This window comes from Microtus oregoni, unplaced genomic scaffold (genome assembly GCF_018167655.1).
Source record: "Microtus oregoni isolate MIOR12 unplaced genomic scaffold, Mior012 000268F_ref0000432, whole genome shotgun sequence".
In the NCBI taxonomy this organism is placed as follows: domain Eukaryota; kingdom Metazoa; phylum Chordata; class Mammalia; order Rodentia; family Cricetidae; genus Microtus; species Microtus oregoni.
The window spans coordinates 8,154-78,455 of record NW_024544947.1 but is presented as its reverse complement, the minus strand read 5'-3'; the positions used below and the strand labels follow the sequence as shown (position 1 = coordinate 78,455).

At 47.2% G+C, this 70,302-nt stretch overlaps 4 protein-coding genes across 6 annotated transcripts in view; 3 read left to right on the top strand and 1 right to left on the bottom strand.

Moving 5' to 3' along the window:
• The window catches only part of LOC121445677 (homeobox protein Rhox5-like), a 21,904-nt gene extending 5,912 nt beyond the window's left edge, over positions 1–15,992 (top strand). Inside the window, exons 1-5 of one of the 2 annotated variants that reach the window (XM_041647826.1) lie at positions 11,787–12,644; positions 13,119–13,233; positions 13,410–13,866; positions 14,476–14,521; positions 15,765–15,992. In XM_041647826.1, the coding sequence (XP_041503760.1) occupies positions 13,152–13,233; positions 13,410–13,866; positions 14,476–14,521; positions 15,765–15,860 (681 nt within the window). In that variant the 5' untranslated portion in view covers positions 11,787–12,644; positions 13,119–13,151 and the 3' untranslated portion in view covers positions 15,861–15,992. Of the gene's footprint in view, positions 1–11,786; positions 12,645–13,118; positions 13,234–13,409; positions 13,867–14,475; positions 14,522–15,764 lie in introns of those variants that run through there. The other variant, XM_041647825.1, reaches the window with a different exon arrangement.
• A 3,215-nt stretch (positions 15,993–19,207) lies between these two features.
• On the top strand, positions 19,208–20,050 carry LOC121445676 (rhox homeobox family member 1-like). The gene is made up of 2 exons (XM_041647824.1): positions 19,208–19,596; positions 19,962–20,050. Exons 1-2 carry the CDS (start codon positions 19,208–19,210, stop codon positions 20,008–20,010), a joined length of 438 nt encoding a protein of 145 aa, XP_041503758.1. The 3' UTR covers positions 20,011–20,050.
• Positions 20,051–35,632: 15,582 nt separating this feature from the next.
• Positions 35,633–42,682, bottom strand: LOC121445680 (rhox homeobox family member 2B-like). Its single transcript, XM_041647830.1, has 4 exons — positions 42,408–42,682; positions 41,816–42,236; positions 39,345–39,390; positions 35,633–35,829 (listed from the first exon to the last, which is right to left on the bottom strand). The coding sequence occupies exons 1-4, from the start codon at positions 42,472–42,474 to the stop codon at positions 35,779–35,781; spliced, it is 585 nt and encodes a 194-aa protein (XP_041503764.1). The 5' UTR covers positions 42,475–42,682; the 3' UTR covers positions 35,633–35,778.
• A 22,873-nt stretch (positions 42,683–65,555) lies between these two features.
• On the top strand, positions 65,556–69,391 carry LOC121445679 (homeobox protein Rhox5-like). Of its 2 annotated transcripts, none has more exons than XR_005973985.1 (4): positions 65,556–65,808; positions 66,002–66,354; positions 66,964–67,009; positions 69,090–69,391. XR_005973985.1 is itself a non-coding variant. In XM_041647829.1 (4 exons), exons 1-2 carry the CDS (start codon positions 65,730–65,732, stop codon positions 66,343–66,345), a joined length of 423 nt encoding a protein of 140 aa, XP_041503763.1. In that variant the 5' UTR covers positions 65,556–65,729; the 3' UTR covers positions 66,346–66,354; positions 66,964–66,988; positions 69,090–69,391. The 2 variants fall into 2 exon arrangements, 1 of the variants encoding a protein (XP_041503763.1); XM_041647829.1 differs by having other exon boundaries at positions 66,964–66,988.
• Positions 69,392–70,302: the final 911 nt, after the last annotated feature.

Here is a 70,302-nt window from a genome sequence, read left to right as displayed (position 1 = left end):
CTACTACCTGAGTGCTGAACAGTTCTGGTAGTCTGTGATCATCCAGGCCCCTACGCTGAGCTGCTCAGCGCAAGCCTCCGTTCACGTCACGTGATCGGCTTAGGCCTCTAGTGTATGAGGCCAGGTTCCTGCTTTAGTGCAGCTGCCGGATCCTGAGCACCAGGAATCACTGGCCAGAAGCTACATGTCCATCAGTGTTTTTGAGATAGCTACTACAGTAGCTCCCAAGGACCACGTCACACTGCCCCCGTCACCTTTCTATTCCTAAATCGAGCATTCCATCAGGGAGGGAAGAGTTCCTCTTGGTTTAGTAGGCTGAATATCATAGCAGGCAAACACGAAAATCTACAGCCCACTGTGATTTCCAGGTAGTGCATTTCCTCAGGGCTGCCTGGGATGGGAAAGTTACCACCGTATCTCTTCCTTCAGCTCTTCCTTCAGGGTACCACACTGTGCGGAGCTCCAAGAATTAATTACATGGTCTCTGTTCTTCTACCAGTTAGCTTTGTCAGACAATGTGTGCCAGTCTGAGAAGGAAGGCTCACCGGAGGGATTGTTTGGATCAGATTGACCTGTGGCCCCGTTTGTAGTGGGATGGCCTTGATTGTGAATTGGCAGAGGAAGGCCCATCCCTCTGGGGGTTGTTACCATCTCTGGGCCCGTGTTGTTGAGCCGTGTAAGAAAGCCTGCAAATGAGCCAGCAGGCAACCTCCCTCCATTGCTTCTGCTTCAAGGCTCTGCTTGACTTCCAGCCCTGACTGCTCTCACTGATGGACTGGATACCCTATGAGTTGCTTTTGGTCTGAGTATTTTATCATGGCAAACAGAAAGGAAACTCGAACATGCTCCTCTTACAGCAGAGGGCAGTGTGGAACTGTGACCACACAGGAGGCGTCTAGCCTCAGCGTGAGGCTGACTGTTGATCTGGATGGAAGTGCTGCAATGTCAGAGGCCTTTGTGCTTGCTTCTCACGTTTAATGTTTTATTTATAAGTTTACAGGGGGTACTGGAGTTCAGTCTGAAGAGAGGCGATGAAAACATGCTAGAGAAGGAGGTAATGGAGTATGACAGCTGGTCTGTGTTTGTATGTGTGTGGACATGCATGTTTTGTGTGTAGGTACATGTAGAGGTCAGAGGGCAAGGTTTTGCGTCTTCCTTAATGGCTTTCTACCTTTTTGAGTTTTTTTTTTTTCTTGAGACAGGATCTCACTACGTAGCCTTGGCTAACCTGGTACTCACTTTGTAGGCCAGGCTGGCCTTGAACTTGTAGAGCTCTGGCTCTGGGATTAAAAACATGTGCCACCATCCTTGGTCCATGTTCCTTTTTGAGATAGTGTTCCTCATTGAATCCAGAGCTCACTGATTGGCTAGACTGGTTGGTCAGTGAGCTCCAGGGATCCACCTATCTCCAGCTCTGGGATTAGAATAAGGTACCACCAGGCCTGGCATTTCAGTATGTGCTGGGGATCCGAACTCAGGTCTTCATGTACATGTGGTAACCATTTTCCTGTCTCAGTTGTCTCCCTCACTGAGCTATCTTACCAGGTCCCACTAAATACATTCTTTTTAACCATTTCCCGGTGCGCTTGTTTGTGCCGTATGCACACGATATCATGGGTGGGCAGTGGAGCTGCTGACAACAGGGGCCAGTGTCTTTCCTTTTGCTTAGCAGAAGGGATCCTCTAAAAGCTCCTCTTAAGAGACACTGGCTCTGTGCTTCATCATTTCTAGTCCTTCTTGCCTGGATTAAGTTGTGCGTTTGCATTGCAAAGCGTTACTCCAGAAAGCACAAGAAAAAAACAGAAACTTGACAGTTCGAGATGCACCATTCTTCACTCCCGAGGGCTCTCTAGTGCAAAATCAGTTTTATTTTCCCCTGTGAATTAGAAACAGGATCTGAAGAAGCAGCTTGGGGGAAAGAGACCAGAGAACTGCCTTTACGGTTGAGTTCTGCTTTGCAAACTTGAGGGACCCTTGCTGCAAGCCATCTGGGGAAGAAGGATGGAGACGGGGGTCTCCCAGGCACAGCTGATGATAGTGATGCGCAGTGCTGGCTTTGTTGATCAGCTGATGAATTTATTTCCTGCACACTGTCCCTGCGTGTGATTATCATGTCATGTCATGGTTCTCTCGGCATGCGCCGAGACTCAGTCTGATCTGTTAATGAATAATTGAAAGGTTGTCCTGTACCCGAATCAAGAGACTTCCTAATACATCAAAACCATACTGCGGTATGGCTGTGTAAAAGACTGATTATAACTTAAAGGATCAAATTTTTTCTTTCACGTCTCAAATTTCTTTTGTATTTCTTTCTTGTTTCGGTGTTTTGTTGTTGCTTTTCAACACAGGGTTTCTCTGTGCAGCTTTAGATGTCTTGGAACTCGTTCCATAGACCAGGTTGACCTCGAACTTCCAGATCTGCCTGCCTCTGCCTCCCGAATGCTGGGATTAAAGGCGTGTGTTACCATTGCTGAGTCTTGAATTTCTTCCTTAATCCCTATATTTTCCACATTAAAATAGCCTATCCACGCATGTTCTCTGTACAATCCTAAAAAGCAGTAAACCCCAGTGTATCAAAACAACTATATCTAAATGCAGTGGTACTGACCTGGCTAGAACTAGATGCTGTTGGCACAGAGGGAGAAGGCCATGAAACCTGGGTAGACTGTCCTCTGCCACTGGAACCTGCAGTGTGATAGGTGGGGATACTGAAGTACTAGGGCTCAGGCTAATCTTGCTGGCTTAGTCCATTGTACCTCTCCTGTGTATTTACAGAGAGTCTGTTTCTGTGTTTTCTCCCAGGTTGTTGGGTAATATTAGGATAGTTTCCCTCTCTCTCTTTCACTTTGCCCACTGGCAACACGAGGAGATTTAGGCATTATTATTGCTGGGCCTGAACAGGGCCTAGCACTGGTCAGATCAGTGGACAGTGTATCCTGTTGTTCTTCAGACCCTGAAATCAGAGGTTTAGCCCCATTCTGCATATGGGACATTAGAGATGTCATCTCTGTGGGCAGGTGGTCTTGCACCCATTCCATAGAGGTTGGCAACCTGTCATCCCTTCAGTATGCAGGAGACAACCCCATGTAAAAGAACTGTAGCTGGAGGGAGGCCTGCCTTTCTCTTGCAGCAACTTGCTACGTAGTCTGTACGCGTCCGCCAGTGAGCCCAGTACAGTGTACGAGGATCCCCTACTCTGAGCGCCTGGTGGAGGCCTACTCACTGCTACCGCATGGATGGCTGCAGGGACTGTCAGCTTAGAGTGCCTGTCCCTCAGCAATGCCCACTGGATCAGCCCCCAGAAGACCAGACTCCATCCTTAGCAACATAGCAGTGTGAATCCACTTTGCTCCTGGTACCTAAGGCAATCCATGGCTGTCCAAAGGACAAGGGCCACACCCTCAGTTAGGCTGAGGCAGCCATATATCTGCTTTTTGGAGTGTGGAGTCTGAACCCCGTTCGGAGGGCTTTTTCTCAGGCTTCACTGTGGTAACCGTTAGCACTCCAATATCGCTGAGCTGCTTCCTTGTGACAAGCTGGCTGCAAGGACGGTTGCTAAGGAAACCAGGTCTGGAAACAGCAGGCCACTGTGTCAGATGGTGAGCACAGAGGCTTTCAGCTTTGTGATCCCTCGCAAATGCAGGGCCAGCCAGTTTCGCCATGGTGGAAGCTAAAGTTTTGTCACGATGGGGACTATGTGCTGTTCCCCAGTCTCTAGAACCTCAGGTTCCACGACCATTTGTGCTCTGCCAGCACCATGGTGATCCCTGGTCCCTGGGTTATCTGCCTGGTGCTGGTCCGGAATGCTGCTGGCAACGTTAGCTGAATCTCCACAAGCAAGCTCCCCTGCCCTATGAGCACGGTGGTCACTGCCTGGTCACCAGGCACACCCTCACGGCAGGTCCCCCAACTCCTTAGTTTTTATTAAGTTTCCCAACTCCGGGACCAGGGTAGCTAGGAAGAAACAGGGTCATCTTGTGAGGCCGGGAGATGGGAAGGAAATCTCCCAAAAAATCTAAGTGTCTGGGCCAAGTAAAGTCTATACAGGGAATCACAAAAGGGTCCCATGGGGTCTCCCAAAGGGCAGCCTCACTCATGAGTATGGCTGTCCTGTCCAACTGCAGTACCTCCCATGCCTCAGTTTACGCACCTCTTAGCTGGAAATAACAGTAATTAGCATAATTTCCCATACAGGCATTGGTATTTAGAGTAGAGTTGATCTTTCTCCATCGGCCCTGCCATGTGACTAGACTAGCCAATTGTGAAGGAGATCAACAGGGATTTTGCCTCTGTTCAGCCGGGCTGTGGGACCAGCTGGCCACGGCACGAATCCTGGACAACTGCTTTCCTAAATTACTGGCTGGTAAGCCGAATGGGTGCTTCTGCTCTCACCAGGCAGAAATAGTTAGTAGGCTCGGAAAAGCAACTGTCGCTGGATTTAATGCTGCAACGTCACAGGAGAGCAAGCAAGAGACTGTCTGCCTGTAGACTCACGCACAGCCCGAGCAGCCTGCTTACGTCATCTGAAAAGAAATATTTGGCCCAATTGCAGTGTTGTCTCTTAGCACCTCTCCTAACCACGGAGGACTATGCTTGGACCAATCCTAGGCTTTTCCCTTTAGCAGCAATCACCTCTCTGCTAGGCCTCCAGGGGACGTTCCCCACCCTCTCCCCTGGGTGGGAAAAGTTTCGAAGTCTTCTAGAGTTTGCTGAGGTTAATAGCACAGCAAAGTGTAGCGCAAACTGTTTTAAACATTCCTGGTGGAGGCTGCACTTTGAGGAGCCAGGACAATCAGCTGTGACCCTTTCATATTTTTTTTTTTTTGGTTTTTTCGAGACAGGGTTTCTCTGTAGTTTTGGTTCCTGTCCTGGAACTAGCTCTGTAGACCAGGCTGGCTGGCTTCGAACTCCCAGAGATCCACCTGCCTCTGCCTACAGAGTGCTGGGATTAAAGGTGTGTGCCACCACCGCCCTGCAACCCTTTCATAATTTTATCACAGTGCCCTTTGAACGTTCAAGAATGCTGGCACTGGCATGAAGAAACTCCGCCTGGCTTTCCGACAGTCCATTTGTTCAAGATTGCCTAGGCAGTTTGGGAGAATCCCACAGCTCCTGCTTAGCATCAAATGGGTCCATTTTCCAACATCCTTGTTTTCTTACTAGAAAATGAACATTAGAACAAGCACACGTTGTTAGCATTCAGGCATAAGGTTGGCCCGCCTGCTACCACCTGGTATCTGTCAGTATTTATGCAAATGTCTAGCCAGCCCCAGGGTCCCATTGCTGCACTAGTGCTTGTCAATATTCAGACAAAGGCCTAGCCAGCCTATGGTTGTTCACTACGTCATGCGCTGCATGTCTGCTGCAAGGCTCTGGACACATGCATCAAGGCCTTTTTAAAAGCAAGCTCCACGGCCCCTCACCTCTTCTGCCTCCCTTTTCTTTCCCAGTCGACTGGCACTAATTTCTCTTTCTCCCCATCTACAAACTCCCACGTGGGGCTGCTGCATATTGTGGTCAGTTTTCACTCTCCACTAAACTGCAACACAAATAACCTAAATGTAAAGACCTTACACTTCCTACCAGTAGTGACTGTGAAACAGATTCTAATACCACTTCAGTGGTGTTTCAGTGGCTCAGGGAAATAAGTCACCTTAACGATATCATGTTAAGTTCAGATTATTTTGTACTGTCCTTATGCCTGGGATGCCACTCTCTTCTTCAGGTCAGACTTAAAACTCCAAACCTATGTGGCCCCAGGGAAATGGCACTGTCTTGGGAAGTCCCTGCCTAAAGGGACTTCCTGTGGAAGGTTGAGAAAAGTAATGGGGTCTGCTTGGTTCTTTGGGTTCCCCGGGCTGGCGGGATGATGAAATGCAAGCAGCCCATATCCAAGGAGGCTTCATTGAGAAGAAAGGCCAGAAGCGTGCCCTGGGAGCTTGCCCATGTTCAGCCAAATGCCTTGCGGTGGGTGAAGACAGAGTATGTGGATGCCTATTGGCTAGTGCGCTTGGCAATCTCTATCCTCTCTGCTGTGGTGGACCCAACGGTAGGAAATCAACACACGGCAGATTCCACTGCCACTGAGAAATGTGTGTCTAGGCCCAGTTTGTGGGTGGAGGCAGAAAAACCCCTCCCAATTCTCCACTGTGGGTCTGGAGGTGCTCAAGTATGTCGTCTGCATGGTGGGAATTAGATTTTTTGGGGCTGGCATGGTGGGATGTGCCTTGGTACATGCTGTACTCCAGTTGTTTCTATTTTTTTTTGTCAAGGAAGCCAGGGGGGTTCTGGCCCATTTACATACCCACAGTTATACAGCTATTTATTGCCTCTGAATCGAAACATTCTTTCCTGAAGAGAGAGGCCGCAGAGGCTCATATGACTTAGGAAACGTACTAAATTCCGGAGAGTTGCAGCATTCACAAGAGTCCTTCCAAGGGTAGTAAAGTAAGTTCAATTCCGAGGAGAGGAAATCCTCCAGGTCAGTCTCCTGCAAACTGTCCATAGAGCTCCAGGGGTACAGCTATCGTGAGCTGCCACTCAGGCTGGGGCAGGACTTTTAATGATACAGCTACCTTTGAGTGATCTGTGCTCTGGTAACTTCTCACATATCCCCCGATTAAAATCCCCGACACACTGACTGGTTCACCGGCTGGAATCACGAAATTTGGTTTACCACAGGTGAATCTGTGGTTTGTTCATACCTCTTCAGGAAAAGACACACAACTGGTGAAGGCCCTGAAGATGAGAGACAGGTACCTGAGCAGAACGAGAACAGAATTTGCCTGTCCTTGTGGTGAAGAGGCAGCAGTGGCCTTCAACAAGGAATCAGGAGCCCCACTGGCTTTGGGCTTCAAGTCCTGCTCCAAATCCTGACTAACACAGGCTGAGAACTCTGAAAGGCTGGGGAGAGAGAGCAGGCCCAGGCAGGTGGCTTGGCAGGAGGGGCTTGCTAGGAGTAAACAAGATCCTCAAGGGTTATCTTTCTGTAGCAGGAGGACCCCCAACAGAGATCGGAGCTCTTCAGCAGCAGTGGACACTAGAGACAATAGGATGTGAAAAAGTCCTACCTTCAAGGCAGTAGCCTTGAAACGGTAGTAGGCAGTGTTTAAAAGCTCACAGAGATAGTCAGTTGCAAGGTCCCAGGGGAAGACTGTGGCAATTAGAAACAAAAATAAAAACAAACAAACAATAACCCTCACCTGGCTAGGGAAGAAAACTGAGAAGGGACAACCCACACTCATCCCTTTGATGCTCCCCTTCCAACCAGTCTGAGTCCATGCTGGGCAGCAGTGGTACCCACCTTTAATCCCAGCACTTGGGAGGCAGAGGCAGAGGCAGGTGGATCCTTGTGAGTCTGAGGCCAGCCTGGTCGGCAGAGTGAGTTCCCCGAACATCTAACTCCCCGAACATCTAGGGCTGCGTAGAGAAACTGGGTCTCTCTCTCTCTCTCTCTCTCTCTCTCTCTCTCTCTCTCTCTCTCTCTCTCTCTCTCTCTCTCTCTCTCTCTCTCTCTCTCTCATACACACAAAAACAAAACCAACAACAAACCCCCCAAACAGCCAGGTGGTGGTGCACGCTTTTAATCCCAGCACTTGAGAGGAAGAAGGGGGTAGATCCCTGTGAGTTTGAGGCCACCCTGGTCTACAAGAACTAGTTCCAGGACAGGCTCCAAAGCTACAAAGAAACTCTGTCTCGAAATAAAACAAAACAAAAGCCAAAACCACCAAAACAACAACAACAAAGCCCCACCTGATTCTTGACAGGAGTCTGAGTCCCAGCTGACTCCTGGCTCTGCTCTGGACCTGCTCTGAGAGATGCAGCTTTTGCTTGGAGAGCTACTGTTTCTGCCACAGCTGTGGAGACTGGGTGCTTCAGCCATAAGCAGGGTAATTTCTTCAGCCTTTGAGACACACCAGAGATGGGAGATCTACCATTTTAGATACTCAGTGACCTGCTCTCTGCAGACTTGCTCTGCCAGAGACTGTGCCCAGTTGGCATACTGAGACACTCTTGAGAGTTTGCTGCTGTGACCCTTGGCTAGGTACCCAGAAGCCTGCTCAGATCTTAGCTTATTCATTCTAGCTCCCTATCCAAGTGTCCACTCTTCTGTTTAAAGTGCTCTGGTTGGTAAATAAGAGTCCGTCTTGCTCTTCCCTTTCACTGACTATCCACTTTATCCCTGGAGGGAGGGGAAAACAAGAAATCGAGGTAAGACTAGGCCATCTTAGGGAAACGAGGTGGCGAAACATCATGATCCAGTTGACTGTTGTTGGGGGGTGGCCGTCATGGCAGGGACTTGTGGAAGCCACTGCTGTTTCAGGACAGTCAAATGGAGCTAGGAAGGGAGTCAAGCAGCCCGCAGGGCTCAGGACACCAGAGGGTCCCACCAGTAGTGCAAGCTGCGGGATGCGAGACCAGATCCCTTAGTGCACGGAGCTCCTTGAAGCTTTCTGAGAAGGGGATGCGAGGGTTTTTGTGGGTACCTATGCCTTTATCCTACTAGCAACCCTTCCTTCAGCCTCTCAGGCATTCACTCAGCAAAATATTGGCACACTGCTGTTTTCTGGTAGCAAGCAAAATCCCACCCTCTCAGCCCTGTGGAGAGGCCCAGGTACATTGGTGGGCTGCGTTCCCTCTTATCTAGGGGCAGGCTATCTGCCTAAATGCTTTCTTGCTCCCAGCAGAAGACCTTGGCGCACAGGAACACATTCAACACTACACAGGCCAATTCCCAGAAGCCCCTAGGGATCCCAGCTCGGTAATAGGAGGTACCAGTGGCAGTATAGAGTCCCATAGGCAGGAAAGACGGGAAGTGTGCACAGGACAGAGTTGAGTTAAAAAGTAGGACATGCCAGGAATAAAAAGGGCAAACCAAGGAACACTGTTTGGTGACAACTTCAAATGGAAAAGGAAGTCAGGGAAGGGCAGTGTTGGGCTCTGGCAAAGTCAGAAGGGCAGTGGGCAGCCATGGGCTGTGTCTGAGCAGGGAAGCAGGAGAGTCAGGTTGGCATTTTGGAAAGATCATCCTGACTGCACTTGTGAGAGCATGACATTTTTGGTTTGTAAAATCATCTGTCGCCAGGTCAGACCTTTACCTATGGGGTAAATCCCCTAATAACGGATATCAAAGCCCTGCCCACATTACTGTTTAGACATAATTCTTCAGAGAGTATCACTCCCAAATCAATACACACCTGAAGTCATTATTACCAAGTTCTACTAGTAAGTATTCTTCACTCTCGATGGATGTCATGGAAGAAGTTGAAACCTTGTCCCACCCTACCAGGGAACTATCTTAGAGCTTGATGTGCCAGTCTAAGCTTGCATCTGGGACGAATGGGCCTCTCTCACAGAGCCTCAGGGGAGTTTATGTGGTCAACTCCCTACACACCAAAATCTTAGCATAAGGAACACCCTTTAGTGGTCTTTTGCTGCAGCCAGTGCAGCCTGGATAGCCAAGACTGGCGGGGTGGGGTGGGGGGGGCGGGGTGCTAGCATTGAGACACGGAGGCTTCTTTTCAGGTGCAAGAACAGCAACCTTTATTTTGCCCAGCAACCTTTTATACCTCTACTCTTTCTGTGGAGACCCACCGGCCAGAAAGAACACAAACATCCTTGTCAATTACAGACCACAAGGAAGTTCCACCTTCAGTCAGGGGGAGTGAGGGCAGCTGGATCACGACAATTCTGAAATTGCTAATTTGAATTATCTTAATCCTCTGAAGGGAAACAACATTGTCTTGGGTTTTGCCTAGGCAGGGATTCAAGTTTTGCTTTTTTGTCTTTAAACTCCTACTTGTCAATAAAAACATATTTACAATTCACTTGTCTTTCCCTTGATGGCTGTAACTAGCTGTGTGAAACCTTCTGGAGCACCTTCCTCTTGTGCTTTCCTGATTTCTGGAACTACTCCTGCATCCTGCAGATTCTCTTCTGTCTAGGGGATGGGCCAGGGGGGCTGCAGGGCTTTGACTGTAGACAGTTCTGCAAGTGAAGGTCTGGAAGTGCACCTGTGTGCGGACATGCAGATTCAGACAAAGCCACCCCTCAGGAAAAACTCTATGCAGGTATGTTCCCCATCTAGCGAGTAGATGGGGCAGAGTCAGCAGGGAAAATACTGTAGAAACCCAAAAATCACATTTCTTAACCTAAAACAGTGCTTTTCAACCTGTGGGTAGCCACCCCTTTTGCCTTTTGGCATTTATCAACCTTAAATAAAACCATTGGAAAACTCAGATATTACATTATGAGTCATAATAGTAGCAAATTACAATTACGAAGTAGCAAGGAAAATGGTTGGGAGAGGGTCATCACAACATGAGGATTGTATTAAAGAGGCACAGCATTAGAAGGGTTGAGAACCACTGCCCTAGAGCATCAAGAATGTAAACAAACAAGAAGGAGCTATAAGATTTCATTAACACATTTCATTCCTGGGGCATCAGTCATAGAAGATAACTTTAAAGAAAAGTCACACAGAGTAGTAAATTACACTCACAAAGCTCCGACATTCCACTGAAAAAATATGTGCATGGGTAAAGGTTTCCTGTCAGTGCAGGGATGTGTGGGATTGGGGAGCTAGAAACCAGCAGGCAAGCAGCAGGCATCCTAAGGAGTCAACAGAATTTAGTCCCTTCCCCAAGTTCAATATGGGGACAATAGGGCTTAAAGGATCTAGGGTAAAAGGCTGAGAAGAGTGCTGGTTCCCAGACTCACATAGGTGACAGTTTGGAACACAGTGGGCCTTGCTGTTCACTTGTGGTGCATACTTCCACAGGGCACTCCACAGCTCCTGTGGGTTACACAGCAAGTACCCATCTTTTAGGGTGCTGACTCCCCGATCAGAGAGTGAAATCCCTCTGCCTCACTCTTTTGCTGAGCCCTGGGAGGAAACTACCAGAAATAAAAGAATTCCCCTCGGGGTCCTGTGAACTCTACAGAAAGAAGATGGAATGAACAGACTCAGGGGCGCCCAGAATGAACGATTGCTTATCTGCTTCTCCCAAACCCTGGGGGCAGCATCTTGGGGAATTCATCTCAGAATCCAAGGCTGGGATCCATGCAGGAGGTAGGTCTCTGACCATAGTGAGGAAAAAGCACCCAGGTTCACATTTGCAACTTGCTTGCATATGGTGCAGGGGAGTTAGGGCTAAAATGGAGGGTGAGGTTGAAACAGCCAAACCAGGAGCACTAAGATTGAGAAACAGAGTCTCTGAAGCCCAGTCCCACAGCGACACTATCTCACACTGATAAGAACGGTCTCCCAGCCAGAGAGTCTGCTGGCCAGGCAGGCACCAATTCCTTCAAGAAAGCACATGTTGGAATGCTGGGGGCTCCTGTGAGATAAAGAGCCATGGCTTTTCACTTCTGGGAGGAAGTTTGGTTGCCCTAACTGTACAGGAAGTCTTGATCATATGTGGGTGGAAGGTTCATATGCAGGAATGAACAATGGGAAGTATGCTTGCCCCTGATTGGACAAAGGTGGAAACCCAGAGTCTTGTGATTTTTGCCATTGCAACCCTCTGACTAATGGAAATTTGCGCCATGCTCTGGGAATCTCAGGTGTGGGCCTGACCAATGTCTATCATCCTGGCCAGTATTTAATAAATATAACTTCAAATTTGGGTCAAAAGAAAAGCAAGCAAGCACATGTGGCACTATTGTCCCCTAAAATAGCCTGGCTTCTACAGCAGCTAACTGAGGGAGTAGGGAAAGACAGCCTCTGAGAAAGCCTCCCGCTTCCGTGTTTCAGGAAAGCCTTTCACAGAGACGCTGGAGACAAGGAAAACAGGAAGAAAAGCAGAACAGGCAGAATAATTGCAGTTGCTTCTAGGGAGCTGTGAGCAGAAAGAGAGATAAGTACAATTAAAAGCAAGGGGGCCATAGGAAATGTCAGGGGGCACAAGGCCGCTCAGTGGCTAGTGGCTACCAGACAAGGATCAACACCTGGCAAAGCCTTAGTCACAGATGAACAAAGGGTGTGTGGTGGGAGGGGGGCTGAGCCAGATGAAGAAGGCACTATCATCTCTTTGGTGTGGGCCGGACCATATGGATCTTGGGCATCCAGGCTCTCAGCCTGTGCTATCCCAGAGAACTAAGCCGCCTCCTAACAATAACCTCAGGCACTGTCCAGACGCTGCCACTGTGATGCTGTAAAAACAAACCCACTAAATGACAGAGCTCGGTGGCCTTTGTAAATTTGGGGAATGTCACCTATCGCTGCCGCCGTGATGCTTTAAAAACAAAGTCCACTAAATGACAGAGCTCGGTGGCCTTTGTAAATTTGGGGAATGTCACCTATCTGGGGAGTTTCTCTAACTTTCCCCCAATCTCCCCCTCTCCTGCAATGCTTCTTTGATGAGACTGCATCAGAATTGCTTATTCCTCCCATCTGTAAACTTCATGGCAGTGAGACGAGTTTGGAGCCACTGACTAAGGCTGATTTGTGATGCCCAGAGATGTCTTTGGGCCACCATAGGTCCTTGGGACAAGCCCAGCTAGGTAGAGAGAGAAAGGTCTCCATCAGAACAAGCTTGGAACACTGCTGGGACTCAGCGCTTTGAGAACACAGACTCTCAGGAGGATCTTGCCCTGGCCTTCCCACGTGTTTGCCATCACACGAGACGGAGATAGCGACCACAGTGAGTGTGTACACTTGGGCAATCCACTATTTGGCACATAAATGATGGAGTCTAATTTGTGCCACTTCATTAAGGGATGCGTCTTTTTCGTTTTGGTTGAATGACATTTGCATAACTTCATAGAATGATCTAGCCAGACTCAAGGACATGCTGAGCTTGAGAAGGTCTTTGTGTGACTTGCATCCTGTGTTGGAATTTAAAGTCCAGAGGCAACTTGGAGCCACAGGTTCTGCATCCCCGCCCCAGAGACTCGCTGCTTTTCCTTTTATGTACTTCTGCTCTTTGCAACCCTAAACTGCTTCTGCTTAGGCACCTCAGAGGACAAGCCCACAGCCTGGGCAGGACAGGTTGTGTGATTGGACACATTGTAATTTGGTTGAGCCCCCAGAAGACAGCCCTTCCGGGTCAAGCGCCAGAGCAGTTCATTTCGTCGTCTGGCGCCAGACCTGTGAGAGGCAGCTTTTGAATCTGCAGGACTGTGGTGTGTCTGATCGGAAGATTCCCGGAATGGAGACTCGCAAAGACTGCTCCAACACTTTCAGCGGGATGCGGGAGCTGGGAGCTGATGGGGACCAGGAACAACAGCATGGTCAGTAAACTGGTTCCGACGGGATTCTGGCGGGGGCCAAGAAAGAAATCTAGTGGGAAAGCCAGTGGCCATGGGCTTCGGGAACTCAGCCCTGCCTGTGGCCCCTCTTTAGACCTTCCAATGGTCCCTGAGCCACGATGCTCAGACTTTTATCTTTGTGATTTTCTCTGTTTCAGGTGGGAATGCAATGGTCTTGAAGGCTGGAGAGGAAGGAGGCAAGAAAGGGCTTGAGCAGAGCAAGCCCACTCAGGGGGAGCTTGATGAGGGCAAACTTGCTCCGGGCGAACTTGCTGAAGGCAAGCTTGCTCAAGAAGAGTCTGCTCAGTGCAGTCTCGCTCAGGAAGCCACAGAAGAGGTAGAGGAGGGAGAAAACAAAGAAGAAGAAATGGGAGGAGGCCATGCTGCCGCTGGTAGTTCTGGCCCCGTGGACAACGAGGTCCACGAGGAAGGTGGCCATGGCGGCAGCGTGGATCAACAGCAGCCTCAGCCAGAGGCGGCGATGCCTGAGGGCACCAATAGTCCCCAGACTGGGGAAAGGCTGCCTGTCAAGCGCCGCACCAGATTCACCCTGTCTCAGCTGCAGGATCTGGAGCAGCTTTTCCAAGAGAATCGCCACCCCACCTTGCACATGAGGTAAGCACTTTGTCCTGCTAGGCGGCTGAATTTTAGGCAGTGTGTCCTAGCCCAGGCTTTCCTTTGGAGCTCCCTGGATCCTTGCTTTCCTCAAGAAATAGACCCACCCTGTCCTGATCCTCCCATCCTCTGTGAGAAACTAGTTTCTGGAGTAGGGGGATGGGCCCTATTCCCGCTGGGAATGAATGTGCTTTTTACCCTTTGAAGGGACACGTGCGTGGGAAATTTAAACAATGCTTGTTCTAAATGAGTCTTTAAATATGAGAAAGAAGCCAGAGGTGTGGCTGGGAAGATGTGTGGGACGGATCCCACCTCAGATTAAAATTTTGCTAAGACTTTTCATCGCGGAGGTTCTGCCTGAAGTTTTCTATTCTAAGCACATTGACTCGGTACCTGTGTTTGGGGGATTACCCTTAATTTTGGTCCCTGAAGGAAAGTTGTTGCTAAAGCTAGTCTCAAAGAAATTATGAGGAATAGTGTGATGTGGGTGTGTGTACACATGTGCACGCACACAAGTGTGGACCTAAATGATTCAAAAGCACATGGTACATGTTCCTCGATCCTTCATTTCTAACACAAAGCCTAAATGTTGGAATCTTTTCACTTCAGGAAGGATCTTGCAAGATGGCTGGGTGTGTCAGAAGCCGATGTGCAGGTCAGTATTCTAAAGAATAATTTTGGCAGGACTTCATATCTTGTGATGCTTCTGCCTAGAAGACAGGCGTAGGGGCAGAGTGGGACCCTGAAATGGCATCCCAAGGGTGCCAGAGCAGTACACTGGCAGGCTAGGTTCAAGAAGTCCCCAGACCTCCATTTTCTCAGTAGGACATGCCGAGCTGGAGACACCAAGGTGCTTTGTCTGCCATGTGGTGGACAGACCGTGTTCTCCAAGGTGCTCTGGAGACTGCAGCCCGCATGCCTCACCTAAGTGAAGAAAGCACGTTCTTGTCCACCTTCAGCTGTCACGCTGCGTGTCTCAGAAAAACTTTTCTCCGACTTCACCCCTCTCTAGTCTGTAATGGCAGATGCCTAGCTTAGTTCTGAACCAGTACAGGGCCCAGGGACCTCAAACTGCTCTTAGCACCTTTGCCTCCCTTTGCTGGTGATGTGTGTGCACTCTGATCAGCATTCCAGGCACCCCTGGCTTTTCCAGACCACATGCCCACGAGGGAAAAGGCCTGTAGTCACTGTGCTGGGAGGCTAAGAAGGAAGCAGAGCCGGAAGAAGTGCCCTTTGTCTCATTAAATCTGCATTCTGGATACTAACCAATGCTAGCATGGTGGAAACTTTGACAGACTACTGCCTCGGGCCTTTATGGATCCTCAGGAGCCCAAGAGAAATCTTCTTAATAATTGTTGATACCACAGGGACCCGCAGGAAACCATGAGCTAGATTATGCATCCTTCCTGAAAGAATGCATTAAAAATACCAATTGATGTGGGCTGGAGAGAGAGGTAGGTCTTTAAAGGGCGGGCCTGCAACCAAAAAGTACCATTTGATGGGGAGAAGAGGCAATATTCTGGGTCTGTTCCTCAGTTGAAGGACTGGGTGAGGCTTATACGTCCCCAGGGGCTACTCAGGGGGTGTTCTTAGTGTTTCAGTGAGAATGAACCTGTTGCTTCCAGCATTCTGAACAGTCAGTATACACTTGAGGTACCTCTTCAACCCTTCTTGGGGCTACATAATAAACATGGAGTTTCTAAGCAGTCAAAGATTTGGTGCTTTGCTAAGGGAATAGCTGAGCGCTAGAGACACCCCTAGCATACACCAGGCCTGGGATGGGTTCCAAATATGTCCTCAAGTGTTAGCCAAGTTGAGCCAGTATACGAAGTTACAGCATGTGCTCTTCAGCCGTGATACAGTCAGTGTACTGAAACAAGGCTCTCTTCTGGTTACAGGATTGGTTTAGGAACAGGAGAGCCCTTCACCGGAGGAATACTAGACTGCTGGTGCTGTGCAGCACACCCCCTGCTCCCGAGAACAACGATGCCTGAAGATGCTGGAGCAGCACTGAGTGCCTTCCCTGTCCTGGAGGAAGATGTCCTGCAGCCTACCCTGCCCCTAATGTGTCGGCCACCCCTGATGGCCATGACACCCTTTCCTTCCCTGCATTGATTTCAGCAATAAAGAGGTGTATTCTCAGTACGTTGGCTCCATTATTTTCCCAGGTTACCAAACTGTGGGTATAAGTATTTGAAAGATGGTAGTTTAAATTCCGGAAATGAAATTTAAATCGGGGTGACATGGGCAAGCAGCAATCACTCTGCCTTGCAAAGGGAAGAGGACTTCTAGGTGCCAGGCTGCTTCCTGCTGACCCCACGTGGTTCTCTGCGCCCCCCGCCCCCTTCATGGACTTGTCAACTCGCTCTATCTCTGTGGGACAAGTTCTTTATAAGGGCAGAAAGGGCAAGTCCCCAAAGCAGGACAGTGTGTTTCTAGACACGGTTGTTACCACCCACACTTCAGTAAGTCCCAGCTTGGGCTCTGTTGGAAACTTCTCAGAGCTGTCTCCCAGGTTGGTGGCAGAGGGAATGGGAACACCCTGTGAGCTTTCGCTCCCCCTCTGTGGGCCTTCAGGGCAATAGGAGGCACACTGCCCAGAGTCCTGCTTCTTGACAGAGAGGTGAAGCTATCCGCCCAGGCAGAGGGGGGATTCTGTCTCCTTCTTGCATTCCGGCTCAGGGAGAATATGCTCCCAGCGTGGCCTGCTCAGAGACTTGACCTTAGTGTCTTCTGCTGCATTTTGTCACCTGCCTCGGAGAACCCTCAGTACTCAAGATTTGGGGGTCTTTCCTTCCTCACAGCCCTATGATATTAGTAAATAAGGTTGAACCCCTAGCACATGAGGAAGGAGCACAGCTTCTTTCCCTATGTGAACCCTCAGGTCCAAATAAACCAAGTTCATCTTAGGGACATGCAGAGGTATGGCCTAGGCTACTAATCCAAACTTGCTGCATGGCGGGGTCCCAATGCCTGGTCTCCTGCAATTGCACACCCTGGTTTGTTTTCTCTCTGTTCCTTTGAGTGCTCCAGGGACCTCTTCTGCTGCAGATTTGTGCTATGTTGCTTTTGGGTCTCTAAGATGCCTCCCACTGAGAAGATCTGAGAGCCCTTCCTGTAGTGGCAGGTATCAGGTACACTAGGGACGGGTCCACTGCCCTAAACCTGAGGTCTCCCCATTTCACATCTAGGAAATACTATTTTGGCACAGGTAGACACTGGTCCTGGCTCTAAGACTATTCTAGCAGTCTTCCTGACTTCCCTGTGCCTGTGACAAAGGGTAGAATAGAGATATCACATTTAGATCTGCCTGCTCCCCAATGTCTTTCGGGCTGCCGCACCTTGACCAACTGGGTGAGCAACTACTGACCATCACCTACTGCAAATGGACTCCGGTCTGAGATGTCCAGGGGACATGATGGCCACGGTGCTGTCCAAAGCGGGCAGGCACAGCAGCCTTGGATTCCCTGTTTGTCTTTGGTCAGGAAGAGGAGGCAGGGCCTCTAGAAGGAGGAATGAAGCCAGAGCACAGCCCCTGCCCCCAGGCTGTGCAGGGCTCAGTTTGCTCAATGCTTATCCTATAGTGCCTGGGGAATTGGAATGAACTGAAAGCATTGTCAGCCTTTGAAGGGAGGACTGGAAGCAGGGGTTTCCAGGGGCCTTCATACTGTCTCTGGGGAGCCTGAGCTCCCAGCTCCTTCCAACTTCAACTGTTTCTCCATAGGAAGAAGAGTTCCTACACCAGGGAGTTCTCCTCCTTCCTGACCCCTCCCCTACCCTGTCACTCCACTGTGGCAGCTGCCACTACCAGCAGGGCCTCTTCTCCCAGTTGACCTCTGGATGGTATTTTACAATCATTTTTATCTTGGGATAATCAGCAAGAACTCATGGTGGGGACCACACCTGGAAAAGCACAGAGAGAGAGTCAGAGACAGAGACACAAAGACAGAGAGACAGACAGACAGACTGAGAGACACATAGAGACAGACAGAGGAAGACAGAAAGAGACAGAGACAGAGAGACGAGGGGGATCCACTGAGGACCTGGGCCCCACAATGGATGTTCCAGCAAAAGATTATTTTCTTGAGTTTCATTCGGGCGCTCGCCACCAATGTCCCAGGTACCAGGTATCTTGTGCTGAGCTGCTCCAAGTGCCTGGCTGCCACACAAAGTGGCATTTCAGCAGGGACTCATGCTCCCTGAACTGAACCTACAGATGGCGGCTTCTGCCTCAGCCGACTTTGGATTCTCGTCCTATAGTCCTCAGCGTGCCACTGAGATGTGCTGTAGACACGCTTCCCGGGGAGACACAGGAAACGTGAACGAACCCCTACTGAGCCCGGCTGAAGCTGCCTAACCTTTTACTCCTTGTGTCTTAAGCATCTCTCCTGGATTCTGAACTCTTTCACCTCCATCTGGAATGTCTAAAGTCTCCAGGAGGCTTCCTCCCACATGGAATTCTTATCTTGGAGGAAACTGCCACACACGTGTATCCAGCAGCAGGGCCAGAGCCTGTTGAGACATGTCTAGGTGACCACATGCCTGCCTCAGGTTCTGACTGGCCTGCCTATCAACTAGATGTGGCGCCATTCTTCTGTAGCTCGCGGTGCTGTGCAAGGGACCAGGTCAAGTGGCTCTGTGAGAGAGCACCTTTACCAAATATGGGCGGTGATTGTGGGGCTCTGGGTAAGCACATGTTCCCAAGGGTTCCCAGTCTCCACCCACCGACTACACGCAAATGGCCGGCCGGGATCTCTGTCTAAGGGAAAGAGCTCTCATTGATATTTTAGAAGAAAAGACTTGGTGCTGTGAACTGAGGAAATTCTGTAAACAACCCTTCACTCAGCTATCCAAGATTCACATAGCCCTCCCTCCTGAAGGCACCAGGCTGTGTTTCTAGTGACTTCACTGGGGTATTTGGACTCATTAATGCCAGAGCCCCCACTCTCAGGGGCTCATTGTGAGTTTTTCCCTCTTCCCCACTCGCCATGCTAAAATCAGCCTGCAATCTCCAGTAGCCCCTTTGCCCTGGTCTTCTGTGGGGTCTCTGAGCAGTGGCCAGGGATGGTGGCCAGATCAAAGCAGATCACCTAGGGGTAAAATTCAGCTTCTGCATACACCCTTCCCCCCCCCCCACCCCTTCCTTGGGGCCACGCCCCAGCCCATTCTCACCACACAGGCACACCCACTGGGGTAGGATTCAGCTAGAAAGCCAATAGTGGTCTGGCAGGAGGAGCACCTGAGCCTTTGTAGCCCCAACCTACTGAAAGCCCCCAGGGCAAGGCTGTTGCCAAAGGCTCCAGCCAGGGGCAAGTGTCTAGGCTTCCATAGAGCAGCAGCCATGGCGCACCTCCACGATTACAGTGACCACTTCTACTCTCACATGGAGGACTATGGAGAGGACAGCAGCCCCCACCCTGAACAGGGGGCAGCAGCTGAAGTGGGGGGCAGCTTCTGTGAAGGAGCTCTGAGCCTGGACCACAGTGAGAATCCAGAGGACAACCAGGCCCAGGGGGGGCATGTGAGCCCTCATGATAACCTGGATCCCGAAGATGACATCAACAGCCAGGAGCCCATGGAGGTGGACCCAGAGGAGGCAGCCCTTGAGATGCCTGAGGTTCGAAGGAGCAGGCCCAGCAGGCCCCGCAATCAGTTCCACTTCACACACTGGCAGGTGCGGGAAATGGAGACTGTTTTCCAAGAAACCCAGTACCCAGATGTACTCACAAGGTAGGTGCTGGCTCCAGGAGGCTCCCGGACCTCCATGGGCTAATGTTTATGTTGACCTGGCCTTTACCCCTTCTTTTCCCTGTTGTCCCCATTACTCTCCAAACCACGGGTAGCTTCTCCCCCGTGACCGGAGTGGGGAAGTTGTTTGTGGTGGTGACCGGAAACAGGTGTGCTTACTGCTCCTGACACTCTCTCCATTTTCAACCGGGGAGTGACGTAGATAAATGAAAACCGTGTTGGAATGAAACTGTTCTGATGCTTTAGAGTCTGCAGAGCCAAGTATTTTTATGCCTTCTCTCACAGGGCTCTAGAAGTCCGTTCCTCGTGACAAACTGTATCAAAATCTCCCTTTTCTTCCCCTGCAGACCGGGACATCTTGTTGAAAAGGAGGACTCTAAAGGCTCCTGCGACTGAGCTTGATGTCCTTTTTCTGCCTCTTTTGTCACAGTTCTCTGGCTTTTCAGATGTCGTTTCTGCTGGTGGTCAGATCGCTTCGGGGCTGATTATCACCCCATTGAATCAACACACCCCACCATTGCTTTAGAACCCCCCTCTTAGGAGTTCAGGGTTGCTGTAGCCCCCCTGGCTATTGGGGTGGTGAGGTTTTTCCCTGGGGTGACGCAAACATCTTTCCCATCCTGGCTCTGTCTTTGCTATGTAAACTCTGACATGGATTTGCTGGACTGCTAGGTAAACCCTGACATGGATTTACTGGACTACTATATACTCTGAAATGCATTTACTGGACTGGGTCTTTTTCTAATCAGTTCTTTCATTACCTAGGGCATGAAGTGATATTCCCACCCACACTCTAGAAGCTTCTCTTTTCTCTCTTTCCTCACCAGCACTGGTCATTTGCCTCTTGATTTTTTCGGTTACCTCACTGGGTAACAGAATGTGGTCATATTTTTCAAACGTTTTCATATACCTTGGTTGTCTTTCTCACTTTCTGATGTGGGAGTGTCATATATCAATCTGTTGATTTCATTGGTTAAGCAATAAAGAAACTGCTTGGCCCTGTGGGTGGAGTAAACAGAACAAAATGCTGGGAGGAAGAGTGACCTGTCCAGCAGGCCACGTAATTTCGTGGGCCTTGAGTTCGGGATCACCTGGGTAGGAATGGGGGGAAAGAGAAAGAGAACCAAGCGCGTATAAAGAATGACAGAGTCATTCTGAGATGCATCTAGGTTCCGTTTATTGCAGGCAGGGGTTTATTCTTATAGAGTGGTTTTGGTTGGGAGGGGTAGGGTTAGGGGGGAGCGGAAACTATCGCGCCCTAGGCCAGGGAGGAAGCAATATATCTCTTGAAACATCTACTTGCTTAGGCCGTGTCTTGGCACCTTGTGTCTTGGAACCTTGCGGTCCGGTCACTCTGAGAACTGTATCACAGCTGTCTGTGCAGCAAGCTGTTTGGCAGCAAGCTGTTTTTGCAGAGAGGATGAGGAAGATTGTCCAATACTTTAGGTCGTGGGGCTTCTTGGTCCCCAACAGAAGGGGAAGTGAGGTCAGACTCCACAGCTCTTCTCTCGGGAGCAGACGCCTGAGAGAGACACCATGCCCCGCTCCCGGGCAGACACACGCCATGAAGCTCCGACCCAGGATGGACTAGGCTAGAATCTTCCCGGTAAGACTGGTTCTCACAGATTATTAGAGATGGGTTGATCAGGATGTGAGAATTAGCCTGTAAGTGCTAGAGCTAAAGGGCCAAGCAGTGTTTAAAAGAATTCAGTGTCCGTGTAATTATTTTGGGTAAAGCTAGCTGTGGGGGCGGCCGGGTGCCGGGGACGCAGCCCCGCCGCTATTATTACTACAACTGAGATTGGTGTGGAAATAGAGCGCAATAGTCCGAGCGCTTGCTCCTCTTCCTCTGTCAGTGTGCATGAGATAGGAGCACGCAGTTTTAATTTGGGAGATTGTTTTCAATACACTTGATGCCTTCACCTGAACACGTGGCCAAAACTGTCCCAACAGCAGGGGAAGGGGGCGAGGGATAACCCCCTTGAAAACTTGTCTAAGGAACGAAGCATTCAAAAGCAGAGCTATGGAAAAAATTAGAGATGAGCCTGCATTGGAATAAGGTACCAATAAAAGTCCACCTTGGGGTCACGTAAAGTGTGAACCTGTCTTGTGCCGAGTCTGTTCCAGAACGGGACACAGAGCTGTTCCTCTCCCTGTGTGATCCGAAGGAGCAGGCATGCTGTTACTTTCATAAACTCATGGTTCCTGCCGCTCTTGTCAGTTTGCTGTGAAGAAGGTTCAGTTCCAGAGACGCTAGCCTTGTCCTCCAACACCAAACACACCCTCCCTGCTTCTGCCCTGCATGGCTGAGGTTTTGAAAACAGCTCCTTCTGCTGTGTGGTTTAGAATGGCAGTGACATATAATGTGTCCCAGTGAAGTGTCTCTTTCCATCCAAGTACTCAGCACACTGACATGCTTCCTGTCCTCTGCTTTCAGGCTTGGTTTAACAACAGGCGAGCCAAACAGAGGGCCCGGGAGAAGAAAGCAATGCTCAGGAGTGCACCACGTGGGATCCAGGACCACATCTGCATGATGGATGTGGAGGAGCCCTAGAGTGCCATCCTTGCCCAGGAGGCACATGGAGATGGGCTGTTTGATGTCTCCCCTTGCTTAGACATGGAAGAAAGCCATGTCTCCCTATATCTAAGACACTGGTATGACAATAAAAATAAAGACAAATTGTTTGTGTCTCTTCTTTCTGCTTTGTACACTGTAGATGCAGAGTGTTCTCTCTATGTACTATTCAAACAGATGGCACAGCCGTCTTTCGTGAGGTGGCATGCCTGTGTCCCCTGCAGTGTCCTCTGCAGTCACCGTCATTTCCCTGGCTTTACTGGGTTTGCACAGAATGGGCATGGGTCCCTGCATCTCACTGATGCTCCCTTCGCCCCCATTGTGACAACTTAGGAGCAGAACCATGTTCAAGGGTCCTCATTGTCCACAGTAGGTGGCCAGTGCTTTTTCAGACAGCACTGCCTGCTGCCCACACTCGAGTTCAGTTCCAACCTGAATCTTCCAAAGGAAAATCACTGGATTCACGGGAGCAGGGAAGTGAGCGCTCTTCTTCACTGTTGGGGTTCTGGTCACCCTACCCCACCATCTGTGGGGCACACGTGGTACTAGTACATCCTGTGGACAAAGTTTCTGTTGCTTCAAAAGAAACCAGAGAATCCAGCCATTCCGTACTGGAGGGAGGCTCCCTTTTTTTTTTCTCGTAACCATGCGCCAACAAAATATATTTGCGTGTAATTTTTAAACAAATATCTCTGAAATTTATCATTTGAATTAGGTCCATTCCTCGATGATTTTCGAGAAAATTGAGACATCAGAACTGGTTATTGAAATGAATCTGGTTCTGTTGTGTGTACCTAAGGGTGTGTGTTTTGAAAAAGGTTGGCCTTAAACTCATCTCAAGAAGGATGAAGGAAGTTCTGGTCTTGCATCTAACACATTTGTGGTTAGATAATAGGCGTCACAGAAAGGGATATCCACTCAGATTTTTGCAGTTCTGGGGATCTAACCCAGGGCTTAGAGTGGGCAAGAGGAACTCTCTGCTATTGGAGATACATCCTCATCCCCAACATGGTCGTCTTTACACAATTGGCCAGAATTAGAAAGAAATCCTCAGCTCATGGTAGACCTTGTCAAGGGTAATTTCAAGTTATACTGGAAAGACAAAGGGCTGGAAATAGACTTGTGCAGATTTACAAGTGAGGCAGTAACCAGAAGTGTGAGGTAAGACTTTTGATAGAAGGAAATCTTAGACACCAGGGCCCCCAGATATTCTCACACCATGAAAAGGAATCGTCTTGCCATATGATAGTTCTTTAATGCATTTCTAGTCTCAGAGTGACAAGGACATGCTGGGGAAAAGTGCTGCCATGGGGTCAGACTGGCCACATACCAGTGAAGTTCCTGCTCTGTTGAAAATTCTGGGATAGGGACCAGGCCCTGCTCTTGACACCTGGGCTATTCTGAGAGAGAGAGAGAGAGAGAGAGAGAGAGAGAGAGAGAGAGAGAGAGAGAGAGAGAGAGAGAGAGAGAGAGAGAGAGAAGCAGAAGAAGAGGAGCCGGAGGAGGAGGAGGAGGAGGAAGAGGAGGAGAGAAGAGAGAGACCCAGAGAAAGAACGTTTTAGGAACCTCAGCACAGGTATAAAATTCTCACAGCTTGTAACAGCACACTTGAAGGCTAACAGGGAAGATGAGCTTTTGTCTAGCAGTCCCAGGGCCTGAAGAGCCTCCCAGATAAACACATTACTTAATATCTGTTCTCGGCCAGGTACCAGGGACCCAGTGTTGGGCACTAGACTAAGAGAGGTTGTCTTCATATTTCCACAAGACCTCCAGAGCTCCTGGCGGATCTTTTTTTCCTGCTGCAAATGCCTTCTCAAAGTGGACCGTCATTCCTGCCCTAGGAATATAGTGCACCAGGGCAAAAGAACTCATGGAGTAGCAAACTGGAAGGCCCCTTCTACATTCTACTTTTCCAAGGGACATGCCTTCCCTGTAAACTCATCCTGTTCACTGAAGAGTGAAACTGCTCTTGATTATACACTTCAGGGTCTCAAACCATACCAACCGTCAATCATCCCAGCTATCTAGAAAAAAAAGCCTCTGATTGGATATGACAACCCGAGTGGTCCAGCCTTAGAACCATAAGGAAAAGAATGCTTCCTGGGTGAGATGCTGTCCCACTGGAAGTGTACGGGGCAACTGTCCCGAACCTGAAGAGGCGAAAAGGAAGGCAAAGTTTTGGCGACTTCAACAGCATTCCTGCCATGAAGCATGGGGACATCAACTACCTGCCTCACGAGGGACCTGATGAGAAAAAATGGAAGGGTCAGTACATTCTAGAGGTGGGGCGGCCATGGCCGTGAGGGAACGTTGACTCTCAGAGGCGTCTGGGCATGCGCTGCCCGCTATGGCAGCACACGCCCACGTGGGCATCAAATGTCTTGACGCCGGACCACCCTGGGCCCTGCCGCCTCATCTTGCCCTTTCCCCACTTTCAGGTGCTGAGGCACCCATGGTCTTGCCGACTGGAGAGGAAAGAAATGAGGAAGAGAGTGGAAGCGGCCAGCCTGGGTCGCGAGCCCCAACCGCAGAACTGGGAGGAGTAGAAGAACTAAGAAGGATGGGGCGGAGTGGAGAAGGTCCCTCTGTTGCTGTAGCTTCAGGACTCACAGATGACAGGAACCAAGAGGGTACCAGCCACATTAGCCAGGAGAGGGAGCATTCACCTCAGGAGCCAGTCCCCGAGAGCATACGGGGCCCCGAGGCTGTACAGCCTGTGCCATTGTTAGTGCCCCGTGTGAACCATATGTTGCACATGCTGCCCCTAGCAGAGTCTACGCCAGTAAATGTACCTGGTGTACAGTGTGTGACCATTTCTGTATGCCATGTAGAACCTGTGTTCTTCACTGTGCCCCAGGCACAACCTATGCCTGTCACTGTGCCCATTTCTCTACCCCATGTAGAGCATATGCCAATCACTGGGCCCCAGGTACAGCCTATGCCTGTTCCCATGCCCGAAATACAGCCTGTGCCAATCATTGAGTCGCACACATGGCTTATGTCCATTACTGAGCAACATGTGCCGCCTGATCCTATCAGTGTGCCCCAGGTTCGCCCTATGCCTGTTCCTGTGCCTCATATACAGCCTATGCCAATCCCTGTGCCCCAGGTACTGCCTATGCCTGTGACGCTGCCCTATGCACAGCCTGTACCAATCACTATGCCACATGCACACCCTATGCCTGTTCCTGAGCCCCATGTCCTTCCTATGCCAGTTACTGTGCCCAACGTCCAGCATATACCATTTCAGAAACCTAACATACCACATATGCCAATGCCTGAGGCGCAGCCTATGCCTGTGGGGGTGGCCTGTGCGCAGCCCGTACCCATTACAGTGCCCAGTGTCCAGTCTATACCAGGTAGAGTGCCCAGTGTCCAACCCATGCCAGTTGTGACGTCCGATGTACGGCCTGAACCGGTTCCAGATGTTGACATCCACCCTGTGCCCGTGCTGGTGCCCCACCGCCGCCTCCATGACAGGTTCACATGGCTGCAGCTGCAGGAGTTGGAGCACATTTTCCAGAGAAATCCTTATCTAAATGCTGAACGAGGGTAAGCAGGTCGCATGGCCTCAAGTCCTTTGAGAGGGAAAAAAGCTGCTACAAAGGGGCCTCTGGCCCGCTGACCCCTGTCCATGTTTTCATTCATTGAAAAGCTTACATTACATTTTGAAGGTTTATTCTTTGTCTTGGTGTCGGGGTGGGGGAGCTGTGTCTCAAATTTGGAGGTCAAAGGACAGACAGGTTGAAGGACTTGATTCCTTCCTTCAAGGATGTAGGTCCTGGGCTCAAATCGGCTCCTCATGCTGTCTGGCAAGCAGGTTTATCTGCTGAGCCATTTTGTCTGCCTCCTATTTGTCCTCTGGAACGGAAATCAATCCACCCATTCAGGTCTGCAGGAGCCCTGCCTTGCTGTCCTAGGGTTCTGTGATGGGCTCTTCTCAGGTAGTATTTAGGGGACCGAGTAGAAATGTTTGACCAGTGCCTGTTGATCTAAGGAGGTCAGGTCGGGACTGCCTGGGAAGCCTGAGATGTGGCTGGAACCACACAGGTAACACTCTGTCTTTGTTGGAAATGGGGATACATTTGGACATCGCATATGTTTTGGCTAGTGCTGACTCACGGTAAACACATCGACACAGTTCCCTTAATTGCTGTTTTTGGCGTTTTCTGAAAATTTCTGTGCCCTCCCCAAAGAAAATTTTCCTTACAGATAAGCTTCAGTGCAATCCAGGGGCAGCACATGCTTTTAGTCCCAGCGACTGGGAGGCAGAGGCAGGCAGATCTCAGGGGGCTCCAGGCCAGCCTGGGCTACAGAGTGAGTTCCAGGACAGTAAGGGCATTTACTCTGTGTGGAAAAGGAAGAAGAAGGGAGAAAGATAGAAGCTTCAGTGTTGATCATGGTTACTTCTGCTTGTAATCTCAGCACTGAAAAAAATCAATATAGTCTCGTGCTATAGAGAAAACTATCTCAGCAACGGGAAAATTGACTGTGTTTATTAAACCAGGTGTGTCTGTAGCCCCAGCATTTGAGAAAGACCCTAGGTCTCATATTCAAGGCCGTCCTCAGTTATGTACAGCCAGTACCCAAGAGACACTTTTTGTTGGTGGTTTAGACCTGGCCTTTTCTTTTTCTTTTCTTATCTTTAGCTTTTCTTATGCAGGGTCTCACTCTGTAGCCCAGAATGGACTCTAACTTTCAGGATGGCTCTTGTTTAAGTCTTTCTCTTGCTGGGAATCCAGAACTGTGTGGCCAGCAATGAACACTTTCTGGACACGTGTTTTGTGCCTGACATGAGTTTAACATTTTGTTCTCTGGGCCTAGGAAATGGTTCTGACCTGAGACCCAGAGAGAACCAAGTCCAGGTAGCCATGCTCTGATTCCCATGTACACTGTGACCTAAAATACATGTGCTCTCTCTCTCTCTCTCTCTCTCTCTCTCTCTCTCTCTCTCTCTCTCTCTCTCTCTCTCTCTCTCTGTGTGTGTGTGTGTGTGTGTGTGCGTGCACCCGCGCTCCAGCAGATAATTGTGAACCAGAAGACACGTGAGCTGCAAATTGAATTCAGGTCCTCAAGAGCAGCAAGTGTCTTTATCCTTGGGCCAGCGCTGCAGCCACATTGAAGTAATTTTCAGGCTTTGTGGTCTTGGTGGGGAGGATATTAATGCAGACGCCTCACTATGCAGAACCAGCACATTTCAGTCCAAAGCCAACTTCCTAATGGGACACTGATTAGAACAAAGCTACTTTCTCTCTTAGACATGCATGTATCACACCCACAAGTGTCCTGTGCTTAAATTATGGACATGTGTGCTGTAACTACAAAATATGTAAATGTTCTATGTGTCGATAGCTGTATGTTTCAGGTTTCAAACCAGGGACAGGTGTCTAAAGTGTCTATTTAGCATATCAAAGCAGACCTGGCCACCAGGTTCTCCCTGCACCCAAGGTCCCTACCTGCAACAGGCTGTGCTGGCTGGCACATACTCCTTTCCTCCTTCGCTCCCTCCCTCCCTCCTTCCACCTCCTTTTCTCTCTCCCCCCTCTTCCCTGTCTTCCTCCCTCTATACCCTCTCCTTCCCTCTCTTCCTTCCTCCCTCCTTCCCACTCTTCTTTCCACCATCCGTCCCTCTCCTTCCCTCTCTTCCTGTCACCATCCCTCTCTCCCTCCCTCCTTCTCTCCCTTTCTCCCTCCCTCCCTCCCTTCCTAAACCTCGCCAGGTCAAGCTAGCTTGCCCTTCCCCAGCTTTCCTTCCCAATATAATAGATTCTTTTTGGTTACCTGTTCTTTTGTCTACTCTATTTGGGCCTCCTGGATGCTGCACCTGTTTCCTCTCTTTGCTCTGCATCCCCTCACCCACTATCGTCACATGGGACAGCTCAGTCTCGTCATGTTCCCTCCGGACTCCCACACATGTCCCTGCCTCTGCCTCGCTCTCCATATATCTGTAATAGCCCTTCTTCATCATGCCCAGGACCAGACATTCTCCTTCCGTTTTTATTTCTTCTTTTCAATTCTTCTGGCAGTGAAACCTGGGACCAGTCGAGTTCCTTTCCTTTTAATTTATTTATTGTTAATTCATCTGGTGCTGACTCCCCGGAGAGGCATAAATGAGCCTCCTGCTCGGGAACTCGGCCTTTCTTCGCCAAGCATCTGCTCTGACTCTCCTCAGTATGTGCGGATCATTTGGTTCTGCTGGCTTGTGCCACCCACAACATTAGATTTCACAACCTAGGGTCTCATCCTTCAGCTACTGCTCCCCTCTGCCAGTTTTCTAACTGCTGCTCTCATCTCTCTGGTGTCTGGCCAGATATGTCCTCCAGGTGGACACTCTATACTCTATCCACGTCTCTATGACTCCTTCAGTTGGCTACTGCTCTGGCCTTCTTCACCCACGGGGACATCTCCCTTTGCTCCTGCTCTCTCCCCTCCTCTTCTTACTGCGTAAGTGTTACTCCAAGCTGCCTGCTGTGTTTACTGTTACTACAAATCCACCATTCTACACCAGGAAGTTCTTCTTATGTCCACTGGGCTCCAATAAGAGGGACAAGGGACACCTTTCCCCTGTGACTTAGAGCGTTTTTGTCTCTGACAGGTGTCCCATTACAGTTGGGATGCCCTGGACAGACGTTCTTCTTACTAAGCATCTTACACATGTCAGTTACTGGCATTTCTGGACTATGGCCTGCTACCCCCACCTGGGGCTCTCTCCTACTGGCTCCCTTTCCCCTGTCTCCCCCGCCCCTTCTCCTCTCCCCACATGCCACAGCTCAGTCTGGACACACACATTCTGAACTCTTCCAGATGTCCCTGCCTCTGGATATGCTTTCCCACATATCTATTATAGACTTTGTCCTCCACTGTACCTAGGTGCAAGTCAGGGTCCTGCTCTGTTATGTCTTCTTTCATTCCATATTAACAATACATTTATAATAGGTAAACATACACTCAAGTCCTTCTGTGCTGATGTCCTTTAGTTAGGGTTCTCTGTGGAGTCTTCCTGGGGTTATTACATATAGGATTGAAATCATTGTAGCTAGGGGCACCACCATCCCACACTATTTGAAACACTGAAAACTAAGCATAGATTCTATCATTACAGGGGTAACCTGGGTGTGAGGATAGTTCACAGGGTGAACCCTGCACTCTTCATAATGCTGATGTAAATTGGTTAAACAGAGACTGATGGGAATGGGGGAAGCATAGAATCCATATGCCCTGTCCTCCTCCTGCTGTTTGAAGAGCCTGGTAAAGCCACACAGATTAGGGCACCCAGCATTCTGGCTGTCTGAAGCACAGTGGTGCATCTGCCTGAAAATGCTGCTCACATCCTCCAGAGTGGATTACTGTAGAGAAGGGAAAAGACATGCAACTTCTGGACATTTGTCCTGGGACTATTCTGCAGTGCTGGTGTGGAAAACAGGGCCTCCGACATTCCAGTCAAGCAATGGACCCTGTGCCAACCTCTCAGGCCCTCACAGAATTAGGGCTGTGAGACAGCAGGTTCTTCTGTGCAGTATAAAATATAGGGGCAGCTAACGCCTCATGGTGTGTTTTCTGATTATGTCTTGATTACTGAACAAATCCCTCTTCCCTCTCATTGTAGAGATGGTTCAAGAGGAGGAGAGAGCAGCTCTGGAGAGGGCAGAATCTGTCAGAGCTTAGCAGTGCTCCTCCTGGGCCCCACTCCACTTCTCTGAAGACAGTGCACAAGGGATAGTGTGCCACCCTTGACCTGGAGCCACTTGCGGTCACATTTGTTCTTCCACTCACGTTACTCCATCTTTCCTCTCTAAGAACTTGAAATAAATACCTTGTAGTTCATTTGCTTCATGTGTCGTCTGCATAAGTATGGTATGTGTGCCGGTTATCCATGACATTTGTGCAGGGAATGCCAGTTAAAACAAATGACAAGGTCTCCTTCTGTAGGGTGACATCGCTGAGTGAGCAGCAGTAGGCCTTCTATATCATACGCCGAAGAGGAAAAACCTCTTGGAAAGGAGACATGACACCTCATCCACAATGATGATAATCATACAGGTGGTAAGAAAAACATAGGATAGGGGCAGGGTTCTGTTCTTATCCCCACAAGAAAACACTCATCTGTGAAAAATTCATGGGACTCTGGATGTTTGAATACTGACAGTTGGAAAAATAACTACCCAATAGGGACTATCAAGAAAACTGAATAGGTTCTGTAAGTATAAATATCTAAAATATACGTTTATATTTCTAAACTTATAGAGCTGGTTTTGGAGTTGGACTCTGGCTCAGTCCCTCTCTAATTCCAAGCCTGTTGTTAAGAGAAAAAAAAATAGAGTTTTTGGAGTTTATGTCTCACGTCAAGAGCCATAATATGGGACAGAAAGAAAAATGAATTTAGAAAACATCTTTGCTTTTCTTCATATCTATTTTTGTCTTTATCATGCCTTTTATTGAATATATACATCTGTATATGTCTATATAAATAATGTTTAAGTTTTCCACAATGAACAATGAGTTTTTCCTGAGTAATCTTTGAAGTTTCCAGGAAGAAGATGGGGCCCCACAACCACAACTCCACCTGGTTGATATGATGTCATGATACTGATAGCGCTACTACAAGACCTGTTTTGGGCACCAGCTGCACAAGACAGTTTCAACTTGGTTAGCTGAAATGGTGCACATCTTGTACAACATTCTGGCCAGACCTCCAGAAAATACTCAGAGACTGTTTGCAATTTTAAAAGACATTGATCTTGAAATTTAACCATCATTTTACTTTCACAGGATCCCCAAGAAAGAACGTCACCCCCATGAAAGCTGGAAGTAATTCTAGAGGATGATGTCCCCTCTCCCAGCACAGTTTGTCCTCAGACTTAGGGACATCATTTAGGGGTTGATTATAGTTGATATACGGTTGAGGGTTGGGGGAGAAATTTTATAAGCTCAGGAATCTGTTTGATTAAAAAAAAGAAAAATTGGATGATGGGATAATAGATTGGTATTTGTGAGTTATTGTTTATAGACAATTGCATTGGATACAAAGTTGAATATTGGATACAATATTGAATATATTGAATATTGTATGCATGCATGCTTCTACCTCTGCTTAAAACATTTTTATGTATTGATATATATATATATATTTACCATATTGCAGTGTACATTTCTACCTCTGATTAAGATACTTATATATTATTTATGTATTGGTATATATATTTACCATATTGCAATGTATACTTGTACATTGTTTACTTTTGGAGGTCATTGTCCTCAATTTTTGCACAGTTGTTTCTTGTCTTAGTCTTTAAGTTAGATAGGTATTAGGAATCGTAGATCAATAGTCATCTATGTTTGTCATATTTATAGTTAGACTAATCAGCTTCTTTATATACATAGAGATTATATTCTGTATAAATTCTGTATAAATTGATAATCTTCAACCTCCTCAAAGAACTGTCGAAAATGGCATTTAATCTAACTTAGAGTTTTATGGTAGAGAGACACAATCGTTCCTGGCAACACCGATCTATTCTTGAGAGATTGTTGGGCACCAAAGACACTCCACTTGGAGCTTGTCTTCTTCTTGGCAAAACTGGCCTCTGGGCAAGGAACTTCTCATACCTCAACTACTGACAAAATATATACTATCTGGAAATGGATAAGCAGAAGTGTCAAATTATGCCAAGACAGGGTAAGATGGTTTTGAATAATTTCTTGCCTTTAAAAATAATCTGTCAATTATTCTAGGCCTTAGCCAAAGTTTGTTGCTTCAACGCTGCAAACGTGACTTTGGGTGATTGCCCAGGTAGCTAGTTGTCTCTGTGATTTGCTGCATGTTTTGGAAGTTGTTTGATTACACTTCCTAATTACTCAGGTAACATTATTTCCCTTCTCAGATATTTGATGTGATTGAAGACTGGATAAATGTAGTTACTTTTTTCTCATGACTTGGCCAAGTTATTTATTATACAAGACTTAAGCTAGTTAGAATAGGATATTTGTTCTTAGCGTATATAATTTTGTAGTAGGTTTAGAACTCTCTTACTTAAACAAAAGGGGGAGGTGCTGTGGGAGCTCCTTCTGCTCCTTCAGCCTTTGAGACACCAACTCACTGGGGTGTGGTCTCTTTCGCTTTAAAAAGAAGCAGCAGATGTCCCCAGTTAGTTCCTTGGGCAGCTGAGGATAGGGAACCTGAAATGACCCTATCCTATAGCAATACTGACGAATATCTTGCATATCACCATAGAACCTTCATCTGGTGATGAATGGAGATAGAGACAGAGACCCACACTGGAGCACTGGACTGAGCTCTCAAGGTCCCAATGAGGAGCAGAAGGAGGGAGAACATGAGCAAAGAATTCGGGACCACGAGGGGTGCACCCACCCACTGAGACAGTGGGGCTGATCTATTGGGAGCTCACCAAGACCAGCTGGACTGTGACTGAAAAAGCATGGGATAAAACCGGACTCTCTGAACATGGCGAACAATGAGGGCTGATGAGAAGCCAGGGACAATGGCACGGGGTTTTGAGCCTACTTAATGTGCTGGCTTTGTGGGAGCCTAGCCAGTTTGGATGTTCACCTTCCTAGATATGGACGGAGGGGGGAGGATCTAGGACTTACCACAGGGCAGGGAACCCTGACTGCTCTTTGGACTGGAGAGGGAGGGGGAGAGGAGTGGGGGGAGGGGGAGAAAGGTGGGAGGAGGGGGAGGGAAATGGGAGGCTGGGAGGAGGCAGAAACTTGTTTTTTTTTCCTTTTCTCAATAAAAAAAAAAAAAAAAGAAGAAGAAGCAGCAGCCCTCCTCTTGCTCTCTTACTTCGGACTCCGGTTCTGGAGACTAGACTCCTTTCCTGGTCATGTAGGATGGTGTTCTGTAAGATTTTTTTCCCTCAAATAAATAACCCTTTTAATAATAAGTCCAAACTGGTGTGGGATTGTTTTGCACTTTAACTTCCCAAATAACTGACTTGAAGACTTAATAAAAATTTTAATTGCTTGGCTGATAGCTCAGGCTTGTTATGACCTAACTCTTACATTTAAATTTACCCATATTTTGTATCTATGCTTTGCCACATTGCTCATAGCTTGTTATCTCATTTTCTACACATTCAGTTTTCCTCGTTAGCTGGCTGGCATTCTTCTGACTCCAAACCTTCTTCCTTCGAGCATTCTCAGTTTGGCTGTCCCACTTATAATTTTTGCCTGGCTACCAATCAATCAGCATTTTATTAAACCAATTTGAGTGAAAAATATTTATATTGTACAAAGGGAGTATTTCACATCACTGAACCTCAAGCCCACAGTTACAGTTAGACTGGCTGGCCAGCAAGCCCTCTGCATCTACTTTTCTCACAGAAACCAGGTTTCAATGTTGCCTAGCTTTTACATCTATGTTGGGGGTCAAAATTAGATCTTTATGCTTACTTAGCAGCCATCTTCACTACTGAGCCCTTTCCCAGTCCCACTTTTAAAAATTTAGATGGAGACCTCGTGTAGTGCAGTATGGACTTGAGCTTGCTGTGCAGCCAAGGATGACCAGGGCATTTTGATTCACATACAATCTACTTCTCAAGTGCTGTGACTACAGACCTCAGCCACTGTCTTTAGCTCTTATTGTTTCTGCTTATACTTTCCCCATAAATGTGCCCCATTGTCTGTTTTATTGCATGACAACTTTCTTTCCTTTTCATTAAAATATTTCATTTAAAAATTAAAATATAATTCCATTGCTTCCCCTTTCACTTCTTCCCTCCAACTGCTCCCATATGTTCCCCACATTTCACTCACTTTCAAAATTTTGGCTCCGTCTGTGATAATTTTGTGGATAGACGGACAGACAGACAAACATATTCATATATATTAATATAATATAATATAACATAATATATATGATTTCAGGGCTGGCTGACTAATCGGTATTGGATAACCAGTTAGGGAGCTCATCTGAGGTGAAGACTAATTTTCTTCCTCCCAGCACTCCTCAGTCCTCTGTAGTTCTTTGTCTAGGGCTAGGCCCTGTGGGGTTTCCTCCTTACATCGTGGCGACTGTATTGGTGTTGTCCTTGTTCAGGTCTGCCTGACAATTTTCATGAAGACTGCATGGTGTCATATGACTAAGAATGTGTCCCACCCATGACAATTAGGAATAAGTACATCTAATTACATGCCATTTGAACATGAAACAGAAACACTGTAACCTGGGCTAAGGAAGACACCACAGGAGAAGACTACGTGACCACCTGGGGAAATCTGTAGCCGTGACTAGGGAGTGACAGGGCACCTGGGCACACCTTCTCAGTACACAGCCAGCAGTAGGGGCCCAAGGCCTCCTCCAGGGTGCAACCATGGTGTCACTGATTAGTGTAGCCTTGTAGATGTGCGTCGGGTAGAATCTCATGGTCATTGCCTAACAGGGAGATGCTTCAGAGAACTCCTTGAAGGAAAGCAGCTCAGGATTCCTGAATAGAAGGGAAATTTTCTATAGCTGCCCCCATTGCTCTGAGATAGTGTGTTCTTGTTATCTGAGTGTCCTGTACAACTGTGCTTAAATGTCCTCAGCTCTGTGTTCTCCCTTCCTTCTTTCCAAAGGTGAAGCCTCCCATCCTATGGAGCTTGTAGCAGGAGCTGATGAAGAGAAGCCCACACTTATGTAAGCTGAGTCTAGAGAAGTCGCAGCTGCAGCAGATGGAGAAGGAGGAGAGGAAAAGTTTGCAGACAAGAGGAGGTCCTCCTAACTGTCAACACCAGGAAAAGTCACATCTGCATGGTCTACCTAAATGTCATTCCCTTGGTAACACAGACACATACCTTAGCCATCTCAGATGGCACTTGAAACAGATATTGAGAAGTCAGCTCTTTATTGTAAACACAGGGCTGAGAGGACAAGGGTGTAATAACAGAATATTGGTGGCAGCAAAATGTAAGACCTAGGACAGAACTGGCTGTTGACCCATGCCACTTATGGCCACTAAAGTTCCACACAGAAATGGGTGGGGTAGGGAAAACAGTTAGGAGGAGCCTAGTTACCATATCATTGCCTGTGTCCTGTGAACCCTGTGAGTAGTTTCTGTCAGAGTCCAGGGCCAGAATGAAATCCTGAGTATGGAGGGTCACGGATCATCATCTGTATTGGGAAAAAGCACTCTTTCTTCCTAGGGTCTTGCCTGTCTTTCCTGTAGCCTTGCAGTCCTCTATGGTAAGAGCGGGGTGAGCATAGTATGAAGGGTGACAAACAAGAACATGTATGTCAGTGCTACCCTACAGCAGAAACTGGAAAGTGTCTGCAATCCACAGGGCTAACTAACTATGGCTTAGAGGTGTTGCCTCCTGAAAAGAGACCTTGTCACCCTGTTTAAATGACATTTCCTTGATAACTTGGACATGTATCTTAACAATCTCAGAAGACACACAAGACAAATACAGTGGGCATTCACTTCTTTATTGCAAACAGAAGCACTGAGGACATCAGCATGTATTAGCGGGGTTTTGGCAGCAGCCAAATCTCATGAGCATCTGACACCTGGTGAGAGTGGCACTCTAGGTCTCCCCCACAATCTTCAGAGAAAGAGGTTATGGGAAGCCGGAGGAGAACCTCTGGGTGCTCACAGTCTCTTATATCTTCTGTATTTTTCTCTCCTCTTCAAAAACCATCTCTACAGTGATTGGGGAAAAGGAAAAGGTTTAGTGTAGTAAATAATTGAAGTACTTAAAAAAACAGCAGGAATCTGCAGAATTTTAACCTCTACTAATAAAGACTTTGTCCTTTCCTAGTTGTAGTAACCAGTACTTGCCAGTTAGATATAGGTCAGATGACACTTTGAATCCCATAGCTGGCACCATTATTAAGGCCAAGAACCTGTGCCCAGATAGATCATGTCCTAGAGGAGAACATATGACTATTAACACTGCTAAATCAGAATAATATTAAACTGACTCCTAATGACTTATAGTTCTATCCATAGATTAGTGAATTTTCAGCCCTCATTAGAGAAACTTCTATTTTCGGTAAATGGTGATCAACACAGAGAACTACAAGTGGATAATAGGCAGAGAAAATAAGAGTTTGAAGAATTGTCATCCACAAATATGCTCCATGCCTTTATCCAAGGCTCAGATATCATTTTGGGAGAGAGGACAGAAAAACTGTAAGAGCCAGAGGCTGTGCATGACCACAAGGAAACTGTTTTCTTGGAACATCAGGGTGTGTGTGTTGTGTGTATACATGGTGTGGGACAGTGGTCTATATTCTGTCAGTTATATTTTAAATAAACACTGATTGGCCAGTAGCCAGGCAGGAAGTATAGGCAGGACAACCAGACAGGAAGTAGAGGCGGGCCACAAGAACAGGAGAATTCTGGGAAGAAGGAAGCCCATTGCTCTGCAGTCTTTTATCCAGCTGCAGAGGAAGCAATATGTGACTGCCTTGCTGAAAAAGGTACCGAGCCATGTGGCTAACATATACTAGAATAATGGGCTAATATAAGTTTTAACAGTTAATAAGAAGTCTGAGCTACTAGGCCAATCAGTTTATAACTAATGTAGACCACTGTGTGATTTCTTTGGAACTTAATGACTGCGGGTACTGGGCAGGACAGAAAATCTCAGATATATATATATATATATATATATATATATATATATATATATATATAGTCTTAGATATGCAATATTTGGGCAGCACAAATTGGTCTGGATGAGTTATAAAAAGTGGGTACACAAAGTTGGGTGGATGGAGGAAGAGTTGGGGGAGGACAAATATGATCAAAACATGTATGAAATTTTCAGAGACTAATAAAAATTTTAAAAACCCAGTAGGAGTAGGTAATTTAACTGGATATTTTCTTCGTTTCCATAAGATAAGTTTTCATTAGTTATATGAGTTCAGCCTGTAAATTATCAGCAATTCCCCCTGTAAGGATAGAATTTATTATTAGTTTTTAAAATTAGTGTCATGGATCCCCTAGCTACACTTATTTGGGTAATTTATATATCACAAACACGTTATGACTCCCCAGAGAAATGCTTTTTAAAGAATGCCAGCCTTGCTGGGGAGTGGTGCACACCTTTAATCCCAGCACTCGGGAGGCAGAGGCAGGCAGAGCTTTGTGAGTTTGAGGCCAGCCTGGTCTACAGAGTGAGTTCCAGGACAGGCTCCAAAGCTACACAGGGAAATCCTGCCTCCAAAAACAAACAAACAAAAAACCCTACTGGTAATTTTGTTTTATTATCCTCCACCATTAGCAAAAATAAAAACATACTATGTCCCTAATAAGCAATTTCAAAAAACACTTATAGGAACAGCAAAAAAAAAAAAAAAAACTCAAAAGAAATGCTCCTAACCCCCAAAAGAAAATCAGTCTTACAATGCATGCATATATATCCTACATAACTGTCATTCATGCAACTATCTTATGCATTATCTGTACATATTTTCTAAGCTAAAATGCATACATTCATAATTCAGCCACAAGATACTTGTATATATAGCAGGAGGGTAAGCATGTCATTGGCCTTCAGATGGGCAGCAACAGAGGGGCCTCACAGGCTGGCATGACAGGCTATGGACGACCCCGGCAGACCATCAGTTAGAAGGGAAGGCCAGCCCCAAGCCTGCCTTTCCCAGATACCTGGCTACAGCGTCCTGTTTAGCCTGCCACACCCACACCTATGTAGGTTCTTAGCCCTGACAGCTTCGAGGCTGTCACTGCGCAAAGATGACTGCACATGGGAACCCCCACCTCTCCCCAGCCTCAGCCCAGCTTCTTACCCCAGAGCCACCACCCTTGGCCCCTGCTCCCAGCTGCACCTCCACTGTCTCTCCCATTCTGGAGTAATCAGGGAGAAGTGGGCTGGGGTAGCCTGGGTATTGGCCAGCTGCCCACTGTCCTTGGTAGCAAATGCCATCTGAAGGAGACCCAGCCCAACCTCTCCATCTTTTCCTGGAATATTTTTTGGGTTAAATTTCAAAAATGAAAAATACAGACACACACACACACACACACACACACACACACACACACACACACACACACATCTTTTCCCAAAAAAAGCAGTAAAAATAGTTTAGTAATTCTTTGCTCCTGAGGAAATGAGCCATTCCTAATTAGTAGGGCTTTCTTGTTCCATTTTCTACCAACCAGGACCAAAAATCTCAAAAGACATTTTGAGGCAGAGGCAGGTAGATCTCTGTGAGTTCAAGGCCAGCCTGGTCTACAGAGTGAGTTCCAGGACAGCTAGGGCCGGACAGCCTTGTCTTGAAAAAACAAATACATATATACACATATACATACACACATATGTATAGTTTTTACTACATATAATATATAATATTTAACATATAATACATAACATGTCAATATGTTATCTAATTGATATATTAATGTTAATATACTTTATGTGTTGCATAATATATTAAAGATTAGTCTATAATATATTTATATTTATATATTATACCACTAAACCATCATTCTAGGTCACTCAAAATGTCTTTTGAGATTTGTGGTCCTGGTGGGTAGAAAATGGAACTAGAAAGCCCTACTAATCAGGAATGGCTCATTTCCAGAAGACACATAACTTCCTAAGGAACAAAGAATGTACTAAACTATTTTTACTACTTAAGTACATATGTACTACATATACATGTATCTTGTGGCTGAATTATGAATGTATGCATTTTAGCTTAGAAAATATGTACCCATAATATATAAGATAGTTCTACGAATGTTATATAAATATGCAGGATATATATGTATACACTGTAAAACTGATACTCTTTTGGGGCATTAGGAGCATTTCTTTTGAAGTTTTTGCTGTTCATATTAGTGTTTTATGAAATTGCTTATTAGGGACGTGGAGTGGAGAGAATTTGAGTTCAGTTCCTAATACCCATTTGGCTGCTCATACATACGTGTAACTCCAGCTCCAGGAAATTTATGCCCTCTCCTGGCTCCCTTGGGTGCACACACACATATGTGCATGCGCGCGCGCGCACGCGCACACACACACACACACACACACACAATTTAGAGATAAATATTTAAAAGTCAATATGAAACATGGAAAATTAAAAAAGCAACACAAATTTTGACTCAGAGGACCAACAGGACCTGCAGATAAAGTAACATCTAGAATCACTTTCCTCCCAAATGGCTGTTCCGTGCTTACTGACCTGCACTCTGGCTTCAGTTACACCCAAGCAAGATGCCAATCGTTTCCTGAGGGTAAAAATGGAAGACATTCAGTATTTGGAATTATGGATATGTAAAATTAAATATGAGAAAGATATTTTATATGTGTTTCGAAATATTTTGTCTCATTCTCTACCTTCTCTGATATTCGCTTTGAGAATTTTGAGAGTTTTAGAACAAATTATTTTATTACCATTAGTAGATATGCAAACCAAAGTATATCTCTAATAAGCAATTTGAAAGCCACTAACACTGTCTAGTAAAATCCTCAAAACAGTGCTCCTAACACTAGGTGTAGTCATACAGGAGACTTAAAACAACAACAGCAAAAACTAAACCCAACACAAAACAAGGCAAAAACTACAAAACAAATGTACATAGGGAAAGCCCAGGTGACATGTTTTGTCAGGATAGAAGGAAGCTCAAATAAAGATTAATGGAAGCATCCCAGAATTTTAAATATTCAAATAATACACAAGGTACTCCAACCTGCTAATCATCAGAAAAATGAAATATCACACTTATTTCTTTTCTTAATGTGTGTATGTGTCAATGGTGTATATGGGAGGCGAGAGGACAGCTTGCCGGAGTCCTCTTCTTCCATGTGTGTCTTCAGAATGGAATTCAGGATCTCAGGCTTGGTAGTGTCTTCACCTGATGAGCCATCTTGCCAATCAAGGTAAAGAAATATTAAAGTCATAGCAGGCCCAAGGTGAATGTTATAAAATCTCACAACACTAGCCACACAGTCCTGAATTCCAAGCACCATTGGAAACTGAGGTAGAAGACTCCTTGCAAGTACCTGGACAGCCTTGCTACAGAGTGAGGTCTTATATCAGAAAGTCAGAAGAGAAAGGCACTCCCACACTTCTCCACCCCTGATAGAAAAAAAAACAGCATGGTGGAATATAGCTTCACTCTCAACACAAATGGCCTAATGGATATGGTGCTAGCCTGGAACTCATCATAGAACTGAGATAACCTTGAACTTCTGATCTACCTGCCTCCAAATCCCAAGCAATGAGATTAAAAATCTGAACCACCCCACTCAGCTCGGGTTGTTTTTTATTTTCATTTTTAATATATATTACAAACCAAATATATACATTACACAATGATATATGATATTTAATGTTGATCATATAATATTCAATATGTAATATTTAATATGTCATACATTATATTTAATATATCATACAATATCCAATATATCATAAATGATATTTAACATATAACACAGCAATATCATATAATATTTAATATACAACATATATAGTAACACAATATATTATAATATAATGTTATAAATTATATAACATATATTTTGGTCTTTAATATATAATAAGCATGTAATATATAACACATAATACATAATATGTAATAATATACATATCAATATATTATATATCATATATTAATGTACTTAATGTACACTATATCACCATACATTATACTATATTATAAACATCATATTTATGTATTAATAAAATCAATATGTTAATATATTAATGTATTTTAATACATTAATATAACAATTATTACATCATGCTATATTATATCATTATATAAATTATATTATAATATATTGTATATTTATATATGTAGTATAATAATATATAAATATATTATAGGTTAATCTATAATATATTTATATAGTATGTTATATAACACATTAAATAATATGTCAAAGTATATTAACATATTAATACACATTAATATATCAATTAGATAATATAATATATTAATATATGTTATATTATATGTTATATGTAGTAAAAACCATACATAAGTGTGTATATGTTTATTTGTTTTTTCGAGACATGGCTTCTTTGTGTAAGAGCCCTAGCTGTCCTGGAACTAGCTCTGTAGACCAGGCTGGCCCTGAACTCACAGAGATCTACCTGCTTCTGCCTCCTGAGTGCTGGAATTAAAAGCATGCGCCACCACTGTCCAGCTCATTTTTTTTTAAATTGGTTTTATTGGGCTACACATTTTTGTCTGCTCCCCTCTCCTCCTCTCTTCTCCCCTTCTCCCCTCTCCAGTGACCCCCATGCTCCCAAGTCACTCAGGAGATCTAAAGATAACCTTCCACTCTGTAGCTGAGGCTGGCCCTGCAATCACCCTCGCATTCACCACTGTAGCAAAATGGCTCAGACAAATAGGTGCTTGCCTGCATGCCTGAGTTCAACACCGGGGACACACGTGATTGGAGAAGAGAAACAATTATTGAAAGTTGTCGTCTGTTCCCCATAGGTGCAATTTTGTGGATATGCACATGCAAGCACAACACACACACACACACACACACACACACACACACACACACACACACACTGAGGACTTAAATAAGAGAAATTAAAAAAAAATCACATTTAAAAATATAATAAAACGAGGACAAGAGTGGAACCTGGAGGCCCAACAAACAACAGAGCAAGCTAGGCAAGCTACTCACGCCTCCTCAGTGGTGAGGTACTGACTGCGCTGAAAGGCGCTCTCCAGCTCTTGGAGCTGAGCCAAGGTGAACCTGTGCTGGTAATGGACTCGGAATTCAGGCACCAGCACCCTCACGGGTTGAACACAGGACCACCGCTCGGCCAAGGACAGCACAGCCTGGTTGTCTCCCATGGCCCCACGATCTGGCTCCTGAGGCTGTGGCTCATTCTCCTGGCCATGGCCACCAACAGCGCCCTCTTGGTTCCCATCATCCACGGGGCCTGCTGCGCCAGCAGCTGAGGGGCCTTCTCCTGCTTCTGCTCCGGCTGCTTCTGCGGCTATGGCTGCAGCGGCTGCGGCTCCGCGCCCAGCCTGGCCCGGTCCACTGGCTTCCTCATTTCGTCCCTCTCCAGCCTGCAAGACCGTCGATGCCTCAGCCTCTGGAAGTGGGAAACAGAAAGGGCACCGAGGTGACAGGGCCTCGTGATGCGAAATCCCGTGAAGTCGAGCGCCAACAGGCGACGCCAGTACACGGGGCCTGCCCCGCCGCCTCTGTGGACGCTCCTCCCCCCATGGACAGCACCACCCCACCGTTCCTAGCACGCACTGACCATCCCAGTTGTCATCGTCGTCGTCAAGTCCCACGTAAAGCAGGTAATCGAAGTTTTGACGCTCCATGTCCTTCCAGAATGCCGGCGTTGCAGTGGCTTATGGCTTGCTGTCCGTCGTGCCTCTGACGTGTCGGAGCCGGAGCTCCCTGACGTTCCGGAAGTAAGGTCTCTCAGCCTCAAGGACTTGCTATATCTCTATAGCTTCTGAGTTGGAGCCCTCTACCGCTCTGGGAGTGAGGCTCCTCAACCCGCAGGGGTTTTCCTGGTTTCCGGGTCCCCCCCCCCCCTCATAGTCCTTATTAGCATGTATCCAATCCTGGCCATGCCGTCCTGGCTTCCGGTTGGCCTGCAGTTGTTATGGTCTGCGATCCTCAGGGGCAAAACTGAGTGCAGCCTGAAGCTTGAGTGAGCTGCATGTGTTTGTGCGGGAACGGGTGGCACCTGGACAACGGAATAGAAGGGGCCTTCCGAGTTGCAACTTCATGAGTCCTTTCACCATGGTGACTATCTTCCTAGGGAACGGGTGGTGGTCAACCACAGGAACCGATTTGCAGGGGGCAAGAAAAGATCCACCAGAAGCCTTTAAGACCTTGTGGAGATGTGAGGACAATATCTCTTAGTCTTGACATTGGGTCCTTGCAACTTGGCAGAGAATGGGTACTAAGTAATGTGTTTATCTGGGAGGCTCTTCTTTGAACTTCCCCAGCAAGGTAGATCCTGCCTTGCTTCCGTGTTCTGACTTTGCAGGAGCTTGGGCAGGGTTGCAGGACCTGGGGCTGTTCAGCAGGCAGATCGGTGGGCTCATCTTCACCAGGGCTACTGAGGAGGAGCTTAGTAGTACCGTCCAGCCTTCATGAGCGCTGGCAAAGCGTGAGAATAGTCACACCTGTGCTGAGGTTCCTCACCTTTCTCTTGAACGCATTTTTAACGTCTTCTGTGAATGGTCAGAGTGTCAAGAGCAGGCCTTTGTGCCTGGTTTCCATCCCAGAGTCAAGCAGCCCCTTTCCTGGCAGGTGGTCAGACTGGTTCCAAGGCAGCCAGCTTTTCCAAGCATGTTCTGGTCACTCTTAAAATGGAAGGAGCCCTAAAGTACTAGTGTCTGTCCAGACACACTCTATTTGGTGCTGGGAATATTCTGGAGCCCTGGTGCTGAAATTCTTCCAGGATAAGACTTACCTCACAGTTCTGGTAACTACCTCACCGCTAAATCTGCATATGTTTGCTTCCTGCCCTTTGTTTTTACTGTATGACCTGAATCTCCTTTTGTTGAGGTCCCCAGGACCTGGGAAATATTTTTCTCTCTTCCTTCTGTGATTATAAAGACACTCATTTATGTGCTGGGGATGTAGCTCATTGTGCAGAGTCCTTGGCAAGAATTTCTAAAAGCTTGGATTTGAGCTCCCCAATTGCATAAAGTGACAGGCTGTCCCAGGCTGAACACTGACACAGGAAGATAATAGCTTCAAAGTCCTTCTTTGTCTCAGAGGGAGTTTTAATCCTGCCTTGGGCATTTGGTCTCAAGAAAGAGAGAAAGAGGGAGAGAGAGGCATAGAGAGAGAGATCCCTTTCTTATTTCATCTTATCAGTTCCGTCTGTCACTCCTCATTTTCCTGCCAAGCAGAGAGCAAAGGGCATGATTTGGTTTTTAAAATGTTAACCATGTTGGTTTCAGAAATTCTGTGAACATACAGCTTTGTCCCATAGCCTCCTTGGTAATGCAGGTGTTTCTATCCTGTCTCTCAAGTGGCCCTGCATTTCAGGCCCTTAGGACAGAACTCCACTGAGCTACAGCCCTGCTCTCCTGAGCTGCAGGTGCCCCTCTTGCATGTCCCCTTTTGCATGGCGGCTTCAGATTGCAGCAGGAGTTCAGAGGGATTGGGGAACCCTTCTGATCAGGACCCTGCTGAGGAATTCCAGCCTTGCATAGGAGAACATGGCCCCTTGTGTGTCTAGAGAAGTCACTGGGGGCTACAGCCTTTGGAACTCTTGAAACCCAGCTTCTGCTGTTCAGTGCCCCTCTATACCATGTGATATTGGAAGATCCCAGGCTGTCTCATGGGTACCACAGAGAGCTGAAAGGGTAGACACGATACTGACCAACACGGAGTGGTTCTTTTTTTCCCCTTTATTTTCTTTATTATTATTATTTATTTATTAAGGATTTCTGTCTCCTCCCCGCCACTGCCTCCCATTTCCCTCCCCCTCCCCCAACCAACACCCCCTCCCTCATCAGCCCAAAGAGCAATCAGGGTTCGCTGTTCTGTGGGGAGTCCAAGGACCTTCCACCTCCATCCAGGTCTAGTAAGTTGAGCATCCAAACTGCCTAGGCTCCCACAAAGCCAGTACGTGCAGTAGGATCAAAACCCAGTGCCATTGTTCTTGACTTCTCAGCAGTCCTCATTGTCTGCTATGTTCAGCAAGTCCGGTTTTATCCCATGCTTTTTCACACCCAGTCCAGCTGGCCTTGGTGAGTTCCTGATAGAACATCCCCATTGTCTCAGTATGTGGGTGCACCCCTCGCAGTCCTGAGTTCCTTGCTCGTCCTCTCTCTCCTTCTGCTCCTGTTTTGGACCTTGAGATTTCAGTCCGGTGCTCCAATGTGGGTCTCTGTCTCTGTCTCCTTTCATCGCCTGATGAAGGTTAATATCCAGGAGGATGACTATGTGTTTTTCTTTGGGTTCTCCTTCTTATTTAGCTTCTCTAGGATCACGAATTATAGGCTCAATGTCCTTTATTTATGGCTAGAAACCAATTATGAGTGAGTACATCCTGTGTTCCTCCTTTTGGGTCTGGCTTACCTCACTCAGGGTAGTGTTTTATATTTCTGTCCATTTGCATGCAAAATTCAAGAAGTCATTGTTTTTTTACTGCTGAGTAGAACTCTAATATGTATATATTCCATATTTTCTTCATCCATTCTTCCATTGAAGGGCATCTAGGTTGTTTCCAGGTTCTGGCTATTACAAACAATGCTGCTATGAACATAGTTGAGCATATACTTTTGTTGTATGATAGGGCATCTCTTGGGTATATTCCCAAGAGTGGTATTGCTGGGTCTAGGGGTAGGTTGATTCCGAATTTCCTGAGAAACCGCCACACTGCTTGCGGAGTGGGTCTTGAATCTTTAATGACATCTCCAGTTTTTTCATACATCTTGCTTTTATTTGTATTTAGTTCTAAAACATTTTCTTGATTCTTTGTGAATTTCACATCACACATCCTAATATGACTCATTCCCCTGTCTCCTCGCTCCTGCCCTCTGCCCTTGCAATCTCCCCTGCCAAAATAAAGTTTAAAAGTAAATCAAAACCCGAACCAAATCACAAAAAAAATCAAACACCCCTCAAACCTCGGTGCAGAAGCTGTGCTGTGTCACAGGTCACCCTTCAGTCCACACATATATGCCCTTTTCTTGAAAGTGCTCATTGCACGGAGTCATTGGTCTGGTCCGGGGCCTCTGGTTTCTGCTGCGCTGTGGGTACTGGGCCCTGACTAGGACCCTCTTGGATATCCTGTGTTGCTCCCCCCCACCCCCCGTGTTGTTTAGACCCTGCAGCTTTGGGTCTGTGCTGTCACGTGCTCTAGAGGCTCATAGATGAGGTGGGTGTGGGGTGGGCTACCTTGTTGTCCTGATTCTGGGTCTGGCTGGTAGCTGGTCTGGTTCAGCCTGCCAGCTTTCCCTCTCTGTCACCACCCAGGAGAGATCTCCATGTCTTGGCCTGTGGTCCTACCACAGCCTGAGTCTGTGCTGATGTCCGTGACCCGTGTTGCTACCAAACACCACACTGATGCCCAGGATCTGGGCTCCCACCCTGTGGCCTTCTTGGTGCCTGAGAGCTGTACCACTGCTGAACCCATACTGACCTGAGTGTCGTGTGCTGCAACCTAGGCCCAGGGTGTCATATGGGCCCGAGCTGCAGCAGGGACCAAGTCTGGGTCAGTGACCCTGCCACAGCCGGGGTCTGCACTGATGTCTGAGATTCCTGTGTGGATGCTCAGGATCTGGGCTGACACCTGGGCCATACAGGTGTTCACAGGCCATGCTGTTCAGAGGGACCTGCACTGCCACCTGGGGCCACTGTGACATCTGGGCCTGGGCCCCTGCCGAGGACCCTGTCTGAGCCCATGGTCCAACCACAGCAGGGACCTGTATTGCTATCCATGGCCCATATTGCCACTAAGGGCCACTCAGACGCATCAAGGGCCTGAGCACCACCAAGGGTCAGATCACTGTTGGGGGGTTGAGCCTCTGTTGGAGCCATGGAGATCTGAGGAGCCTGTGCTGCTACCAGGGCCATGGTTTCACTGGGGGCCTGGGCTGTCCCTAAGGCCCTTGTCTGGCTTGGAACTGGCTGGGTCTGTGATCCTGCTGCCTCTGTGGTCTGTGGTATGTCCCTGGCTCCTGTCACCACTGAAAGCAGTGAGGATTGGGCTGCACAGAGTTGGTCCTGCCCCTCACTGGCTGAAGCACTAGGGAGAACTGGCCCTGCCCCCACCCACTGCAGCTCTCAGAACAGGCTCTGCACCTTGCCAGGACAGCACAGCAGAGCTGGGGTGCAGGTGATTCAACCCTGAAGACATGCGAGTGGAGAGCTAGCCCATGGTCTATCCCATGGTAGCATGAGGAGGGAGAGATACCCCTTGCCCCAGGCACCTTACCTACTCCAGGCGGGAAAAGCTGGTCCCAGGGTCCAAGAGTGGGAGAGCTGATCCTGCCCCTCACAGACTGCAGCACTCAGGAAGGTAGGCCCTGCACTTTGTCCAGGCAGCACTGTAGAGCTGACCCCCATTGATGGGGGTACAGATGATCAGGCCATGGGAATGCTTGAGGGAGATCAGACCCCAGCCCTCATCTGGAATATGGTAGAGTGGGTGAGGGGGAGATGACCTCCCTCCCTCTCAAACCCTTTGCCACCTGAGGCAGGTGGCTGATCTGGCCCTGAGGAGGCACAGTTGGAGAATAGGCACTGCCCCCTATTGGCAGTGCTGGGAATCAAATCCGGGTCACCTGGCAGACCAGCAGTGTTCTTAAGGCCTTCTGATTTCACCTATTAAAAAAAATCATTTGCACCTTAAAAATAAGATGGGATTCCTTTATTTTAAAAATGTTTCAAGAGATACTAAAATCTTACATTTATATCATAGTTAACAAAAATATTCCTTTGTATTTTACAAGAAGAACGACAGGGACTGCTGATAGGGCGCATGACTAATCACGCTAGATTTTCTTTTTAAAAATATTATTGGGATTTTATTTTAAATCTCAAAATTACTTATTTCATATAATTGAGTCAATGAAAATCTCAAGTATACACATATATAGTTATATATGGATGAACACATATATTTAGATTAATCTAGTTGCTTTAAACAATGAAAAAATCCTGTAATAGTATATATATTAGAGCCAAATTTATCATTTTTCCAGCAAAGGGAAAAATCTTACTTCATGAAAACAAAGGAAAATATAAAATCTTTAAAAACTTCAGTTTTCTACTTAATTGTTCACATAACTTTAAAAATCCATAACCAATGTAGCAAACATATTTAAATTATAACATTTTCCCTTCTGCCAGCAGTTTTAGTCCCATGATCCACAGGATTTCTGTGAAGGATCTTCACGGCACTACTGGCTGATTGCACTCAGGAGGCAGAGGCAGGTGGATCTCTGTGAGTTCGAGGCCAGTCTGGTGTATAGAGTGAGTTCCAGGACAGCCAGGGCTACCCAGAGAAACCCTGTCTTGGAAACAAAACAAAACAAGAAAACAAAAACAGCAGAAAAGCCAGTTGGCGGTGGTGCACGCCTTTAATCCCAGCACTTGGGAGTCAGAAGCAGGCGTATTTCTGTGAGTTTGGGGCCAACCTGATTTACATAGTGAGTTCCAGGACAGCCAGGGCTACTTGGAGAAATCTTATCTCAAGCAACTCCCCCCTCGCCCCCTCCCCACACACAGAAGAAGTCACCTGGAAAGAGGGAACCTCAGCAGAAGAACTGCCTCCATCAGATTGACCTGTGGGCATGTCAATGGGGGCATTTTCTTTTTTAAAAATATGTTTTATTTTTCCATTCAAAAATTTACACTTCCTCCCCTCCTCCCTGATGGAGGAGGGTCATCTTTCTATCTGTTGATTTCATTGGTTAAGTAATAAAGAAACTGCTTGGCCCTCAAAGGTTAAAACATAGGTGGGAGGAGTAAACAGAACAGAATGCTGGGAGAAAGAAGCTGAGTCAGGGAGTCGCCATGATTCTCCCACTCCAGACAGACGCAGGTTAAGATCTTTCCTGGTAAATCAGCTCGTGGGCTACACAGATTATAAGAAATGGGCTAGTCCAGGTGCGAGAGTTAGCCGAGAAAAGGCTTTAACTAATGGGCCAAGCGGTGTTTAAAAGAATACAGTTTCCGTGTAATTATTTCGGGGCATAAGCTAGAGCTAGCCATGTGGGCGGCCGGGTGCTGGGGACGCAGCCCGCTGCTCTTATTACTACACCTCCCATTCCCCTCCTGCTCCCCCACTCACCCTCCTCCCTCCTCCGGAGGCATTTTCTTAATTAGTGACTGACTGGGAGGGCCCAGTTCACTGTAGTGGGTAGTGGTGGATATCATGCCTAGGCAAATGTTCCCAGATTCAAGAAGAAGCCATGCCTTGAAAGAAAAAAAAAAACAGGCTGAGCGAGCCTCGATGAACAAGCCAGTAAGCAGCACCCGTCCAAGGCCTCTGCATCAGCTCCTGCCTCCACTTTCCTGTCTTGGCTTCCCCAGAGGATGGACTGTAACCTGTAAGCCAAGTAAATAATCTCTTTCCTCCACCAACTTGCTTTTGGTCTGTGTTTTATCACAGCATCAGAGAGCAAACCAGGTGGATCACTTAAGACATTTTCCAGGCTAGAATCACCACAAGATTTGAATATTTGATCAAAGCCTTATGAAAATGCCAGGTCATATACAGTGAATGTTTGTGTGCGCGCGCGCACGCACCACACGCATGCATGTGCCACAAGGTGGCGTCCTTTGTTATTTTTTATTTTTATTTTATTTTATTTTTTATTTATATTTATATTTATTTATTTGGTTTTTTTTTGAGACACTCTCTGTAGCTTTGGAGCCTGTCCTGGAACTAGCTCTTCTAGACCAGGCTGGCCCTCGAACTCACAGAGATCTGCCTGCCTCTGCCTCCCGAGTGCTGGGATTAAAAGCATGTGCCACCACCGCCAGGTGACATTTTCTTTTTTAAGCTTTATTTTTTATTTTATGTATATGCGTGTTTTGCCTGCAAGGATCTGTGTAGAATGTGTGTGCAGTGCCCATAGAGGTCAGGAGAAGGCTTTGAGTCCTCTGAAATTAAAGTTACAGATATTTGTGAGCTACCATGTGGAGGCTGGGAACTGAACTCCGGTCCTCTGGAAGAGCAGCAAGTGCTCTTAACCACTTAGTCATCTCTCCAGCCTCAAAGAAGATTTGTGTGTGGGATTGAATTAAAGGTCTGAAATGAGGGGCCATGACCCTTCATCTCCTTTTCTTTTCTTTTCTTTTCTTTTCTTTTCTTTTCTTTTCTTTTCTTTTCTTTTCTTTTCTTTCCTTTCCCTTTCCTTTCCCTTCCCTTTTCCTTCCTTCCTTCCTTCCTTCCTTCCTTCCTTCCTTCCTTCCTTCCTTCCTTCCTTCCTTCCTTCCTTCCTTCCTTCCTTCCTTCCTTCCTTCCTTCCCTTTCTCCCTACCTCCCTGTTTTCTTTCGTGAGACAGAATCTCAGAATGTAGCTTTGGCTGGCCTGGAACTCACCTTGTAGTCCTGGCTAGCCTTTAACTCATAGACATCTGTCTGTTTCTGCCTCCCAAGTACTGGGATTAAAGGAGTGCACCACCATGCCTAGCTAGCATTTCCATAATGCTTAGTTTTGGTTGACCCTTCCCCCTTGTCCTTCTTGACCCCATATCCCTGCTCCTCATCCCTGCTCAAACCCTTCCACTTCCAGCAATTCCCTTCTCTTTCCAAATCACAGGTGTTCGATTGCACCCCTCTCCTCCTTGAAGGTCACTTTTTTCTTCTTTCATAGGATCCTTTCTAGTTTTCTGATCTCTATATATACTCCCTCCTGCATAAACATAGATATAGAAAAATTAGATCTATGAGAGAGATCAATGTTTGTTTTTCGGGTTGTTTTTTTTTTTGTTTTTTCGAGACAGGGTTTCTCTGTGGCTTTGGAGCCTGTCCTGGAACTAGCTCTGTAGACCAGGCTGGTCTCGAACTCACAGAGATCCGCCTGCCTCTGCCTCCCGAGTGCTGGGATTAAAGGCGTGCGCCACCATCGCCCGGCCAATGTTTGTTTTTCTAAGCCTATGTTGCTTAATATATTTTTCAGTTTCATCCATTTTTTCTGAAAATTTTTATAACTTAAGCACCAGAATAAAAGTTGATTTTGTGGGGGCTGGAGAGATGGCTCAGCAGTTAAGAACACTAACCTCTCTTCCAGAGGACCCGGATTCAATTCCCAACACCCACATGGCAGCTCACAACTGTCTAAAAATGCAATTCCACAAGATCTGACACCTTCATACCAATGCACATAAAAAATAAAAGTTAAATAAATCAAAAAAGTTGATTTTGTAAGCGTATATCACATTTTTATTATTTATTCATTAGTTGGTGGACATCTAAACCTATTTCATTTCCTTGCTGTTGTAAATAGGGAAACAATATACAAGGATGTGTAACTATCCCTTTGATAGAATATAGAGTTCTTGAGGTATGTTCCAGGAGTGGTATTGCTTGGTCACGTTGTCATTCTAATTTCAGCTGTTTTGAGAAGACTCCACAATGATTTCCACAATTCCTGCACCATCAACCACTGAGATTTAAGATTGTACAGAAAAACTCCTTTCTTATGAGGGATTGAGGGTGTATCTCAGGTGTCCAGATGTGTGGGGCCTTGGGTTTCACCTCCAGCACTGCAAAGACGTCCCCGAAAATCCCTGTAGGAAAGATAGATCCACCCAGTGTTTGCTTTTCTGGTGCTGTGCTAAGTCATTGACCAAAAGTGAACTGGGAAGAAGGGGTTTATCTGCTTTCCTGGTTGCATGTAGCACACCGTCAAGGGAAAACAGGGCAAGAGCTGGGGTAGAGACTCTGGGGAGAATGTTGCTTACTGACTAGCCTGCTCTCTGGTTCGTGTTCAGCTACAGCCCCCCACAACCCCCTGATCTTTCTGGCTATGGGATATCCACCATGTTTTCAAGATCCGTTCATTTACTTGCAAATTTTATTTTTTCTTTTCAATTGAATAAAATATCACTGTGTATATGTAGTATTGTAGCGCGCACCATGGCGCTGTCATGTCGTGGGCACGGAGCCTGGGCGCCGCTTGCTGTTCCACGTCAAACTTGAGAGAACTTGTGCGCATGCGCACAAGCTCCCCCCTCCAGCGCAGGGAGTCTTTCGATCTGGCCATCTGATCTGGCCAATCATTATTTAACACGTTTATCGCTCCATTCTGGCCTGAGCCATTGGGTTGATGACACGTCAGGGCTTTGTCTGGCACCGTATATATTCTTCTGCTTCCACGGGGACGGGGTCTTCTTGCCTCTTTCAAACCTCAAGTGTAAGTGCTCCAATAAAGGGTGTTCTGAGAAGGATCCTGTTGCAGTCGTCTCTTCTGCTGGCAGTAGCGGCGTGCTGCAAGTGGTGCCGAACCCCGGGACTTCCATCACGGCATCAGGCAGAGACCCCTGCGGAAGCAGGAGGATTCAGAACTTAGACGCTCGGAGCGGCGGCGCTGGTGAGTTCTCCGTGAGTATTACTTCTGACGTGCTGAGTGGAGGAGTGAATCCGCTCTGGGGAGCCCCTGTCATTCGGGGTATGGTCGTCTTGGTGCTGACCCATTGCCTTTTTTCCACGTTTTCATAGAGCCGGTCAAGAGTGTATTTGCTGGGACCGGCAGTAAGTGAAACTGAAAGTAAGCCCGGTGTAGATAGGTAGGCATTTCAACTCGTGCATAAGGTGTGCAGATAACGTACAGCATGGGAAATGTAGCGTCTGGACCCGCTGGCATGGCGCCTTTCTCGCGCCCTATCCAGAGGCTGCTTAGGGACCGAGATCTAAAAATCTCCGAGGGTACCGTAAGAAAGTTTTTGGAGGATGTGGATCGAGTAGCACCATGGTTTGGAGGTTCTGGGGACATCAATCTCCCCTGCTGGAACAAGCTAGGTAGGGCCCTCGAGACAGCAAAGGCGGAGGGTAAGCTTCGGCCGGGAAGTCATCCATTATGGAAATTGGTACGAGCCTGTTTGCGGGACGGGAAATGCGTCGAGGCAGTAAAAGAAGGCCGAAGAGCGCTTTTAGACTACCAGGATAGCATGTCGGAGCTAGATACCAAGGAAGAAATGACAGGAGAACACAAAAAACATAGGCCTAAGGAGGGCGACAAAAGCTCTCGGAAAAGGGAGAGCGACAAGAGCTCTCGGAAGAGGGAAGAGAAAGCTCCAGAGAAAGACAGGGAGCTAGAGGATACGCGGTATCCACTCTTGGAGGAATTTCCTCAATTTTGTATAGATGAGTCCTCCGAGGATGAGGACCAATTAGAGGTGGAGGAGGAAGGTCTAGAGGAAGATCTAGAGGAAGCTGCAGTTCAGTATGAACGGGGACAGTGTAGTCCGGAGCGTACTAAGCCTCCGCCATATGATTCACCTAGAGCTAGTGGTACCAGGAGTGGCCCATCGGCACCTCCTGCCACGTCGGCTTCCTTCATTAAGCCTGGCACATGGAGCTGATTGGCTGCTGTGTTCCCCGTCTTTCAGGATCCCAACACAGGGCAGAGGTTTCATGAGCCGGTTGCTTATAAACAGTTGAAGGACTTGGCTGAGGCCACACAGACTTATGGAGTGTCTGCGAGCTTCACGCTCGGACTTGTAGAGCGCCTAGGACAATCGGCAATGACACCTGCCGATTGGATGAGTACTGTTAAGGCGTGTGTTACTTTAGGTCAATACTTGTACTTCAGGTCCATTTATACCGACTATGCTTATGCACAGGCCCGTATTAATGCAGATAATGGCAATGCTGCCTGGACGGCAGACATGTTACTAGGTCAAGGACAGTGGATAAACAATCAGACCGTGTTTCCTATTCAGGTTTACCAACAAATTAATGAAATAGCCATACGAGCCTGGAAAACCCTGCCTAACAGGGGCCAAGTGTCGGGTAATTTAACCAAGATAATACAAGGACCAGCAGAGCCATTTTCAGACTTTGTTGCTCGAATGATGGAGGCAGCAGGAAGAGTATTTAGCGACATGGACCAGTGTATGCCTTTAGTAGAGCAACTCGTCTATGAACAATGTACCAAAGAATGTAGGAGGGCAATCACCCCCTGGAAAGGAAAAGGACTCCAAGCATGGATGAAAGCTTGCAGGGAAATAGGAGGGCCATTGACTAATTCTGGACTGGCAGCTGCTGTTTTGGCTGCTGCCCGGATGTCTGGCAATAGACCAGGAGTCTGTTTTAAATGTGGCCAGCCGGGTCATATAAGAAAAACATGTCCGAATGGAGAAGGGAGGCAGGGAGGTGGAGGACGTCAACCAGGCCTCTGTCCGAGATGCAAAAAAGGGAGGCACTGGGGAAATGAATGCCGGTCGGTGAAAGACATCAATGGCCGGCCCATTACTAATCCATCAGATTCTGGCCGGCCCATTACTAATCCACCAGGTTCAAAAAACGGCAAGAGGGGCCCACGTCCCCAGGGCCCTCAAATGTATGGGGCATTGCAAGATCAGGCAGAGCAGCCACCTCAGAAACCCGAAGGGCAACCATGGGCTCTGCAGGGTTGGACATCTGTGCCGCCACCAGGCTGGTATTGACACCACAAATGGGAGTGCAGCCCATTGAGTCAGACTTTAAAGGTCCATTGCCTAGAGACACTGTGGGCTTACTGTTAGGACGTTCATCATCTGCTCTGAGAGGGCTGGTAGTAACCCCGGGTGTTATAGACCCTGATTATACCGGCATAGTTAAGATCATGTGTTCCTCCCCAAGGGGCATTACAGCTATTTCCCCAGGGGATCGCATAGCTCAAATGTTGATCTTGCCTAGTCTGCATAACCATTTTCCAGCCAAGGCTATGAATAGAGGGGATCAAGGGTTTGGTTCCACTGGCACAGATCTTGTTTGTCTGTCTATGGGTTTAGATCAAAGGCCGATTATAGCCCTTAATATAGAAGGCAAAACGTTTCAAGGACTGCTGGACACAGGTGCAGACCGCAGCATTATTAGAGAAGGGGATTGGCCGAAGCGGTGGCCTCTTCAGCTATCATCTCAAACATTACAGGGCCTGGGGTATGCCAATACACCAAAGGTCAGTGCTAAAGAATTAACTTGGACATATGAAGAAGGCCAAAAGGGACTATTTCAACCTTTCGTGCTTGATCTCCCCATTTCCTTATGGGGGCGAGATGTTTTGAGTCAGATGAGAATAAAACTTGTTACACAGTATTCAGATGTTAGTCAACAGTTAATGCTGCAGTCCGGATATGTTCCGGGCAAGGGACTAGGGAAGGGGCTTCAGGGCACCCCTGAACCGATTATGCCTTCAATGAGTCCTGGACGTCAAGGCCTGGGTTTTTCCTAGGGGCCACTGAGGATGCCATCCCTATACCCTGGACCACTGACATCCCGGTCTGGGTCCCTCAGTGGCCCCTCTCTAGAGAAAAATTGGAGGCAGCACAAGAATTGGTAAAAGAGCAACTTGCTCTGGGGCACCTGGAGATGTCTCAATCTCCTTGGAATACGCCTATTTTTGTGATCAAGAAAAAATCAGGGAAATGGAGGCTCCTACATGACCTTAGAGCAGTTAATCAGCAAATGCAGTTATTTGGATCAGTGCAAAGGGGATTGCCTTTGCTTTCTAGCCTTCCTAGAGATTGGCCGATCATTATTATTGATATAAAGGATTGCTTTTTCTTGATACCCTTGAACAAGGAGGATTGTCCTCGGTTTGCATTTACAATTCCATCCGTTAGTCATGAACAACCTGATGCAAGGTATCAATGGAGGGTTTTGCCCCAAGGAATGGCCAATAGTCCTACCATGTGCCAGTTGTTTGTTCAAAAGGCCTTGGAGCCAGTGTGCTTAAAATTTCCAAATTTGAGATTATGCCATTATATGGATGATATCTTGATAGCTGCCCCTACTAATGATGTGCTTGATTTGGCGTTTTCTACCACCGTTGATGCACTTAGGAAATGTGGGCTGGAAATTGCTCCTGAAAAGGTACAGAAGGAAGAGGTGGGACAATTTCTGGAAGCTATTACAACCCCACAAGCTATAAGACCGCAGAAAATAAGTCTGAGACTTGACAATCTTAAAACACTTAATGATTTTCAAAGATTGCTAGGTGATATCAACTGGCTTCGGCCGTACCTTCGGCTCACTACAGCTGAGTTGAGACCCCTATTTAAAATTTTGGAGGGAGACCCAAGAGTGACGTCCCCTCGAATGCTGACACAGGATGCAAGAGAGGCCTTGGTGAGGGTTGAACAGGCCATTCAGAATGCACAGTTAAGACGATATGATGCAAATAAACAATTAGTGTTGTGTGTTTTGCATACTAAGTCAGCACCCACAGCTGTCCTTTGGCAAGATGGGCCTTTGTTATGGATACATGCTCATGCCTCCATCCGCAAAACAATTGAGTATTATCCCACGGCTGTGGTGTCTATTGCCATGATGGGTATAAAGATGTCTTTAACACATTTTGCTATGCAACCACAGTTGTTGATCCAGCCATATTCCCCTAAACAAATACAAGTCTTGAGTGCAACACTAGATGATTGGGCTGTTCTTGTCTGTGCATTTTCTGGAAGGTTTGATAATCATTATCCATCCGATAAACTGTTACATTTTGTCATGAATCATCCAGTTATTTTTCCTAAGGTGACCAAGCCTTGCCCCTTGGATAATGCAGTCACTGTATATACTGATGGGTCAAGTTCTGGTGTGGGAGCCTATGTTGTCCAGGGAGGGGAGACAGTCATTAAACATTTTGAGCCAAATAGGCCACAACTAGTAGAGTGTCAAATGGTTCTGGAGGTGTTTCTCACCTTTACAGGTCCTCTTAATATTTACTCAGATTCCCATTATGTGGTCAATGCTATAAATCAACTTGAATCTTCTGCAATGATCTCTGACAGGAGCCCCGTGGTCTCCATTTTGTTGTCCATACGTGATACTATTAGAAAGAGGTCGCATCCTTTTCACATGGCTCATATACGAGCGCACACACTGCTGCCAGGTGTGTGCTGCAGAGGCCAATGCTCGCACCGACGAAGCCACCCGAGCTTTTCCAATGATAACATCATCTCCTTTTTCAGCAGCACGCCAATTTCACGAGTTATATCATGTGCCCGCCAGAACACTAACACTTAAATTTAAAATTCCTAGACAAGCGGCTAGGGACATAGTTAAATCTTGCCAGGCCTGTGTCCCTTTTAACCACCCCCCACATGTTGGAGTCAATCCAAAAGGCCTGCTGCCAGGTGACCTCTGGCAAATGGATGTCACCCATGTACCTAGTTTTGGTCGTATGCAATACGTGCATGTATCAGTCGATACTTGTTCTGGTGTGATCCATGCATCACCCTTTACAGGTGAAAAGGTGGTTAATGTTATAACTCATTGCCTGGAGGCATGGGCCGCTTGGGGTAAACCCAAACACTTAAAAACTGATAATGGTCCTGCGTATGCCTCCAAAACCTTTCAGCAGTTTTGCTCTCAGATGGGTGTTTGCCATCACACTGGCCTGCCGTACAATCCACAAGGGCAAGGCATTGTAGAACGGGCTAATCGCTCGTTAAAGGAAATGTTACAAAAACAAAAAGGGGGAGTAGCCCAGGGCTATTCACCCAAGAATGCCATATCCCTAGCTACTTTCACTCTGAATTTTTTAAACCTTGATGATCAGGGACGATCAGCGGCCAGCCGACATGCTGGGGCTCTACCCACCGAAAACGTTGAAGTAAAGTGGAAAGATGTGTTAAATAACACATGGTGTGGCCCGGATCCAGTGATTGCTAGATCCAGGGGAGCTGTTTGTATTTTTCCGCAGGGCCAGGAACAACCGGTTTGGGTCCCGGCAAGACTGACACTAGAGCTGAAACGGATACAGGACAATGAAGACGACTCTCGTGGTGCTGATTCTCCTCCTGTGGACGCCAATGATACAGATGAAAATGACGCAACTGTGGGCAGTAACCAGGGCATGGCCAATACCTATGCCTGTTCACGCTAATTCCTCTATTATTCCCACCTTGATTTCCACCTCATGTGATATGGAAGCCCCTTGTATGGTCCCAAGAGATGATAAGATAGAACGATTTAATTCAACTAAAGTTGTGCTTCATGGGACCTTTTGTTTTTCCCTGGAACATAAAACCCCATGCATTCTGTTAAAACAAAAGAATTTGGTTAATTGGATGGATCCCTTGCTTTATAGTCAGGTGAATATAGGCATATTGGCATCAGCTTTAAATCAGATTGTTCAGGGTGCCCAATCAGGCGGTGGTACATCCAGTAATGCAACTTCAGTTAACGTTACCACCTTGGCTATGAATACCACATTGTTGGTGCCTATGAAAGATCCCTCTCTTAGAGATTATAATAGCACTGAATTTAAAGCATCCCCACATTGTGTCCCAGATTTTTCTTTCCCTCCCACCTATACTGCCTGTCAGGGCAGGACATGGGAGGAGTTACAGATTTCACAGGGATTCTCCCTTTCTCCGTCTATGAAGAGATATTTTTATAATCAGTCAAACAAAAGTTCAACCATAGGGGATGGGTGGTCCTGGTATCAATGGTTGGTTTCCAATGAGGCAGGAGCAACAGCAGACATTTCCGCCTTAGCCCAAATCCAAAAGCTCACCGCCCGGCTGATTAATGTTTCTGGTATAGTAACCGAAACATCCCTTGGTAGGCGACTTCGTGTACTTCAGGAGGAGGAGCTGGCCAATACTACCTTGGCGGCAGCACCAGTGTGTGTGCCTTCTCCTTTTGTGTTTCTGCTAACTAATATTACTAATGCTACCCAAGAGGTAGATTGCAGGAGTACCGATTGCTTTCTAGCTCAATGCTGGAATGCTTCATGGAACCTTGTAGTGGTTATGAGGATACCAACATTCGTGCCAGTTCCTGTTAAAACGGATCCTGATGCATTCCCACTCGTTACTCTTTTACGAGAACAAAGGGATTTTGGACTCACCGTCGCTATAGTAACAGCGATAGCAGTGTCAGCGGCTGCCGCGGTTACCGCAGCAGTGGCTATGACCAATCAAGTACAAACTGCAGATACCATTAATAATGTGGTTGCAGAGGCCGCTACAGTGCTGGATACTCAAAGCAGAATAAATAGACACATGCTGTCAGGCATAGTGGCAGCTAATCAAAGAATTGATTTTTTACAAAGTCAAATTAATGATTTGGCTGATTTGGTTCAAATGGGTTGCATTTCGTATCAAAAGCATGTATGCATAACCCCACTTTCTTTTGATAATTCCAGAAATGAATCAAAGATCCTAGGCGAATTCTTTGCCGGCAACTGGTCCAAGGAAGCGGAGAACCTGATCCAGGACCAGCTGTTACAGATTGCTACCTTGAACGATACTCGTATACAGCCCATAACCCTTGGACAATTTACTGATTGGCTGCAATCCGCTTTTTCTTTCTTTAAGGAGTGGGTGGGGGTTGGCGTATTCGGTGCCATATGTTGCCTCGGCGTGTTTCTCTGCCTTTGGCTTCTGCGCCGATTTCGTGCACGGCAAGCTCGGAACAAAGCAATTATAGTCCAGGCCCTTGCTGCCCTCGAACATGGCATCTCCCCTCAGGTCTGGCTGGCTAGCCTCAAGCATGACCTATAACTGGATGTGGCCTCCGCACCCCAAGTCGATAGAGACATTGCACTGGGACAGGCACACCCAGTTCTCAATGTTTTTTAAACGTGCTGGTAGTCCTTGCACCTCATAGGCCTTGCTGCCATTGCACATGAGAGGATACACAGCATGACGCGCACAGCGCACCCTAACCCTTGATCGTTGGGGACATCATGAGGTCTCAAACTAGATCGGGTTTCTGCTTTAAAATATAAAAGGGGGAGATGTAGCGCGCACCATGGCGCTGTCAGATGTAGCGCGCACCATGGCGCTGTCATGTCGTGGGCACGGAGCCTGGGCGCCGCTTGCTGTTCCACGTCAAACTTGAGAGAACTTGTGCGCATGCGCACAAGCTCCCCCCTCCAGCGCGGGGAGTCTTTCGATCTGGCCATCTGATCTGGCCAATCATTATTTAACACGTTTATCGCTCCATTCTGGCCTGAGCCATTGGGTTGATGACACGTCAGGGCTTTGTCTGGCACCGTATATATTCTTCTGCTTCCACGGGGACGGGGTCTTCTTGCCTCTTTCAAACCTCAAGTGTAAGTGCTCCAATAAAGGGTGTTCTGAGAAGGATCCTGTTGCAGTCGTCTCTTCTGCTGGCAGTAGCGGCGTGCTGCATAGTATATTTTCAGCGTCCATTCATTAGTTAATGGACATCTCTGCTGCTTCCATATTGTAACTATTGTTAATGGAACAGCCATGAACGCTGATGTGCGTGTCTCTGTGGTGGGAAATGGAGTTCTTGGGATACATGCCCAGGAGTGGTGTAGCTGGGTTGTATGGTAGACCAATTTCTACTTTTGTGAAGAGTGGGCACACCAATTCTACAGGGGCTGCCCCAATTTTCATTTCCACCAACAGAGCATTGGGATCCCTCATTTCCCAACCCTCCTTTGCTTTTTTTCCTTAATCTTAGCCATTCAGATGGGGGATAAGATGAAATATTAAAGTAGCTTTAATGCATATGTTCCTGACAGCTAAGGGCAGCAACACCTTCATTTTTTAAAAGTTCCTTTATTCTTGACAGTTTCCTATGTGTACACAATGAAATATGATTCTCTTCAGGTCTGTTTTCCTTCCGTCTGCCCCATACCCTGTCTAATATGTCATCTACCTTTCTTGTAGAATTCAGGCTCACTTGTCTAGGAATGGTTCTTTCCATGGTGGGCTGGACCCTCCCACTTCAATTACCAGCCAGGAAAATGCCCCTACAGACTGCCAGCAGGCAAATATGATGGAGGCAATTTCCCAGTCGAGAATCCCTCTTCCTAGGTGCGTAAGTTGACAGCTGAAGCTATGATACACAGTCTTTAAAAAAAAAAAAAAGAAAAAAACAAAAAAAAACCTCAGTTGGTATCAACTGTGTTCACGGCTTAGAATAGACTTAGTATTTTGTCTCGTTCAATTTTACTAGTTTTGTTCAGTTCCAAACCTGAAACAAAAGGCTGAGGTGCCCATTTAACATGTGGAAGTGGAGAATGGCTGCCAGCTTCTCTCTGCATCCTTCAGTCCCTACCCATTACAGGGTCCTCCTGCCTGGAATACCCCACCTCCTACTGAACTCTCCAGCACAGGGGACTGGCCTATTCTTCCATATACAATTCAATCATTTTGGTTACCTGGACTCTTTGTACCTTCGGCCCTCTTGGCTGCTGCATCTGGTTCCTAAAAATTGCACTGCTTTCTTTCAGGAGAGAATTCAGTGTAGCTAATGAATTGCTTCAGGTCATTGATGTGGAGAGGAACCTACTCTCCAAATACAAGTAAGACCTGCCAAACTATTCCATCTTCTCACTATCCTACTTGATGAGGTTTCCATAAGATCATCCATTTGGGCTTTCCCCTAGGCTTCCTCTTACTGCATGATACTTCGTTCTCTCTATTATGCTACTAATTGGCATCTTTTGTCTTTGTAAGTATGTTGTCTGAAAAATCCAGGGCAATGGTGTATGCATGTTCAGAAGATCCCGGGTTAGCAGTGGTCAGAGTGGAAAACATAACCAATACCTCAGGGAGATAAACGTGCTATGGGCTGGGCTTAGGCCCTTGACTTCAGTACTGGTGTGTGTGTGTGTGTGTGTGTGTGTGTGTGTGTGTGTGTGTGCTGTGGTGTGTGGGTTATGGTGAATTGCCACAATCCCACAAGTCTGCACAGCAAAAGTACAGCTGGCAGACCAAGAGACAAATGCGCAGGAATGTAATCTGGTGGAGATCCCAGTTTGCAGATGTCTGGGAACGCCTGTCTTTTGGATAAGTTACTGTCAATTCTGTAGAAATCCTGTGGAATCATGCTGTTTCTCCCTTCTATAATATCCCAGCAGTATGTAAATCATTTGTTGAGATAATTTCTTCCTGTGTGGGCACCTGGATCCCCTCTCTCACACCGTGAAGCCCTGGTGTGAAAGCAATCACTCAGCCAAAGCTTTGTTCTAATAGTCAAATCTGCTAAGTTAGTCCCCACAATTACCCTTATTGACAGGACTCGTTGACAGGAAAGGAGCCCCAAAGAGGAGGCACTGAACAGGAGAGACAGTATGTCTGCTCTCCTGACAAGAGAGTCTGGGTGGGCCTGAATTCTCTAGCAGCAGACTCAGGAAGGTGGAGGAATCTACTGGCCTTTTGCTCTAACCCAACAAGCTACTAATAGTCTGTATTTATTCTTCACCTTGGTTTCAATTAACGTAAGATCATAGCTCAGGAAAATTAACTGTTTCTGTTTTTACCCCTAGAGATACATGAAAAAGGCTTGAGTCACTAACCCAGCCTCAGGGAAAGAAATTCTCACTGGGTACTGGCAGGTACCCTGCTGGAGCTGAAAGCAAAATCTTTAAAGAGGTTTTTTTTTTTTTTTTTTTTTTTTTTTTCTTATTTTTCTCAGGCAGCTAGGTACAAATCAAGCATCTTGCCTTCCTCCCAGGCCCACAGGTTGCTATGGCTACCAAAGGTGAGTTCCCAGCTGCCAGGGAAGTGGAAATGTTTAGAAAGCACAGCAGCGCTGCTGCATTTTCCTACAATTATCAACCATAAACTCCTAGTTACAGTTAAAGACTGTAGTTAGTGCGCGAGAACGCCTTAGAATTCTGTATTTTAGAATTTGTAATTTAAAGTCCCATTCTTAACTAATCCTCCTGATATCTGCCAGGAGCTTCACAGCCACTACCCCACTCTGAGATGTAAGAAGCCTCCCTTACCTGCCTCTGGGACTCTAAAATGCGTGTTTGATGCTGTTGTCACCGCCTGTGGAACTGCTAACTTGTCTGTACGCCTCTATAAACTGAAAACCTTATGGAGAACGTTCCTTTTTTCTTCCTCGCCCAAGGAATAACTTAACCTGCAGAAGAAAGGTGCTTGAGTCGGTTTTTTCTACCCTTTAGATCCCTTTTCCCAGCCAGTTTTCTCTGGCTGTAGACATCCTGTTCTGAGGGAGCTCTAAGGCTGGTACTCAGTAGCCTCTGATAGTGCGTGTGTGTGAGTTGTAGTGTGTGTGCTGGTGCTTGTGATTGAACCCAAGGCCTAATGAATAAAATTCTAGGCAAGCACTCAACTTCTGAGATATAGTCCCAGATCCCCACACCTCCACCTACTGGTTTTCTGATTTAGCTTTAAGGATGTTAAAATAGTTTGGCCAGATGTCTTTGGGAAGCCTTTCGGAAATACCCGTGTGGAAAGGCTCAAGAGTAGGTGAGAACATTGCTGCTTCCTTTATTTGTGACATAAGAGTCACTCTGCCCTCATACTGCTACTGAGTACACTAGGTAAACTGAGGGAGGAGTGAGGCAGCTCAGCAACCTTCAGCTTCCTGCTTCCCCAGCTGGCGTTGCGTTGCCCGTCTGAGAACACAGAGTTCTTATCTTGTTTTCTGAGCCAGGCCTCTCTCTGATCCCAGGCTGTGGCTTGGGAAACAGCCTCAGGGGCTGGCTGTGTTGCTCTGCTGATCTAAAAAGGCTTCTTCCATCGCTGCATTCCCAGGAGGGCGTGAGCGGCTTAGCTGATAGCATCATCCCGATGTTCTCCCCCGGTTTGCTTTTTTTTTTCCCCCAAACAGCTTTTTATATAACTCATGATTTTCTTTTTTTTAAATTTATTTATTTATTAAAGATTTCTGTCTCTTCCCCGCCACCGCCTCCCATTTCCCTCTCCCTCCCCCCAATTAAGTCCCCCCCACCTCAGCCCGAAAAGCAATCAGGGTTCCCTGTCCTGTGGGAAGTCCAAGGAACCCCCACCTCCATCCAGGTCTAGTAAGTTGAGCATCCAAACTGCCTAGGCTCCCCCAAAGCCAGTGCGTGCAGTAGGATCAGAAACCCATTGCCATTGTTCTTGAGTTCTCAGTAGTCCTCATTGTCTGCTATGTTCAGCGAGTCCGGTTTTATCCCAGGCTTTTCCAGACCCAGGCCAGCTGGCCTTGATGAGTTCCCAGAAGAACATCCCCATTGTCTCAGTGTGTGGGTGCACCCCTCGCAGTCCTGAGTTCCTTGCTCGTGCTCTCTCTCCTTCTAACTCATGATTTTCTACAGCTTCACATAGCCACCTTTGAGTGTAAGGATCTATGATTAGTCACCTCTGCATAAGGAAATGGGAAAGTACTTTGAATCATCACAGGTAGATATGGCCCAAATGGAGCTCCATTCCCCAGTAACAAAACTACCAGGACAAAACACAGTCATTCCAGAGCCAGGAAAGAAAATCTGTTAGATCGGCTCCAGGACGATACACAATAACGCCTCTGACAGACTCCCACAGAGGAAGGAGTGCAGTTTTGCAAAGGCATGCGATGACTTTTTTTTTTTGATTTTTCGAGGCACTCGGGAGGCAGAGGCAGGCGGATCTCTGTGAGTTCGATGCGATGGCTTTCTTATTTGTTTCCAGGGTCTCGTGTACCTCAGGCTGGCCTTTAGCACTTCCTGTTTCTATGTCCAGAGTGCAGGGTTCGTAAGGGTATAACATCATCCTCAGCTCAAATCTCCAACTTGATTCAGCAGAGCACAGACGAGAGCGCCTTCATTCCCAGCTGACAAGGCGCTCACTCTGACCCAGGCTCCGAACTCCTAGAGAAGGGGGCCGGGCAGCCTGGAGCCCTGCAGGTGCTTCTGTTTCAGGGGGAGAGGGACCCGTATAGAGTTCAACCCTGTGCTGGACTAGCACATGCTCCCTGCGAACTGGTCACCAGGCAATGCAATCTGCTTACTGTGCCCACAGGCGGTGCGTAATGATCTTCTTGGAGCTTATTCTCCAGTGCCCACCGCTGTGATCAGGTGAACGCTGGTATGGCGGTGGGGAAGCTGTGTGTTCCGAAGACCCTTTATGTCCTCAGGGATTGGCTGCTCTTGCTGGTGGTCACGTTTTTGGGTCCCTACTTCTAGGGCCACTGTCCTCGTGGTTTCTGTTGTTAGTTGTGAGTGATTATGCCCCCCCCCCCACTTCTTCCCTTTCTTTTTTTCCCCTGCCTCTACTGAAGCTGCAGCTACTTGCGCAAGCTCCCCACTGTTCATCATCTCATCCTTCTGTCTAGCCTGCAAGATTGCTACTGCAGTCCCAGCTGGAAAAGAGGAACCATAAAGAGAATCATCCAGCCTCCAGGCCCATGTGCTGGGGGAGGCATGGTGAAGGGTCGCAGAATGAGCCAGGGATGGGCACCATCTGCCCCCCCCCCCCCCCGCTTCTCTCCAGGGGAATACTGGGTTTTAAACGGATTGTTAAAGAGCCACCTTTGAGGCGGGTGTTGGTGGCGGTGGCGCACGCCACCCTGCACTGGGCAGGGGCGGGGGGTGGGGGGAGGAGGCGAGGCATCTTTGAGTTTGAGGCCAACCTGGCCTACAGAGCGAGTTCCAGGCCAGTCAGGGCTACACACAGAGAAACCCTGTCTAGAAACCCCAACAAAACAAAATGAAACAAAACAGCTAAGTCACTTTTCTATGTGGCCATCGGCGTGTGTGAACAGAACTTAGGCCTTCAGGTGTTGGGTCAGAGGATTGCTCTAGTCTTGGTGAGCTATCTCGCCAGGAAAGAGCTGGTACTGAACTGTCTGAATTAACGGGAGGCAAAGAAATACCCGGTGTGACCTCTGGAGACCTTTATGCCTCGCTGCATATTTTACCAAAGTCAGAGCTGTCCGCTGAGCTGTGACCTGGCGTCTCAGGTTTTGCACACCCACATACCCGCATGCTGTCCCCTTCTTGCAGGCACGTCGTGCTCATTACACCCCTAAGCTGCCGCTGCCTCTGTGCCTCGAAGGCTCAACCCACAGGAACCACCGGGGAGCAGAAAGCAGAGCCAACAAGCCTAGGACTGGATACATTGGAAACTAAATTGGGCCTGAGGAGAGCCCTTTCAGGTTGAGGAGCGCAGCTCTCTCATTCTGGTCCCCGGACACCAGCATCAGCAGGAGCGTACGTCCTCATCGACTCATCAGAGTATGGCATCTCAAGGCTGCAGTCGGGCCATCACCTGCTTACTCTGCCTGGGAGTCAAGGAGGACCAGGAAGAGCAGCAGGGTCAGTACCGGTATGGAATTGGTGTTTTAGTGATCGCCGGGAAGCAAATATCCCTGGCAGAAGGGAATGAGCGAAGCAACAGCACCCACCGTCAGCTCACTTTATACATAGCTCTTCAGTGCTTTGTCTCTCCTTTTCGTGCACACTGAGCCCTGATGCCCTGAGCTTTCTCTGGCTGTTTCCTCTTTTGCAGATATGAACGCACAGATGATCTTTCAGGCTGGAGAGGGGAGAGAGAAGAAAGGTGTACGGGGCCAACCTGGAGTGGGAGGAGTGGGAGCAGACAGTGAAGGAGAAGAATTAAAAGGAGAAAAAGGAGGCCCCTTTGGTCCTGATGCTCCAGGTCCTGTGGGTGATGGGAAGAAGAATGGTGGCACCAGCGGAAGTGGCGTGGAGCAAGAGCAAATGGAGCTGGTTGCTGAGGGTACGGAGAGCCAGAAAAGCCTAAAGCCTCCGGAGAGGTCAATGGCCCGCCACCAACTTCGGTTCACCCAGCGGCAGCTGGAGCAATGGGAGACCATTCTCCAGCACAGTTGAGCCAGCAAGGTATGCAGACACGCCTTACCTTGCCCCTAGTGGGCAGTTTTCAGAGAACACATGTTAGTTCAAGGTGATCTTGGTTCTCTCCCAGGGCCCCCTTATCCCCTCTTGAAAGAAAGGCCACCTGGCAACTCTAGACTGCCCAACTCTATCCTCCTGCAAATGGGGGTTGGGGTATGACGAAAGCTAGGGCAGCCGCGAAGGAAACTACTTTCTTGCTGTATTTAAACGAGTCCGGTTAGACTGCAGCAAGGCAAGGTCTTGCCAGAGCAGAGTGAGAAGCCTGAGGTTGGAGTTCTGCCTTTGCTTGAAATTTTATATCTGTTCATCTCTTGATTGCTTTGTGTGTCTTTAAATTACATTGGACCATGATGTATTTTGATGAATGATTTTATTTTTTTGGCTTCCCCTTTAAGTTGGTACCGGGTGGTGGTGGGAGAACTCAGGGTAAATTAAGCCTCAAGGTGGATGCTGCAAACACTGTTGGGGGCAGGAGGAGGGGTTGATAGGACAAACATTGAAGCATGAACATGAAATATACTGTGCCTGCTTTAATTTCATCCACAGGGCCACATACTGAATGTGTTTTGTTTGTTTGTTTGTTTTTCCTTTTAGGAAGGATCTCGCAAGATGGATGGGTGTAAGTGAGTCCTGAATGTAGGTCGGTAATCTGAAAAAAAAAAAAGCCGTTTGGCAGGATAGCCATTCTAAAACTCACCTGAGATCTTGAATACCTTTGTCCTAGATATATTGAGTTGGTGGGCTGTTGTTGAAGTCTCTAGGTTTGGGGAGGGTCTTTAAACTCTGTGGGTACAAAATGGAGTCAGAAAGCCCCAGCATGTGAGAACGTGGCTTCCTAAAGGGAAAAAGAATATTACTGCCCTTTACATAATATTGGGGTAAAGAATGATGTAGAAATCCCCTAAGTTTGACCTGGAGAGATGGCTCCGCCGCTAAAGGCTAGGCTCACAAGCAAAAATAGAAGAAATCACCCAAATTTATGAATCTATGAGCTCTGTGTTATTATTTCCGATAGTAAATTTAAGCATAAATTCTAAGAGGAAGGAGGGAATTTGTAAATCTTCAGCCATTGTAGTGATGGGATGGGGAGAGCATACAATGCCTGCTTCTCCTGGCATTGCTGCTTCAAATTCACTACCTTGCTGGTAAAGCAAAGTAGTGAATGGCAGACCTGAATTTAAATTGTCTGGTACATCTTGGTGTGTCTTCCTGATATATGAAGAGTCCACATATGATGGTGTTTACCCATAATACCACGACCCTGGAGGTGAAGATCAGGAGTTCAAGGCCAGCCTGGGCCACATCAGACCCCGCCTCAAATAAAAGCAGACAGACGCGCACGCCTCAAACCCACACATTTATGTTGGTAGTGAATGTCTTTCTGACATCAGATCGTTTTCCTCATCCCTGTCAGGCATCATGAAGAACTGTTTTGTGTGATTGGTTGATGGTGGGGGCTAAACCTCACTGTGGGTTAAATTCATACCTGTGGTAGTTTGGAATATTTTTTCCATTTTTCTCGGGCAGAGGTAAGTGGATTTGCAGCTCACTGGACTCAGAAGTGGTCGCGTGAGAGCAGGGGAAAGTCCAAGCTGTACAGGAGTTCTTCTGGGAAGAAGGAAAGTAAAAGATTCAAAGGAGCATAGGGATAATGGCATTAGGTGTATCTCTGAGTTCCCTCTTGTGTGCTCACTAACGGAAAGGCCCTGAAGACTGGGGAGGTCGCGTCTCTAGAACACCAGCTGTTCTCAGGCCCCTAAGGCTACGTACATCCCAAGGCTACACTCCAGGCTTAAGCCAGGTTTGGCTCAGGGTGCTCAGGGCACAGTGCGTAGTACGGCATTCGCTTTCTGAGGAGTTCAAAGCAGCCCTGGAATGGAGAAGCTGATAATTGCCAAGCTGCTTTGTCCTGCCCTCAGTTTACCTAGTGTGCTCTCAATGGCCCTCTGAGGGCAGAGTGACCCACATGCCACAAAGAAGGTGAAGGACTGTGTTTTAAAATTCAGACATCTTAACATGAATGTCTCCAAAAGGCTTGTCCCACACCTCGCCTGCTCTGCTTTCTGAGCATCATCAGAACTACATTGTGAAAGTGTCCTGGATGTGAGCGTGGTCCTCATTTTCCTTCCTGGAACAGTTGGTTCTCTTTGTTAATATTGCTATTGCTATTGTGGAGCTCCTGGCCATGAGTAGTGCTGAATTTGCAGGCCACATACTTAAAAGGGAGAAGTGCTCCCTCTAGTGGCCCAGGAGAACGAGGCAGCATTCAGAAAGAGCCCTTTGCCTCACCCTATATACAAACTGAATGGCCAGTATCTACTACAGAGCCTGAAACGTTTCCTGGTGCTCCCTGGGGTTTGCTGAAGGAAGGGCGCAGTGTTTTCCGTCCTAACAGGGTTCTTCTGGCCTTTCCCCTGTAGCTCCGTGATTGGAAGCCAGAGTTCACACACATTGAGCAGTTACTATACCCTCAGTCCCTCACTGAATTAGAACAGCATGAAATGAAGGGCTTCTTTGTATGGACTCTACGATCTCACAAATTGGGTTGAGCCTATAACTCAGGAATAAAGCACTTGTCCTGGCATAGTTGAAGCCCTAGGTTCAATCCCGAGTACCTACCAAAAAATTCAACCAAATGTCAGTTGGGTTTTTTTTGTTTGTTTGTTTTATCCGCATGCTTTTTAGTGTACTAATGCGGTCCCTTATCCTTCCACGTGCAGGACTAATTTAAGATTAGGAGCATTGCACACAGAAAAAATGGGAGGAGGACCAGAAATGCACCATCTGGGCCCTAGAACATCTGTCTCTGAAGATTTCAGTGTCACCCTAGTCCCGGAGCAAGATGGGAATGGCTTCTTCTTGTGCCACCAACATCTCAACTGCCTATGCTGACCACAGCCACCGTTACTTCTCAGCCATTCTTTTAGCAATAAAGAGGCGGATTCTCAATATGTTTGTTCCATTGCCTTTGCGATCTCTAAAATATTGTTGTAAATACCTTAGTGATTCTAGTATTATAGAAATGTCCCTTAAACAGAATAACTAAAAGGTATCCTTTCATAATGTGGCATAATTGAGTTGTCTTCCGTATTCCCTACACATCACAGGAAATCTGCAAATATAGTGATGGATCACACTGACCTACACATCCTCCATTGCCACCCCTTGTCACCCCGCTGCCTTCAACTCACCCCACTGCTGTACATACAAGGAAGGACAGGGCAAGCTCCTGCTGAGAATCAGTGTGTTCCCAGATGGGGCTGAAGTCTGCCACTATTCACATGTGTTTTCCAGTACTGTAAATGACTGGGGTGGGTGGGTTCTCTGATGATGAGCTCAGTAGTCCCGGAGGTAGATGCGTCCAAAGTGGGGTGAGGGCAGTGGGAATAGCCAGCGACCGCCTAAGGCCAGTTACACTCCAAGCTGGGCTCTTGATTGAGCCAGATTTCCAAATCCACCCCTGCGTGGTCCTGGGCACTCAACATTGCTGTTCCCGGTTAGTCTCGGACAAATTGACAAGTGCTTTTGGCGTTATCATTCACATTTTGTCCACTAGCGGTGACAGGCATTCTTGAAATTGTTCCCATTCAGTTCACGAGGAGGTGACACACACTCTCGACACTGTTGTTCAATTTAGTTCATGGCGGGAGGGGGCAAAAGTCACTCTTGACTTTGTCTTTCAAAACCTTTTGTCTGTGAGGGCGCGAAAAAACACTCTTGACATTGTCGTTCCCATCTAGTCTGGTCCATTGTGGGGGGTGCCATGCCTGGACTGGTGGTCCTGGGTTCTATAAGAAAACTAGCTAAGCAACCCATGGGGAGCAAGCCAGTAAGCAGCTCCCCTTCACGACCTCTGCACCCGTTCCTGCCTCCAGGTTCAGCCCGGTGTGAGTTCCTGTCCCGACTTCCTTCACTGGTAGACTCTGATGTGGG

Coding starts and splice junctions, on each gene's coding strand:
- LOC121445676 (XM_041647824.1), top strand. CDS start 19,208: ATGGCGCACCTCCACGATTACAGTGACCACTTCTACTCTCACATGGAG. Junction 19,597..19,961: donor TACCCAGATGTACTCACAAG/GTAGGTGCTGGC, acceptor CTTCCCCTGCAG/ACCGGGACATCTTGTTGAAA.
- LOC121445680 (XM_041647830.1), bottom strand. CDS start 42,474: ATGGAGCGTCAAAACTTCGATTACCTGCTTTACGTGGGACTTGACGAC. Junction 39,391..41,815: donor TACCTCACCACTGAGGAGGC/GTGAGTAGCTTG, acceptor TTTTACCCTCAG/GAAACGATTGGCATCTTGCT. Junction 35,830..39,344: donor TAACTGAAGCCAGAGTGCAG/GTCAGTAAGCAC, acceptor CAATCACTGTAG/AGATGGTTTTTGAAGAGGAG.
- LOC121445679 (XM_041647829.1), top strand. CDS start 65,730: ATGGCATCTCAAGGCTGCAGTCGGGCCATCACCTGCTTACTCTGCCTG. Junction 65,809..66,001: donor GGACCAGGAAGAGCAGCAGG/GTCAGTACCGGT, acceptor CCTCTTTTGCAG/ATATGAACGCACAGATGATC.